The sequence below is a fragment of the Anabrus simplex genome, chromosome 1, assembly GCF_040414725.1.
Source record: "Anabrus simplex isolate iqAnaSimp1 chromosome 1, ASM4041472v1, whole genome shotgun sequence".
In the NCBI taxonomy this organism is placed as follows: Eukaryota; Metazoa; Arthropoda; class Insecta; order Orthoptera; family Tettigoniidae; genus Anabrus; species Anabrus simplex.
This window is the reverse complement of record NC_090265.1, coordinates 673,717,507-673,789,595: the sequence shown is the minus strand read 5'-3', so window position 1 is coordinate 673,789,595 and position 72,089 is coordinate 673,717,507. Positions and strand designations below refer to the sequence as shown.

The 72,089-nt window shown below is 39.9% G+C and overlaps 2 protein-coding genes across 3 annotated transcripts; both read right to left on the bottom strand.

Annotated features, from left to right (window-relative positions):
* Window positions 1-21,634: 21,634 nt before the first annotated feature.
* Window positions 21,635-56,341, bottom strand: LOC136871931 (protein lethal(2)essential for life). Of its 2 annotated transcripts, none has more exons than XM_068227255.1 (4): window positions 56,230-56,341; window positions 22,238-22,447; window positions 21,932-22,153; window positions 21,635-21,845 (listed from the first exon to the last, which is right to left on the bottom strand). In XM_068227255.1, the coding sequence occupies exons 2-4, from the start codon at window positions 22,445-22,447 to the stop codon at window positions 21,771-21,773; spliced, it is 507 nt and encodes a 168-aa protein (XP_068083356.1). In that variant the 5' UTR covers window positions 56,230-56,341; the 3' UTR covers window positions 21,635-21,770. The 2 variants fall into 2 exon arrangements, with proteins under 2 accessions (XP_068083356.1, XP_067001769.1); XM_067145668.2 differs by lacking the exon at window positions 56,230-56,341 and adding an exon at window positions 34,821-35,043.
* A 3,219-nt stretch (window positions 56,342-59,560) lies between these two features.
* Window positions 59,561-64,688, bottom strand: LOC136871923 (protein lethal(2)essential for life). The gene is made up of 4 exons (XM_067145656.2): window positions 64,459-64,688; window positions 60,190-60,399; window positions 59,887-60,108; window positions 59,561-59,796 (listed from the first exon to the last, which is right to left on the bottom strand). The coding sequence occupies exons 2-4, from the start codon at window positions 60,397-60,399 to the stop codon at window positions 59,722-59,724; spliced, it is 507 nt and encodes a 168-aa protein (XP_067001757.2). The 5' UTR covers window positions 64,459-64,688; the 3' UTR covers window positions 59,561-59,721.
* Between the last annotated feature and the right edge of the window lie 7,401 nt (window positions 64,689-72,089).

Below are 72,089 nucleotides of genomic sequence, written 5' to 3'. Positions count from 1 at the left end.
TCTGCTGGTTTTCTCCACATACTTTCTTCCCGTTCTTCAACTCTGTTCTATTCTGTCCTGGTGTCTTTCGTTACTTGTATTAGTTTCTATTTCTTCTACCACATCTGTCTGTGATTTGTCTGATGTCCTCTCTGATACTTCTCCAGTACGCATGGTTTAATGTTGTCGTCAGCTCCCATTTGGAGCGCTGTGCTAGCATACAGCAAGCCACCTGGTGATGAACAAGCGTACCAGTACAGCTCTCCAATGGTAAAATTTTCTTAAATTCAAACCCTCATTATTGGAGTTCACTTCCTCGGGAACAGTCAAGATTTTCTTCCGAAGATGCGGAGCAAAGTTCTCTGAGAAACGTAAAGAGTTTCACCTTGTTTTCTTGACATGTCTATTATCAATTCATTTAATAAATGAGATGGATGTTGAACATCAAACAGTGAATATTGATCTGCATTTAGGACAGTTGCCCAGGTGGCAGATTCCCTATCTGTTGTTTTCCTAGCCTTTTCTTAAATGATTGCAAAGAAATTGGATATTTATTGGACATCTCCCTTGGTAAATTGTTCCAATCTCTAACTCCCTTCCTATAAACAAATATTTGCCCCAATTTGTCCTCTTGAATTCCAACTTTATCTTCATATTGTGATCTTTCCTACTTTTAAAGACACCACTCAAACTTATTAGTCTACCGATGTCATTCCCCGCCATCTCACCACTGACAGCTTGGAACGTACCACTTAGACGAGCACCTCGTCTTCTTTCTTCCAAGTCTTCCCAGCCCAAACTTTGCAACATTTTTGTAACGCTATTTTGTCGGAAATCACCCAGAAAAAATTCAGCTGCCTTTCTTTGGATTTTTTCCAGTTCTTGAATCAAGTAATCCTGGTGAGGGTTCCATACACTGGAAACGTACTCTAGTTGGGATCTTGCCAGAGACTTATATGCCCTCTCCTTTACATCTTTACTACAACCCCTAAACACCCTCAGAACCATCTGCATTGATCTGTACCCTTTATTTACAATCCCATGTGTGTGATTACCCCAATGAAGATCTTTCCTTATATTAACATCTAGATACTTACAGTGATTCCCATAAGGAACTTTCACCCCATTGATGCAGTAATTAAAACTGAGAGGACTTTTCCTATTTGTGAAACTTACAATCTGACTTTTAACCCCATTTATCATCATACCATTGCCTGCTGTCCATCTCGCAACATTATCGAGGTCATTTTGCAGTTGCTCACTATCTTGTAACTTGTTTATTACTCTCAGAATAACATAATCTGCAAGAAGCCTAATCTCTGATTCCACTTCTTTACTCATATCATTTATATATATAATAAAACATAAAGGTCCAATAATACTGCCCATCTTAATCATTACAGGATCAGATAAAGCTTCACATACAGTAATTATCTGAGATCTATTTTCTAGAAACATAGCAACCCATTCAGTCACACTTTAGTCCAGTTGCCCTCATTTTTGCCAGTAGTCTCCCATGATCCACCCTATCAAATGCTTTAGACAGGTCAATCATGATACAGTCCATTTGAGCTCCTGAATCCAAGATGTCTGCTACTATATACCTTGTTGGAATCCTACAAGTTGAGCTTCAGTGGAATAACCTTTCCTAAACCTGAACTGCCTTCCTTCGATCCACAACCAGATGTTGAAACACCTTAGTGGGGAGTCTTTTATATCTCCTTCGTGTTTTCAACCGAGTCTGAGTAGAGGGCGAGTTTCCATCACAGTGCCGAGAGGGCATAATAATTCTTGTCCTCAAGCCTGACAAAAATCCTAAATATGCAGGAAGTTACAGACCTACCGTATTTGTCTTAAAAACAGATTGTGTAAGCTTTTTGAGGGGATGGTGAATTGCCAACTTGTGTGGTGCGTGGATGAGAAAGGACTTTTGTCTGAATACCAATGTGGTTTTCGAGTTGCTCGCTCGACCACTGACCACTTGGTACACCTGGAGAGTTCTATCCAGTACGCTTTTCTCCGAAAACAGCATTTGGTGGCTGCATTATAGCTCACAAAATATGGCCATCGCTGAGCGACAATTATAGCAAGCAATTAGGAGAGTGGAACAGTGGACATTAGAACATGGCTTTCAGTTTTCAACTGCAATGACCTCCGCTGTACACTTCTGTCAGAAGTGCACTCTTCACTCCCACCCTGAGCTTTATTTAGGGAACGTCGCTCTTCTGGTATTTGACACTTACCATTTTCTTGGGCTCCTCTATAATAACAAATTACCATGGGAGCCACATGTGCGCCAGTTAAAAGCGAAATGCGCACTAATTGGGGGGCAGACCGCACGGTGCTCCTACGATTTTATAAGACACATTATTTTATCAAGGTTAGACTACGGCGGTGCAGCATTTGGATCAGCAAGGCAAAGCGTCCTACTGCAACTGAATTCACCACAGCAGAGTTAGGTTGGTAATGGGAGCGTTTTGTATAAGCCTCATCACTAGCCTGCTCGCTGAATCTGGTGTGCCGCCTTTACACCTGAGGCGCCAGCAAATGCTTCTGTTCTCTACTGCAAATTTGTGACAGATGCCATCTCACCCAAGCTATCCTTGCGTATTCAACTCCATCGGCTGTACGCTGCTTACCCTCGAGCAATGCAGGCGGTTGGAATACGCTTGAATAGCAGTCGCAGATTATTTGATGTACCATCAGTTCCTTGTCTTGTCAGCCGACCAAGTAGAGTACCTGCTTTGATAGAACAATAATCTGAAATCAGTCTAGAACTGCACACCGACCTGAAGGAAAACACGAATCACTCCATTTATCGGAGATACTTCCTGTCCGTTGTTGGCCGGTACCCTAATTTGGTCGTTTTCGTGGTTGGTTTGAGGGCAGAAGTGGGAGTAGGCTGTGTGTTTGTTGACAATAACAGGTTTCTTTTTCCTCTACCAAAAATCTGTAGTGTGTACACAGCAGAACTCTATGCCATCTGTGAAGCTCTGTGGTACACACTGTCCAATGAGCACCGGCAATTTCTGCTGTATACCGACTCCTTGAGTGTGCTACAATTTATAAATACATGTCTCCCTTCGCACCCTCTGGTGCAGCAGATCCAGGACCTCCTGGCCGGGTGTTCGGATGCCAGCACCCAAGTTAGGTTTATGTGGCTCCCCAGCCACGTAGGTGTAGAGAGAAACTAGTTAGCTGACAAGGCTGCCAAGGAGGACAGGGTTTCTGCCAGTGACATTCGCTCTCAGCAGAGACATCTGGTTATGTCCCATTGGGAGATGGAGTGGCAGGCCACCACTCTCCCAAATAAGCTGAGAGCAATAAAAGGAACTACGAAGGCATAGAAGACTTTGCTTTGGGCTTCTTGGAGAGAAGCAGTGGTATTTGTCGTCTTCGGATCGACCATGGCATGGCAACGCTCTTCCACCTACTGAACGGTGCAACAATTACGATTTTCTTTATGTAGCACTGACACAGAGAAGCCTTAGGTCAACAGTGGGACAGGAAAAGGCTAGGAGTGGAAAGGAAGTGGTTGTGGCCTTGCTACCCCAGCATTTGCATGGTGTGAAAATGTGAAATCTCCAGAAACTTTCTTCAGGGCTGCTGACAGTGGGTTTTGAACTGGAAAAGTAAAAACCTACTTGATTGTTTCAACTTACTACAGCTATGTAATACCTGCGGACACCCAACAAGTTAAAGCTGAAGCAGTGGGCTCTTGTGTGATCAAATATGCACATCAGAATAAATTTGATTCAAGACTCCATGGCTTAGGAGGCAATGTGCCGGCCTCTCACTGCTGAGTTCCGTGGTTCGAATCCCGGTCACTCCATGTGAGATTTGTGCTGGACAAAGTGGAGGCGGGATAGGTTTTTCTCCGGGGCCTCCGGTGGTTTTCCTGTCATATTTCATTCCAGCAACACTCTCCCATATCATTTCATTTCATCTGTCATTCATTAATCATTGCCCCAGTGGAGTGCGACAGGCTTCGGTAGCCAGCATAAATCCTATCCTCGCCGCTAGACGGGGCTTCATTCATTCCACTCTTGACCCGGTCAAATAAATAGAAACAGGCTGTGGATTTTCATTACTTATATAATTTAAACTGTTATTTACTCTGCAATGATTACACAACTACAACCAAAAGTAATATTTTTTAAATTTAAAACTGCCATAATTTATCGTGAAGCTACCAATAAGGCTTCCTCCGCAGTGCATACAGTGTGATAGGAAGTTGAGAGTATTTTCTGGACTTGCTACACTGAATTGCAGTGGTACTCATTGTTAGGAAATCCTTACTTGAATGTTGTGTTTGAGATGAATAAAAAGATAACCTTTCAAGACTGGGCATCTACAAAAACTAACTACCAAGTTCAATGGTTCATTTCAGAAGATAAAGCCAATTACAGTTAGCTCCACAACCTATCAAACCTGAAGACTTACCTGGACACTATTCTGCAGGGATAGAAAACTAAAGACCGAGCTCGATAGCTGCAGTTGCTTAAGTGCGGCCAGTATCCATTACAAGTAATAAATCTCATTGTAGACCGTATTGGACATCAGATATGAACATTAAAACAAGAATAATAGTTAACACCACCTTTCCAATACTTATCTTTCCAATATTGATATGATTTCTCTCGCCCGTTCTCACGTATCTATACAAGAGTGGGATTTAATTATTTCTTCACTTAAAAGAATATAACCATCATGTTTTGTTATATATGAACATTCTTATTAACTGACTGACAGCCATGAGTTTGATATTACACTGCCAGCTCTATGTTGTACCTTATGTTTTTACCTGGCAACACGATTATGTGTTTTTTCTAACTCAGCCATGATGAACACACTTATATATTTTCACGCTTGTTTTTATGTTTGAACATTCTGATTGACTGACTGGTAACAATGATATCCTAATTATTTTAATTATTTCACTACCAGCTCTGTATTGTAGCCTACTTTCTGTTCTTATCCTCTGTCTCAACTCGATTGTGTTTTTTCTCTTAGCCATGTTGTAACATTCCATGTTTTTTCACACTAGTTTTAAGCCTATTTTCATTTTATAAATATAAATGTTGATTCTTAGGGTGCCATATATGTTAAGGACACTAGGTTCAGGGCCCTGACCTAACTTTAGGCTAAGATTATTTTCGGCTGATGATGCTTACGACTGTTAAGCGAAACATGTCCCATCTTACAACGCCTGTTGTAATGTTTATTTCCTAAATATAGGAAAGATAAGTATTGGAAAGGTGGTGTTAACTATTATTCTTGTTTTAATGTTCAGTATCCATTAATCGGGAGATAGTGGGTTCGAGTCCCACTGTCGGCAGCCTTGAGGATGGTTTTCTGTGGTTTCCCATTTTCACACCAGGCAAATGCCGGGGCTGTACTATAATTAAGGCCATGGCCGCTTCCTTCCAAATCCTAGGCCTTTCCTATCCCATCATCGCCATAAGACCTATCTGTGTCAGTGCAACGCAAAAAAAAAAAAAAAAAAAAAAAAAAAAAAAAAAAAACACTAAAGATCGCATTTCAAGAAGGCCAAGTACTTCTCAATGTCTGGAGACACGTCTCATGAGCTTGGTCAGATAACCAAGCACAACTCTTATGTTTGCAAAACTAACTGGTTTGATAGAAGGCAGTTCGGGTTTAGGAAAGGTTATTCCACTGAAGCTCAACTTGTAGGATTCCAGCAAGATATAGCAGATATCTTGAATTCAGGAGGTCAAAAGGACCATCTCCCGATTGACCTGCCTAAGGCATTTGACAGGGTAGATCATAGGAGACTACTAGCAAAAACGACTGCAATTGGACTAGATAAAAGAGTGACTGAGTGGGTGACTATATTTTGAGAAAATAGAACTAAAGAGAATCTGACCCTGTAATAATTAAGAGGAGAAATCCTCAAGGCAGTATTATTGGACCTTTATGTTTTCTTATATACACATATATAAATGATATGAGTAAGTGGAATCAGAGACGAGGCTTTCTGTGAATGGTATTATTCCGTACAGAGTAATAAATAAGTTTTGATATTGTGAACAACTGCAAAACGATCTCGATAATGTTGTGAAATGGACAGTAGGAAATGATATGATGACAAACGGGGCTAAATGTCAGGTTCCAAGTTTCACAAAAAGGAAAAGTCCTCTCTAGTTTTAATTACTGCAGTGATGGGGTGAAAGTTCCTTTTGGGGTGTTCATAGTAAGTACCTAGGTATTAATATAAGGAAAGACCTTCTTCGGGGTAAGAAATATAAATGGGATTGTAAATAAAGGGTCTGCACATGGAGATATATATAGGAGTTGTAGTAAGGATGTAAAGGGGAGGGCATATAAGTCTCTGGTAAGACCCCAGCTGGGGTATGGTTCCAGTGTATGTGACCCTCTCCAGGACTACTTCATTCAAGAACTGAAAAGAATCCAAGGGAAAGCAGCTTGATTTGTTCTGGGTGATTTCAGACAAAAAAGTAGGATTGCAAAAATCTTGCAAAGATTGGGCTGGGAAGACTTGGGAGAAAGGAGACAAGCTGCTGGACTAAGTGGTATGTTCCGAGCTGTCAGTGGAGAAATGGCATGGAATAACATTAAGGCTAGTACACACCTAGCGACAAAGTTGCGGGACATTGTATGGAAACAGTTGCGAGACACTGTCCCTAGACTGTTGCGATACAATGTCCCGCGTCCACACCTATAGAGCAAGTTGCACCACAGGAATCGGCACGAAATGATGCAAGAAATTGCTTTATGTGCTTTTAATTTGTGCTTAAACTATTTATTGTCTTTACAAAGAGAAAAACGAAAATATAAGCGGTACTGGAAGAGAAACCTTTTTTTTTTTTGGGAGGCATTGCCATCGGCATTAATCTTCTTGAAAGAGTGAAATTAGACGATGGCATGGGATATCGTAATTTTTTAAGGATGAACTCAACCGATTTTGAAATCCTTTTGCAAATGGTTGGAGGAAAAATTTCAAAGAATCAGACTGTATTTCGGATACCATTCCAGCTTCTGTGAGGTTAGCTGTCACTCTGCGGTTCCTTGCTAGTGGTGAATCTTTTACCAGCTTAATGTATACCTTTCGAATTTCAAAACAAGCTATTTCATGTATCATTCCAGAAGTCTGCAAGGCCCTGATTACTTCTCTAAAAGGATTTGTAAATGTAAAATATAATAAAAAATTTATTTACCTGCTATATACGTAATTTATTTGTACTTAATAATGAAACAAATATGTATCCAAAAAAATACAATATTGGTAACAATAAATTAACTGAATTCTGTCCACACTAATGAAAAAATAATGCTGAACATAATAATAACTAACATGAAAATCAATTAAATATGTCTCCCAATTTACGCAATATTGGTAACAAGTTTAGTGGTATTTCATTATTTAAAAGCGGTTAAAATGTCTGTATTGTTTGGTCTTGTCCCATCGCATCTGAATCTGGAGTAGGGACACTTTTGGAAGATGGTGAAAAGGAACCCGAATAGACCGAGTGATTGCTATTTATGCTACGGGTTGTTGATGGTGAACTATTGATTGAATGAGTTAATAAGTCTAGCATTGCCAAAGTTGACTGGTCTGTGCTGTACTTTTCCATTTGCAATTTAATTATTATATCATCAATTTCACGCTGAGCTAATGAAATTTCCACCAGATTCTTTCCACAGTTTCTTAGTTTATAAGCAATATGCTCACCGTAAACCGAAAATTCATCTCTTCGAGTAACCGCCTCTGTTAATGTTTTCATGCAGTTAATAGTTTCCTTCGCAATGTAATTTTGATCAACGTTCTTCTTTCTTTTGGGTATTGGTGGACTTCTAAATTCTTTTTGAGGTGGAACAGTTTCTTCTGCTGCTTGATCTCCTTGTTCTTACTCATCGTTGTTGACCTCCTGGTGACAAACAAATTATTTCAATTTATTAATTTTTATTTTATTTTGTAATAATTTATTGTTATTGTTCTTTTATTATATTTTATTTTATTGTATTGCAATGTGTTTTTTGATTTTCAGATCCCAAAAACTGAATCTGAATGGACAGAAGTAGCAGGTCATTTCTCAGCAAGATGGAATTTTCCTCACTGTTTAGGTAGTATGGACGGCAAACACGTTCAGATTGTGGCCCCAGAAAATAATGGCAGCATGTATTATAATTACAAAGGGAATTTCAGTATAGTGCATTTTGGAGTTGGTGATGCCAATTACAACTTTATATATGCAGATGTAGGGTGTCAAGGCCGAATATCGGATGGCAGTGTTTTTAAATCTACATCTCTTTATAAGAAAATGGTGGAAAATAAATTAAATATCCCCCCCCCAGAAAAAGCTTTGCCAAGTAGGTCGACCTCTGTCCTGTATGTATTTCTTGCAGATGATGCTTTTGCATTAACCACCCATGTAATGAAACCTTATCCAGGTCGATTGTGTGTGTCACCAGCAGAAAGGATTTTGAATTACAGGTTATCTAGAGCGCGACGAATTATTGAAAATATATTTTGTATTATAAGTTCCAAATTTAGAGTACTCTTGAAACCTATTGCTCTTCACCCTGATAAAGTGGAAGCAGTGGTTTTAACTATCATTTACATACACAACTTTTTAAGGAGAAATTCTGAATCAAGAAGCTTTTATACTCCTCCAGGATCATTTGATCTGGAAGATGCAGATGGTAAATTTGATACAGGGACAATGGACATCTGAAGTAGAAGGTGGTTTAATAACTTTACAAAACATGCCTGTACATGCACTCACCCAAGTGCATAACATTTGAGATGAATTTAGAGATTATTTTATGTCTCCAGAAGGAGCGTTACCTTGGCAAAAAAAATCAATGAAAGCGCCGTTATGATATTTACATTATATTTGTATAGGAATACAAATTCATTTTTATTCTTATTATATTTGTGTTTTAATTGTTCGAGCATTACCTATTTTGTAATAAGTGTTACTAAATGTGAACGTGTAGTAAGTAATAATATGTATTTTTTTAAAGAAAAAATTTACTTACCTCATTACTTGTCTGACTTTCCCCGACTTCATCGCCGTCGGTGCTTCTGCTTCCTCTCGATTCCATCCCTTGCAGTAAAAGCACTAAAGGCTGGTAACCAAACCAGTTTGACTTTTTGGGGGAAGAGCCACTTTTTTGATTCCATAAGTTTTTTGTGCTCTCGCCTAAATTGTGATTTAATGTTGTGAATCTTTTTCTCCATCTTGTGAATGGACATAGTGAATTTTTTAGCCAGAGACTCCATTGCTTCCCTCCTTTTGCCTCTGTTTTTATACTCGGTAGAGGTAACATCCCAAAGACAAGGGAGGGTGTGTAAATCCTCAATGATTTTTAGAGTAGTTTCCATCGCAAAACAACAGAACACGAAACACAACACCAACACGTGGCGGCTATCTGCACACTGGCATCGGTGTGTCCTGGGATTTTGTCTCACGACACGTCCAGACTACATCATGTTGTGCAACATTTGTATCATGTATCCCATTTCGAATGGGAGACCTGCGACATGCAACTTTTGTATCGCGACAGTCCCAAACACGAAAAAATGTCGCAGGATATCCCTGGAACTTGTCGCGATACACGTGTTCCGCAACTTTGTCGCTAGGTGTGTACTAGCCTTTAGCAGACGAATAAGTTTGTGTGCTGTCTTTAAAAATAGGAAAGATCACAATTTAAGATAAATTTGGAATTCAAGAGGATAAATTTGGGGCAAATATTTGTTTATAGGAAGGGGAGGGATTGGAATAACCTGCCAAGGGAGATGTTCAATAAATTTCCAATTTCTTTGCAATCAATTAAGTAAATGCTAGGAAAACAACAGGTAGGGAAATTGCCACCTGGGCAACTGCCCTAAATGCATATCAGTAGTGACTGATTGATTGATTGATTGATTGATTGATTGATTGATTGATTGAGAGGAACAACATTCATCAATGATCTGCGTTTACATCTGTTGCCCAGGTGGCAGATTCCCTATCAATTGTTTACCTAGCCTTTTCTTGAATATTTTCAAGGAACTTGAAAATTTGCCAAGTTTTTCCCTTGATAACTTATTCCAATTCCTTACTCCTCGTCCCATAAACGAATATTTGCTGCGATTTGTCCTTGTGATTTCCAACTTTATCTTCATATCCCCTCCTATTTTTAAAAGCTCCACTCAATCTTATTCATCCACCAATGTCATTTCACACCAACTTTCCACTAACAGCGCGAATTCGTTACAAATATTTCAGGTACCCTATGCGAATCAACATCTGTATTACACACCACATAGTCGAGCATTTCGTTTCCTCACTCCCTTTGTTGGAAATCACTCAGAGCAAATTGTGCTGCTTTCCTTTGATTTTTATTTCCAGTTCTCATATCAAGTAGTCGTGGCGAGGGTCTCATACACTGGAGCCGTACTCTAACTGCGGTCTTACCAGACTTACACGCCCTCTCCTTTACAAATTTACTACAACCCCTACCAAATACTGTCATAACCGTGTGAAGAGGTCTGCAACCATTCTTAAAACAATCACTCCTGTAGACACCTTAAGGCGTTTAAAAGCAGCCTATGTGCGGGACTGTATCAAAGTTAAGGTGTTTAAGGCGATGTAAACGTTGTTTCGAATTTAGCACTAAATTAGTACGACGTCGTAGTCTACGTTGAAAACCATAGATGGCATATAAATTAACAGTCCCTCACCCTGACTACCTGAACGGATGTTACATTCCAATGCTCTCTCTCTCTCTCTCTTTTTTTTTTTTTTTTTTTAGTAAACACGGACCTAAGCCAGTCGTGGTATTCTTGTGCGGGTGTGTAGTGAAGTGTCGCGATAACATGACGAGTTACAAAGACAGTATGAAAGCAATTCCGATGGTGATATACTGGATTCTGGGCAAAGTGAAATTCGGCACATTCAAATAACCGATATGCATCCGTCTTATTGCTAGTGCAGCACCGCGTCCATTCACTAAATAGGCTTATTCTATTTTTCAGATGTGGAAAGCGGTCAAAGTAAATGAGATGAAAACATTTTTTAGGAATAATGTTTTTTACTGGAATAGTTCAAAAACAAGATCTGAAAAATGTACTGGGCAGATGACACTATTTTCGGCTCGCTGATTTTTTTCGAAAACTATGGTACGAACCCGGTTTGAAAACATATTGTAATTCTTGAATTTTAACGACAGCAGTCATTATGAGCGTAATTCTGATAAGCTATACAAAATTAGGCTGATTCTCGAAAGGCCCAGCGACCGGTTTTCGTACATCTAATGTAAAATAGTGCACTATACAGATGAGGGGATTTAAAAAGTCTGGGCTGGAGGTGTAAATCTCCTGCTGAGGAGCTGGTAGCCAACGTGGTAACAACCTCGTTAATATGATTATCCCAACGAAGATCATTCCTTATATTAACACCTAGGTACTTGCAATGCTCCCCATGAGGTACTAATACCCCATCAACACAATAACTAAAACTGAGAGGACTTTTCCTCTTTGTGAAACATATAACTTGACTTTTCATTCCACTTAAATTCATACCACAGTCTCCTGTCCATCTCACAAGCCCCCTGCAGTCGCTTGCAATCCTACAACTCATTTACTACTCTACACACTACAGCATCATCCACAAATATTCTTATTTGTGATTCCAGTTCTTCACTACATAAGACAACATGAAGGTCCAATAATATTGCCCTGCAGGGACTCCCAATTCTATTCATTACAAGATCACGCAACACTTCACCTAATTCCGCGATTCAGATCTACCCTATCAAACGCCTTGAACCCTACAAGTTGAGCTTCGGAGGAATAACCTCTTCTAAACCTGAACTGCCTTCTATCAAACCAGTTAGTAATTTTGCAGTCTTGTCTAACGTAACCAGAAAGAATGCTTTCCCAGAGCTTACAAACACCACTTGTCAAGCTGACTGGCCTGCTTTGTGTTTGTCACCTTTTCCCTCATAGTCTGTGGCTACTATTGCAACTTTCCATTCATCTGGTATCAGTTCTTCATGCAAACAGTAATCAAAGAAGTACTTCAGATATAGCACTACATCCCAAGCCATAGACTTTAATATATCCCCAGAAATCTTATCAATCCCAACTGTCTTTCTGGACTTCAACTTCTGTATGTTTTTTAAATGTGTATATTACCATAGGTAAATTTCAATAATATGCTAACATTACCTTTAGATACAACTACCTTTCCATATTGCTGCCTGAATACTTCTCCTTCAGGAATTCCTCGCCTAGACACTGCCCTTGTTCATTAATGATCCCTAGAATATTCTTTCTGGAACCTGTTTCTGCCAATTATGCTTGCCATCATGTTACCCTTAGCCGATATTTTTACTGAAATCAATTTTCTAGCGAGCTCTTTCAATCTCTCCTTATACCTGCAACCATTCCTAACTCTTTCTGATCTACACTTCCTTCTTAATCTTTTTATTTCCCTGTTATAATGGGTCCTTACTATTGCTTACCACTATTGAAGGTACATATCAGTTTTCACACTCCTCTACAGGCTTTAAACTCAGCCCATAGGCCACTTACATTTTTACTTACCGTTTTCCATTGATCATAATTTTTCTTTATTCCCTCTTATCAGCCTACTAGTCCTACTTTTAGGATATTCCCTTGCAACACTTACTTTTAACTGACAAAGACAGGTTCACGATCACTTCTACCATCTATCATTTCAGTTTCCCTATAGAGCTCAGCTGGTTTTATTAGCATCAGGTCTAGAATACTTTTTTCCCCTCTAGTTGATTCCATCACTTTCTGATTCAGCTGTCCTTCCCATAACAACTTATTCACCATTTGCTGGTCATGCTTTGTCGTTTGCATTCCCATCCCAGTTAATATTTGGCTAGTTCAAATCACCCACTATAGTAACGTTCCTTTCTGTATCATTCCCCACATAGCTGATTATCTTACCCAATGATTCTGTATCAGTTTCAGCCTTGCCAGGTCTATACATTCCAAAAAATAATTCCTATTGTCTTTGAAGACTAGTCGTACACCTATAATTTCATGTTCCTCATACTTAACTTTTCCAGTAGCTTACAAATTCTTCTATCAGCAGTATAAATACTCCCTCTCCTATTTTTCCTAACCCGTTTCTACAATAAAAACTCCAATTCCGCATCCATAATTTAATATTAGCCAAGGATGATCCCAGGACTGAAATGTGTACGAGTTTATTAAAAACACATTTGTCCAGGCAGACTTGCTCCAGTTTTGTTTATTCCCTCCAGAATTACCTGCCAATCAATCATCAGTAGTTCATACATCTAAGTTTAGTTAAATTTGAGAAATCCTAAAACGAAGTCCAATAACTGCGGGTGAAGGCTTACGTAACCCGCAATACATTGTGTACTTTGCAGGTTGCACAGTTAAGGAGCAACCTCTTTATGCAAAGATATTGGTGAAGCTGAACAATTGGAAATGGCTAGAGGCAAACCTGCAATTTCAACCAACTTGGTACATTGTAACTCAATACCATCTGAAGAGAAATACCTGGGAGTAAAAGGCACCTATGAGGGTCGATCAAACAAACTGGATTTTTGTTCCTGAACATCAACAATTCGTAGGACTGACCCCGCGCTTCTGCTATGCTTAGGCAGGACTGTTAGGAGTGGGGAGAGCGTGCCGTTTTGTCATTAACGCTCGCAATGTCGGAGCAACAGGTGCACACCTCCATTGCGCAATGCGTAATTATAAAATTTCTTCCTCCTGAAGGAGTTACAGCGGCAGAAATTTGCTGGAGACCGACTGCACAGTTTGGAGATCGAACATTGTCAAGGATGCGTGTTTTTGCTTGCCATAAAAACTTCAAGGAAGGACGAGAATGTGTGGAAAATCAGCAACACGATCGCCATCCTCCGACCAGCATTGCAGACAAAAACATTCTGATCAACAGTATCAGAAATTGTAGAACAAGCCTGAATCAGTTATGGGAGCTGTCAAGCAATCATCACAATGCAACAACGTGCGGCCTCATACTCCAGCTCTAATTGTCTCCAAGCTACAGGCAATGCACTGGACTACACTTTATCAACCTCCTTACAGCCCAGACTTACTGCCCTGCAATTTCCATTTGTTCAGACTGCTTAAAGAAGCTCTAGGAGCGCAACGATTTGAAGACGACGAGAGTGTGGAAGACTTCGTGCACAACTGGCTGGTGACACAACCCTGTTCTTACAGTGAGGGCATCAAAAAACTGCCCATACACTGGGACAAACACATTTCCAAAGCAGGAAACTATGTGGGAAAATAAATTCTAATTGCCTTGTGTTTTTCAATAAATGAATTTAAATAAAAAAATAAGATCCCACATCGTGTTGCTGACACGGTGCCACCCGCAATTCATATTCCATGAGCGAGCGGTTTGACCTAAAATTCGAACTGCGACCTCACAAAGCAGGAGTAAAGTTGACATAAGAAATCTTAAGAGTCAAAAAGGAAATACAACTTCAAAGTATCGAGGTAAAAATAATTACATATGTAAGAAAGTGGTGGTGGTGATGATGATGCTTGTTGTTTTAAGGGGCCTAACATCTAGGTCATCGGTCCCTGATGGTACGAAATGCGACGAATTGCAATGACAAAATAAAAATTCCAAATCCTCCACTGACCAGAATTCAAAGCATGAGGACGAAAAATGAACGGATGGATATGAAGTTAAAAACAATCAGAGGAGCGGACCCGCAATGCCTCAGTCTCAGAAAATGACGGAAAACAATAGTAATACTGACCAAGGGACTGCATCTATAGCTCAATACTGAATCGATGATCCTTGCTAGTTAAAGGGGTCCAAAATATAGACCATCAGCCTCTCATAATGGTACTTATCGCTTGGAAAGTAGAAACATGGTATTTGACATGCTGCGGTACTAATCAAAAGCATCGTAGACTCGCGGTATTCTACACATTATGGTACTACTCACAGGTAATGAAATTCGCACATGTAATACAGACCTATGGTGTTTCACACATAGTGGCGCCATTTACAGGCAACGCAAACCTATGGTGTTCATCACATAAGTGTACTAACCACAGGGACTCGTACTATCCCGTGGTGTTCCTTGTATAGTGGGTACTAATCGTAGGCAAGCCACAACCCTGGTGTCGCTCATATAGTGCTACTAATCACAGGTACCGTAAAAGCCTGACTGCACAGTGCTCCTGATTGCTACTAATCACAAACCTATTTCGTACCTAACATAGGAATTGCAAGACAAATACAAAAAGAAAATGGCTGAATCTTTGGAAATAAAAAGGGAATTATGGGAAAAAGGAGAAGTGGGAGATAAATGGGAGATACTGAAAACAGCTATCAGTGAAGTTGCAGATAGTACCCTGGGAAAGAAGAAATTGGTAAAGAGAGCAGAATGGTTTGATGAGGAATGTTCAACATTAATCCAAGAGAGGAATGATGCTAGGAACAGAATGCTTCAAAGGAGAACAAGACAAACGGTAGAAGAGTATCGAGAGAAACGAAGAAGAGCAGATAAGGTATGTAGATATAAGAAAAGAGCTTTTGAAAGAAAGAGAATCGAAGAACTGGATGAAATGAAGGATAGAAACGAGGTACGAAAGTTCTATGAAAGAACAAAAGACCTTAACCCTCCAAGTGGCAAGCGCCTGATATCAGGCGTTTTGACATGCTCCTTGTTTTATTTCGATAATCTTATTATTATTATTATTCATCGAAATGTGCTAATTACGAATCAACTGAAGGAGAAATGTTCAGCCATAATCATGAAATAGTTTGTATAATAACATCTTACACTAATCTAGTGTAAATCGTTGCCAAAGTAGCGTCATAATTCCGCTGTCTTGTGCTAGCTGCTACATACTCGGCGGCCGGCCACACGAATGTCTCAGCTGAGCCAGCTATATTTAGTCGCCAGTTTTCCTTCTGATATCAATCTGAAGTGTTGATATGCACTCATCTCAGCAATACTGAATCATTTCCTCACAGGAACAGTGAATAAATTTTCAAAGGTACTGTCTCAGATTGTTTTAGGTACAAAACTTGAACCTAGGCAAATCGTTTACTCTAGGGCAAGGTGACGTTCTACTGGTTGCTTATAAAGAGACGAAAACAAGGAAACCAGTTTATTGTCTCACAACGGGATGTTACACTGAGGGAAATGAGGGGTTGAAACCACTAATGATTCATAAGTACAATAACTTCATGGGAGGTGTAGATAATAAAAGCAAGTGCATTTTCCATGCCACTTGTTCCAGACCCACTAGAAGGTACTGGAAGCAGTTTTTTGAAATCTTCTAGATATGACATTATTTGACACATACGTCCTGTACGTAAAGAACACTGATAAGCCTTTAGCAAGATGAGACTTCATGATCACTATAGTTGGGGATTGCTAAATGAACAGTTCCCAATTCCAGTTGTGAGGCATGCTCTCGAAAAATTGCCACAGAATAACAATCGCCTATGTGTTGTGTGCTTGAAAGTAAAGAAGAAGAAGAAGGAGAAGTCTACATTCTAGTGTCAAGGATATAATGGTGGTATTCACCAGGGGTGTTATAAACTAGTGCACTTCTGGAGACCTCACAATCATGGAGTTAAAATAAAGACCCACCCAAGTGACTGAGTGAAATGTACAAGTGGTAGCATACAATTGTTGTATACATTGTTGTATAATTTTTCCAGCTAAGAACAGTATCATAAACTGTATACTGGTACGTACGTACTTACTATGAACTGGTGCTTCTTTTGTATGTCATTTTTTAAATTTACCTAAATATAAACATATTATATATATATAGCAAAACTTTTGCAAAAATAAATAATATAAACAAATTTAACATATTTTTGGTCTTACACTTTGTGGATGATAAATAACAGCTTTAGTATCATCATCATCATCATCATCATATTCCTTGTACTTTTGAGGATAAAGGGTGTGCTGTTTATGTATGTATAATACGTCAAAGATTTTTAACACAATTTATACTAAGAGTCTGCAACACCGGTAAAATATCGCTGCCATTACAGGATAAATGACCGCCACTTCGAGGGTTAAGAGAGGATTTCAACCAAGAGCTGTTCTTTTCAAGGATAAAGATGGAAACCTTCTGGGTGATAAAAGCAAAGTGCTTGGAAGATGGCAGGAGTATTTTTACGAGTTACTCAATGGAAATAATGAAGATGATACCGAGGAGGAAAATATAAATGTTGATGGGGAGGGAAGAGAATTGGAAGAAGAATCAGTAAAACAGCAGACTAGAAGAGGTCAAAGCTGCAATTAATGCATCAAAGAATAATAGAGCCCCAGGTGAAGATGAAATGGAATAGCTGTTGAGATATGGGGGAAATATAGAAAAGGCTATTTATGAATCGATTAAGGAGGTTTGGACAAAGGAGGAAATACCCAAGGATTGGACATCGGGTATAATTTACCCAATACATAAAAAGGGAGATAAGGTAGTATGTGGAAATTATCGAGGGATCACCTTGCTGGATGGAACGTACAAGGTTTTTGGTAACGTACTAGCCTTAAGATTGGAATTATGGATGGAAAGAGTATTAGGGGATTACCAAGCAGGCTTTAGAAAACATTGCTCTACTCTGGATCAGACATTAATATTACGACAAGTGCTAGAGAAGTTTTATGAATATGACAAACAGCTACATCAGCTAGCTGTATGTTGATTTTAAACAGGCATATGACAGTCTAGATAGGGGTAAAATTTACAAGATTATGAAAGAATTTGGAATCCCGAGGAAATTGATTAGATTAACAGAAATGACCTTGAAAACAACAGTATGCAAGGTGAGAGTTGAGCAAGATCTGTCAGAGGAGTTTTTAGTGGAGAGAGGACTAAGACAGGGAGATGTATTTTCCACACTGCTTTTTAACCTAGCATTGGGAAAAGTAATCCGTCAATTGCCCATCAACCCAGGGGGAACTATTTTGAACAGATTAGTACAAGTGATAGCATATGCTGATGATGTAGCAGTATTAGAAGAGAAAGCACGGGACCTAGGACTAGAAGTGAATATAAACAAAACAAAATATATGAAGATGGGAGATACAGAGGGAGTAAGAGGAAGGATCACAGTAAGATTAAATGGGAAGGAGCATCAGAGAATCACATCTTTCAAATATCTAGGCTCTAAATAACAGAGAACAATAAAACCTCCATGGAAATACAGGAGAGGATAACAAGTGGAAACCGATGCTTTTATGCCTTGCAAAATATGTTTAAATCCAGGAATATCAGCAGGAAAACAAAAATTAAAATATACACAACAGTACTAAGACCAATAGTTATATATGGATCAGAATGCTGGGTGATGACCTCCAGAGAAGAACAGTGGCTGTTACAGTGGGAAAGGAAGATATTGAGAAAGATATTCGGTGCAGTAAGAGATCAGGATGGGTGGAGAATGAGGACAAATGTAGAGCTGCAAGGACTGTTTGGCCAGCCAGATATTGTTACTAAAATTAAGCAGGGAAGAATTAGGTGGGCCGATCATGTTCAGAGAATGGCAGAAACCTGCACCGTTAAAAGGGTGTTTATAGGAAAACTTGATGGAAGGAGGAGGAGAGGAAGACCCAGGAAAAGATGGATTGATGATGTTGAGGATGACCTTAGAAAGTTAGGAGTTAAACGTTGGAGAAGAAAAGCTGAGGACCGAGATGAATGGAGGCAGATGATAAAGGAGGCCAAGGACCTACAAGGACTGTAGCGCCGACCAATAAGTAAGTGGTACTATGCGCAAGTAATAGTGACCCATGGTGACCCGTGTGGTGGTACTAATCACAAGTAGTTTCAAGATTCCAATCCAATCATCCCTTGGTCGCCTCTTACGACAGGCAGGGGATACTGTGGTTGTATTCTTTGTCAGCGTCCCCCACCCGCAGGGGGTATGTAAGAAAGTGAAATTGAAATATACATTGGGAACTATTAAGGAGATGCAGTTCTGAGCAGTAGAAGCCGCACAGGCAATGACGAAATGTTTGAACAAATACAGGATAACTACCTTATCACTAGGGCTCTGATGTTTAGGAAAAGTCACGTTTCTCTTTGTCACTATTTTCTTGGCTGATTGTATTTTGGTGCAAATTAGGCGATTATCATCACAAATTATATTTGTCATATAAATGCATATTTTGGCTATTTTTTTGTCATAAGGTCATATTTTGAGCCATTTTCGTAGAAACGTCATTTCGGCAGTTTGACGACAGCTGTCGCTGTGCAAAGTCATCTTCATCTTATCGAATACGAACTAGTATCCACAAAACTGCTTCTCGGTATCACATCTGCAGTTAATATATGTGGAATACTCTTGTCTCTTCTATCAAGATTGACAAACTGTTGGAAAACAATTCCTGCACAGAGTGTCTGAAGTCTAACTGGAATTATATCGCATGCAATTACTCGTTCAGACTCCCTAACAAGAAACATTGGACCAATGATTCAACTCATTTAGAAGCTGCTAGATTAAAATTTCAGGCAAGTATTGAAACTGTTGTACTGAAATTATTATTTATAAGTTTCATATTCCGCCAATGACTAAATTTGTGTGCTAGCTGATGATGGCCAAGATAGGCCGAAACCGGTACTAGTGCAGTAATTCATTCACAATAAATGTATTGATCGGTGGAACATTTTTCTTGTCTATTACATGTTATACTGAAAGTTCAACACTTCTCACAATCACATGGACTTTTAAAATGTTGTGCGATCTGTTATCCTAGCAAACTTAGTAATTTATAGGCATGTATTCACAAATGTTTGGCAAGTGAATCAAGGACAATAGACTGCATATGTATCAAAGGAACTGCCATTTTGATTTATAACTTGTTTTAAAGTTGCCATATTTTGATTAATCATTTTCAGGTCATATTTTGTAATTTTTATGTCATATTTCGTTATTTCATCACTTTTGAGGTCATATTTGCTTGCTTATTTGGGTTATTTTTAGGTCTTAAACATCCGAGCCCTACTTATCACAATGTGTAGCCGGCTAAAGGACGACAGGGCAATGCTTGAAAAATCGCGTAACTAAGGGAAATTTCCGATGTTCGTCCTTCTAGAATAATTGAGAAGGATTACAGTTTCCTCAGGGAAGGGAGATTGCGAACCAATAGGAACACGAGAAATCAGAAGTACTAGGGTTCCAAAGTCTGCAGAGCTTGGTAACAAGAGAATATGAAAAGTGACTTAAGGAGGGACGCAATGAAGTGATTAGTCAGTAGTTCACAGTCAGATGAAGTAGTTGGGAAGTTAAGTCTGGTCGGAGCAGACGCTGGGAGCAAGGGAAGTCTTGTGGGACAATAAACCAGTCAGGTCGCGAACAGTACTCAAGTAAAGCTCGAAGTCAGAATTACCAGCGACTGGTAATAAGCATTCTTAGGCAGTGGGTCAGGAAGTCTTAAGACACTCAGATTGTTTAGGTAAAGCGAAACACTTCAGACTTGTAAAACTGCTAGCTTAAAAGGAAAATCCTTAAGAAATATTACGCGACCAGGGAACTGCACAAGTATTTAAACAAGGAGTTGAGGCTCATATCTTCTATGGCCAACGAAGACTTTAATTTACGGGAAAGAGCGGTGAAAGACTTTGATCATTTATTGCAAGTGATGGTCTCTGGAGGAGCCCAATTGATAAACTACACAGAGCAAACTCAGGGGAAGGCATCATATAGAGGTTCATAAAGTGGAACGGTGACAAGAACTGTATGAGTTTAGACCGGATAGTTGTGAAGATGTAACCACAGAGCAGTAAATTCAAGTACCTCTATTGAGATCAACACTAAGGGAGTCGCAAAGACAGCAGCAATTAGAAGTAACAGTACTTCCTCTGGTGTAGTGCTAAAAGGAAACTAGTGAATTCAGTGAGAGTTAGTGCACACGAGTGAACGCAAGGCTTCAAGAGAGAAGACATCTTCCAGGAGACGGAAGTCTTCGACAAGTATCATCTAATACTAACAAGTAAAAACAAGGAACGCGTCTCCGAAGACCTTAAAAAGTAGTTAGTGGGACGTAAAACAAATAACATTATTATTATTATTATTATTATTATTATTAAAAACAAGGAACCAAAGAACTTGTTAGCTAGATCAGTAACTGTGTAGAGTAGGAAGTTCCCAAACTCAAGATCAAATCATCAATATTCAAGAGCTGTAAATATTTGTAATTTCTTGCACAGTGCATTTTATGAGTAATTCAATATATTAGATTTTGGCATTAAGCCACCTTAACTTGGCGTCTTAGTGTCTTAAGTGTATTTAGAACCCTTTCAGTCCCCAGATTCTCGTCGTACCATAAGATACGACAACTATTTATATTTGATTTCCCCTATCGTAGAACCCCTAGGGGTAGGTGGAGAGGGAGCAATATGTAAATATCGCTATCGACATACATTTCAGGGTCATGAATAAATTGCAGCAAACTGAATGCTGTCCATAAAGGGTGAGAATTGTCACTTGCCTTACGGACTTCCTAAAGTGCACACGTTGGGCCATTGGATGCTATGACCTGCAATAATATTAATTCCCAACAGCAAAAGGGAAACAAGCACGCTGAATTGGCATTATTTGCTTCGTATCAACCAGGATATCGCAGGAAAAGCATGTTAGGTTAAGGAAGATTTAAAAGATACTTCAGCATTAAAATTTACTTTATAGATTGCATACAATGAAACTAGCAACTACACATCAGTCTTCTTGGAATACAGAGAAGTACAGTACATAAGCTACTTTGAACACATTTAGCATTTAGACAATCTGAACAGGAAATTACTGCACCATTGGCTCCTGTCCTCCCGTCTGAGTGATTGGGATAACACGCTCTCCTTTAGGTTGAGGCAAAGCCTGAAAATAGGAAATAAAGATAAGCAATAAAGTTTAATGAGAAACATGATAAAGCAATCTTATTGTGAAATTAAAAAAGTGCAAACCTTCCGAGGTGCTTCAATGGTGAGGATTCCATCTGAAGAAAGTTTGGATGCAACAGTATTAGGGTCAACATCCTTGGGCAGTATGTACCGTCTCTGGAATTGGCGAGAGACAAATCCGTGCTCATCTGGTCTCTCTTCGTGCTTTCCTTCAACCAGAACAGAATTTCCTACAGTCTTGACAACAATTTCCTCAGGTTTGAATTGCTTAACATCAAGGTTTACCTGAAAGAAAAAAAAAACCTTGTAAGAAATTTGCTGGAACCCAACAGCATCACTTGGAATGTATGAATAAGCAAATCACCTTACCCGGAATGCATCCTTATCATACTGAACATTTGATACTCCACTGTCACGGGCAGTCCTGTGGCGCCAGGGTCTGAAGTAGGGACAACGTTGCAGAAGTGGCATATCTTCGTTCAAGAGGCCTAGTCCAAAATTTGGGTCGAAGAAGGATCTTGGACGGAAGACATCCCAATCATCAAAGAAATCATTCATTAGGTACGGAGCGAGAGACATCTGAAACAGGTGAAAAAAGAAATACTCAATTCCCAATAAATGCGTTGCTATAACCTGCAGAGCTCAGCTATGTTTTAACCCTCCCCAAGTATCAACAACGAAAAGAAGTTGACCATGTACACTACCTTTGCTCTTTAAGATTTTGAAAATTTAGTTTATTTACATCAAGAAGAATATAATGTTACCACTCTTGTTGGTAAAGGATATGAAATCCTATTTCAGCCTATAACCATGTCATACAGGGTTGTGTTGACAAAACTAAAGCCATGCTATTCCATGCAAAGTATTCTGAAAGAGGCTCAGATAATGCTTGTGTGGTAAAGATATGTTTTAAGTTTCGATCAAGGGGTTAACAGTACAGCTATGTTTGAACCCCCGGACAACAAGATCTCAGGGAATTTACTAATACTGGAGACAGAGCAATTGAGTAGTGTATTTGCAAAACTGGCCATTTCCAAATTGTTAAATTTTTCAGGAAATCAAACAATTAAACAATCTAAATAATATTTAGAAGAATTTTCATTTGCTCAATTGCTTATAAAAAGCATTTTAATGCATGTTACAGAGGCACATTAGCAACATCGTGTACATTGCTCACATGAATATTCCCCATCTTCTGGGTTGTTTTATGAAGTCATCATCATCATCATCATCATCAAGTTCTTTTAAAACTTCCAGCACTTCTTCACTCCACCACCGCGTCAAATATTTAGTCAGTAGAGATTCTACATCCATTACCCAACTCTTGTTATCGAAGTAGCTGCTAGCAGCCGAGTTTGCAGCCAATTGCCGTCTTGTGAAAAAGTGGATAGAACAGATTGAGCACAAGTGGATCTCAGTTTTTTGGAGAAGGTCAGTTTTGCAAAAAGACTACTTAATTTAACCGGTAGGTGTGTGCTGTCTGTTAGGATCATAAAGGAATTAGTCATCCTACCACAAGATTCAAATATGATACCTGGTGTATTTTGATAGAGAAAATGGGCGTCATATATGCCCTTTTCATATCTGAGGCATTGGCAAACTTCCCACAGTGGAGAAACCATGCATTTTTAACAATGCATGTCCCTTTTCAAGGATCAATTTGGCATCTGTATAGTGTAAAATCCCTTGACTAAATCTCTTACAACACACATGCATTACAAAAATGTGTTCTTAAACACATGGAAATATTATGCAAAATAAGTTATTGTCTCAAAAATTTTGTTAAAGGCTATTCTTAGAAAAATGTTGCAACACCTGTGCTAAGCAAAGGTAGACAATTCATTGACAGTTGCGTTAACGCTACCAGCAGGAAAAAGTATTATGTTATCAATTATCTTGTTTTTCGACACTAATTTGACCATTAATATTTAAGAAAAGGAAGTTACTTATAAACAAATGCAGTAGAGACAATACGCGACACTCAGCGAGATATCGAGGAACTCTCACTCTCTCTCTGACCCGAGAACTACTGATTCTGTCATAAGAGCATGTATATCGTTTGGGAAGGAGAGAAGAGATTTGTACCTGTTAAGAAGGGTAAAATGACCTCAGACCCTATTTATTATACAAGGGAAATAAAATTAAAAAGAAAATGTAGAATAGTAAACAGGAAAATCAAAGAAGGTAGGGAGAGTAGAGAAAGTAGAAAACAGCTAATGAGGGAACTGAATAGAGTGAAAAAGGAAGCAAAAGAGAATTATATGAATGGCATTCTTCAAGAGCGTAATGACCACAAAGGGAAATGGAAACAGCTGTATTCATATATCAGAAATCAAAAAGGAAAAGGAATCCAAATTCCTACAATGGTGGGAGAAGGGGGTGAACACTATTTAACAGATACTGAGAAAGCAAACCTCTTTAGTAGGGAATTTAGAGATTCAGTAGATGATTATCAGGAGTTGGAAACCGAAACAGAAGTTACAGAGGGACAGACACAGAAACAAGAAGCTTCTCATTCACAAATGAAGACATTTTCAGAGAAATCCAATTGCTTCAGCAAGGAAAAGCAGCAGGAAGTGATCAAATTACTGGGGAGGTGATAAAGACAACAGGGTGGTACATAGTGCCTTATTTAAAATTTCTCTTTGACTATGTCATAAATAATAGTGTAATACCAAAAGGAATGGAAGGAATCTATAATACCAGTTTATAAAGGAAAGGGTGATGAAAGGAAACCAGAGAACTACAGACCAATCAGCCTGACCAGTATAGTTTGATATTAAACTCTCCAGTATTTTACAAAGTACATCAGAGGGATATGTGATGATAAAAATTGGTTCATGAGGAGCCAGTATGGATTTAGAAAGAAATTTTCTTGTGAGGCACAACTGGTGGGATTTCAGCAGGACATATCAGATCAGTTAGATTCAGGAGGCCAGTTAGATTGCATAGCCATAGATCTTTCCAAAGCCTTTGATAGGGTGAAACATGGAATATTATCAAAGAAATGGAGGGAACAGGATTGGACGTAAGGGTTACACGTTGGGTAAAAACATTTCTAAATTCAAGGGTTCAGAAAGTCAAAGTAGGAATTAACGTACCGGTATCACAGGAAGAGAAAGTTTGGAAGGGAATTGCACAGGGTAGTATAATCGGTCGTTACTTTTCTTAATATACGTAAATGATTTAGGGAACAATATAACATCAAAAATAAGATTGTATGCAGATGACAATTGTTTATAGGGAAATAAACAACATTGAGGATTGTTCAGAATTACAAAGGGACCTTGAGAGTATCCAACAATGGGTTGAAGAGAATAATATGAAGGCTAATGGAGGCAAATCAACTGTTACAACATTTACAAACAGGAGTTGTTAAACTCAATTTGAATATACTTTGGATGGGGTAGTTATCCGAAAAGATGGCAAGTGCAAATACTTAGGCGTAAGATTTTAAAGTAATTTGCACTGGAAGGGTCATGTGGATGACATTGTTGGGAAAGCATACAGATCGTTACATGTCATAATGAGGCTACTTAAAGGATGCAACAAAGAATTAAAAGAGAAAAGTTACTTAAGTATGGTTTGTCCATTATTGGAATATGCAAACAGTGTTTGGGATCCTCACCAAGAATACCTAATAAAAGAAATAGATAGTGTGCAGAGGAAAGCAGCAAGATTTGTAACAGGGGATTTCAGGAGAAAGAGTAGTGTGTCAGAAATGTTAAAGAAACTAGGGTGGGAAACTTAAGTAAGAGAAGGGAGAAAACTAGACATATGATTATATAGAGCCTATACAGGAGAAGCAGCATGGGGAGATATCTGTGAGAGGCTTCAGTTGGAAAATAATTATATAGGCAGGACTGACCACAAATATAAAATTAGAAGGAATTTTAGCAGAAGCGATTGGGGTAAATTTTCATTCATTGGGAAGGGTGTGAAGGAGTGGAACAGTTTACCAGGGGTAGTGTTTGATCCTTTTCCAAAATCTGTACAGGCTCTTCAGGAACTCTGAAAAGTGTTGGTAAAAGGGGCTCTGGTTAAGACGCAGCAGGTCGTTATGCTACTTAGGTTCCAGAATGGGTAAAGAAAAGAAAAAGTAAATAAATGCAATGTAAATTTTAATCTTATACCAGTTGTACAGTATCATTTGAAGTAATTCCACATACTGTATATCAGATGACTATATTTGTAAGTAGTACAGGAGATATAAGTAGAATTTTGTAAACAATGTAAATTTATTAAGGATGAGCTGTGTGTTTAATAGAAAAAATTGTTAGCGTAAATTATATAATATTGTATTATAGGAAAACTTTATTCTCTTGTTAATTTAATATTTAGTGCTTGACAATGTATTTTAGTGTACCATTTGCCACCGAGGTAAACACCTCATTTGCAAATAAAGAGATTTTGATTTGATTTTTATTTGTGAATTTTTTGGTGTTATTCATGCGTTTTCAGCGAGTTGACATAATTAAATAGTAGCGTGTGTCATTCCTTGATATCTCTTCTGAACATGAGGGGAAAGGTATGTGCTGTGTTTGGCTGCTGTAACTATGAAGTAGAGAAGAAAGTGCGGTCTTTTGCCTCCCTCGTGACAAGAAAATTTAAGTAATATTGTGTTTGCATACATATTCTTCCAGTACCGAGCTCGATAGCTGCAGTCGCTTAAGTGCGGCCAGTATCCAGTATTCGGGAGATAGTAGGTTCGAACCCCACTGTTGGCAGCCCTGAAAATGGTTTTCCGTGGTTTCCCATTTTCACACCAGGCAAATGCTGGGGTTGTACCTTAATTAAGGCCACGGCCGCTTCCTTCCCACTCCTAGCCCTTCCCTGTCCCATCGTCGCCATAAGACCTATCTGAGTCGGTGCGACGTAAAGCAACTAGCAAAAAAAAAAAAAATTCTTCCAGTGACGAAGAGCTTTTTATAGTACTTCATAATCTTCTGACCTGCTCGACCCATATTTTAACTGGCTTAAAATATAGTAGCATATTGTATTGTACAGTGCAGTAGTTAACCTGAAATACCAATGTGTTGTAGGTGTGATCCGTGGGTTTTGAAATGTCACAGAAGTGATTTGGATAAGGTGTACAAGAAAGAAGGGACATTACGCTTGTATAAGAATCTGTTCAGATCATTTCCAGGTTAGCGACTTTAAAAAATCCTTGACTATACAGCCAAGGGTATGTTACGTTACATTTTTACTCTAATTGTACGTAAATATTCCTCAAAGCATCACTATCGACAACATTCATACTTTTTTCTTTCTTTTATCGCTCTTCTCAGATTAAAGCCGGGATTTTATAGATTTTCTTTCTGTTAGTAGGCTTCACGTTAAGAGGAAAATTGTCCAGCTTTTAAATGTTAATTCATTGCATCATGTGTAAGGAATGTGCCGATATTTTTTTGACAAGTGTCTTAATATGATGATACAATCATTTTTAAATGAGAAAAAAAGAATCTAACCGTGAAGGTTCAGGCAGGAATGCTAAAGCAAAAAAGTAATGCATAAATGAAAGATTAACCCATTTTACAGCAGTCCATTTCACATCTTGTTTATATGTCTAATTTCAGCCTAAATAATAACCTTTTAAATAATTCTTCATTTATCCAGAATTGCCTTAGTAAATTCGAAGTTAATATCTCAATACTTTCCTTCTAGACGTTATTTATCCATTTTCGTATATGCATTTCCATTGAGATTCCAATTTAGCGCGACTTTTCAGGTCAAGTTACTAGGAGCGCCACCGTCGAAGTCTCCCATTTTAACAAGGGGAAATCCGAAGTGTAGTATATCGTCTCTACTGTATTTGTTGTACCGTAACTTAAAATTCTTTACATTATTGCCACATAGTATTTTATTATTTTTAACTTTCCAACTGGAGATTGCCCATCAGGGTATATCAGGCCTACACAAGACTGCAATCGCAGCGATAAAAATGATGCAACCAAACCTTTTCCATGGTGACAAATACAGTAGAGGGTGTCATGTCGCTGTCTCGAAATGAGAGTCTTAAGCAGACAAGATAGGAAGCGATATTGGCTTACCAAAACTGCTTACAATAATTTGTTCACTGAATGTAAAGTTGTAGTTGCTTTAACGTTACTGATTGACAGCCCTGACGAAATCTTGTTTTTGTAGTAAATTTTGGTCTCGTCTAAACGCCGCTAGAATCTTCACCCCAGCCGAGAATTGAAACCTGCTGAACCGAAGTCTTCGTTGCTAATCATCTTACTTAGGAATTGGGACAAAACTTGGTTAAAAGGGAGCGTGTGAACACAATATTTAATTTTTATTGTACGATTTGCAGTTGAAAAAGCTTGTACCTTTTCAGGAGTAGGGCTCAGATTTGTCACTTGTGTCCTGCCAAATACAGTAGAGACAATACACGACACTTACGGATTTCGCCTTGCTAAAATGGGAGACAATTCGATGGTGGCGCTCCTAGTGACTTGACCTGAACAAATCGCGCTAAATTCAAATATCAATGGAAATGTATATACGGAAATGGATAAATAAATTAAGTCTCGAAAGAAAATGTTATTGAGATATTAACTTCGAAGTTGCTAAAGCAATTCTGGATAAATGAATGGAGAATTATTGAAAAGGTTATTATTCAAAGACTGAAATTAGACATATAAACAAGGTGTGAAATGGACTGCTGTGAAATGGCTTGATCTTTCATTTATGCATTACTTTTTTAGCTTTAGCATACCTGCCTGAAATCTTACGGTTGGATTTGTCTTTTTTCCTCATTTAAAAACAATGTATCATCACATTAAGACATTTGTCAATAAAAATATCGGCACATTCCTTACACATATGATGCAATGAATTAACATTTAATAGCTGGACAATTTTCCTCTTAACATGAAGCCTACTAACAGAAAGAAAATCTATAAAATCCCGGCTTTAATCTGAGAAGAGGGATAAAAGAAAGAAAAGTTTGAAAATGTTGTCGATAGTGATGCTTTGAGGAATATTTACGTACAATTAGAGTAAAAATGTAACATACACTTGGCTGTATAGTCGAGGATTTTTAAAGTCGCTGGCCTGGAAATGATCTGAACAGATCTTATAATTCTTATACAAGCGTAACGTCCCTTCTTTCTTGTACACTTTATCCAAATCGCTTCTGTGACATTTCAAAACCCACAAATCACACCTACAACAACACATCGGTATTGAAGGTTAACTGCTGCACTTTACAATAAAATATGCGTATTATATTTTAAGCCCGTTAAAACATGGGTCGAGCAGGTCAGAAGATTATGAAGTACTATAAAAATCTCTGTCACTGGAAGAATATATATGCAAACACAATATTACTTACATGTTCTTGTCACGAGGGAACCTGAAGAACGAGCGCTCATTTTTCTCTACTTCGTAATTACTGCAGCCAAACACAGCACATACCTTTCCCCTCATGTTGAGAGGAGATATCAAGGAATGACACACGCTACTATTTAATTATGTCAACTCACTGAAAACGCATAAATAACACCAAAAACTTCACACACAAATACACGTGCTCTTATGACAGAATCAGTACCGTTCAGGTCTATCCGCTAGAGTGAGCTCCAATAGCTGTCCCTCGATATATCGCTCAGTGTCGTGTACTATACGCGCACTTTTTCTTGAGCCCGGAGCTCCCTAGTGCTGAATCGGTAGACGTCGGTTATCTTCGACATCCATATCGGCAACCTTTGAAACACAACTATGAATCGCTTATTCATCGCTGTGCGACATCTGGCGTACACTTTACAAACTAGTACAGTTGTTGTTTACACAGCAAAGCCAAACTATATAATTCATGCTAGTAACAAGATTCGCATTGAGAAATGTTATATAATGTTAAATAATGTATGTGTGACACAATTGTTGACGTAAGATAATAAATGTTTAGAAAATTCATATCGATCGATCATATTATCGATTCAATTCAGATTTCATTTCCATCCAGTTGGCAGTATAACCGGAACTGGCAACACTCCCTCCTTGCTCCTCACCCCGTAAAAATCGGGCTCAAGAAAAAGTGCGCGTATAGTATTGTCTCTACTGTATTTGGTCCTGCATAAGCGTTTTACTATATCTTATAGGGTTGTGTATCGCCAAATAAATGCTACGAAGACATGTATACCATTCTGAAAGTGCCGGCACTTAAGGTGTTTATGGTCTGTTATTGGCAGCAGAGTAGTGATTAGATCAAAGGCGTAATACATTGGACTTCAAATATCTGAAACGTAAGTGTTCATAAAAAAAAAGTAACGAACCAGCTGTACCAAACTGTCAAGAGTTCTGGTTGGATGATGGGACTCGTGAGATTAGGACTTCAATTGTTGAATAAATCCTGAACACCCACTTTCTCCCGAACTTCATAATGAAACCACTTATAGGCTATAGATTATGTAGCTAATACTCGTGATTGCTTCCAAATTCAACTTTTTTCGACTAGCCTACGTGCATTTGTAGTGGGGCATTTAATTTCATTTCTATAGGCGCACTAGTCTAATACAAAAATCGCACCATCAAACGACAGAGAAACGCGCGGTAGAGAATTGACCAGCAGATTAGACTGGCGTCAGTACATATTGTGATCAGCAACCGGTCGTAAAACTCGGCAAAATGAAGACATCGGGTTACCCGAAATTTCATTCTGGGAGGGTCGCTAGAAGATTAGCGAGGACTAACCACAACGTATAATACAGTACCGTACCGGTAGTTTGTCTTCGATTAGTTTTCAAATGGCAGAGTGTTACGATAACTGCGAGGACCGTGTCATACCTAAGTGCCAGGTTGTTCTTCCCAATTAGCTTAACGATCCATTGACATTTGTATCCAACTTCGAACAGAGAAGATATGTGGCGCTCTTCTCTAATCCAGAGTGTCGAAAGAGGCACATCCCAGTTTGTAATAAAAATTGGGATTGGTTTTACGTCGCACAGACGTCTTATGACGACGATAAGTCTGTTTTACTCCATTTATAGTGCAATATTTCGAAATCTCAAGCCAAGTTATAACGTCTTACTAATTACCGCATTGTAGGCAGTAGCGGCGATTGTGAGATAGAGATAACGATCGCCACGAGTCGAATGGAACGGAACAGGATTCTCTGCTAAGAATATATTTCGACTAGCGGAATGGAATCGAACATAATTATCAAGATTCGTGCAACTTCGTAGACAGTCGGGTCGAGATCTTTCGGACGACCATTTGGCGGCAAATGTGTATCAGCTTCAGCTGGAAAGAGCCGTTTCTTGGATACGGTCGGGAGCGTTTTGTTTTGTTTAGTTTAATTTATTAATACAAAGGCACAAACTACTACAAGACCCACGAGCATTGCTACAACAACAACGTAAAAAAAGCCTGGGAGGAAATGAGCAAGGCTATGAAAAAACCAAACTTACTAGAATATTAAATTTTGTGGTAGGTTACTGTAGTCTATATACAATGCATTTCATAATTTGTTGACTTCATCACAAAATCATGTTATGTTGGAGTTCACATACGGTATAACAGTACGATAATTTATACCACACCTCATATGGGATCTATATTTAAGCGTTTATTATATTTACAGTGAACGATTTCTAAGTTGCATTCCCTAGGTTTCAAACGGTCGTATGTGTTCCTAACAAATAGTAGGCTACTGTATACCAATTGCTCTGTTGTGGACAAATACACCTCACGGTCTTTAATGTTGCAGAGAGTTGGCCGTGCGGTTAGGGAGGCGTAGGTGCGAGTTCATTCGAAACCCACTGTCCGCAGCCCTGAAGATGGTTTTCCGTGGTTTCCCCATTTTTCATCCCAGGAAATGCTCGGCCCGTACATTAACGCCACGGTCCTAGCCCTTTCCTATCCCATCGTCGCCATAAGACTTATGTGTCGGTGCGACGTAAAGCAAATTGTAAAAAAAGTAATGCTGAGGCTACCTCTATTAATGATTTCATCCTGCCACAGGATGGAATCTGCTGCATTAAAGTTGTTTTAAAAATGATCACGGACTCCCGTTGCATCTGAGGTAGCATTTCCTCCTGTAAAATTGAACTTTTGTTATAAAATTCTACTACAGTATCTGCAATAGTTGTTGAAATTGCAATACAGTAACTTTGAAGTAGGCCTACCATCGAGACTTAGCTTAATCGCGCAATGAACATTCAAATACGTTTGAATACTCTTCTTTCGGCTCTCGTTAATTTCATGCACCCAAAAACATCTGTGATCTCTCGTAATTTTCTGCCTCCTCATACCTATCAGACTGTCCATTGTAAGCTTGAAGTTTCCCGTAGAATCCCGCTCGAGCGTGTTCCGCTAGATAGCAGTCGAGTGGAAATTTCGGCTGTTCGATTCGATTCCACTAGGTGGGAGCGAGCCTTATACATCAAAATTGAAGCCGGGCTGAGTCCCTCAGACGGTTGAGGCCGGTGGTATTTGAAGTTGCTCAAATACGTCAGCGTATTGTCGGTAGTTTTACTGGCACGTAAAAGAACTCCCACGGGACTAAATTGCGGCACCTCGGTATCTCCGAAAACCGTAACAGTAGTTAGTGTTGAGGTTTGAATGTACAAGCAAATGACATACCGGACAGACTAGTAACTAAGGAGTTTTACGCTTGTAGATTCCCCTTTTGTTTTGTATGTTGTAGTAATAAAGTGTTGTAGGAAAGATAGTTATTTGCACGTTACAACGCAACAGTGGGACGTAAAGATAATAACATTATTATAATAATTCGAAACTGAAGAAAAAAAGCTACAAAATGATAAATTTCTTATGCTCTCTGAACGAATTTGGACAGATAGGAAAAGGTTGACAATTTACCAATTTAAGTGCAGTAACAATAGTTTGAGATTTTGATTCAATAGTATTGAATAAAACTTTTACCAAAGGAACAATATTACACATTTATTACAATTAAAAAGAAATACGGCGAGATTATGCAATTAAAAATAGTTTCTTAATGTAGTCAAATACTAAATTTTGAGACATTACAGAAACTGCCAGACTTACGAGTGCGCGCGATAAGGGGGTGAATTAGACCTAAATGTCCATGACCTTAGAAAAAAGGAAGTATACTCATTAAAGTATTTAGTATACCCCTGCTGCCCTTCCTCACAGCACATGCAAAGTCTCTACTACTTGCTGTGACCCTATGCAAATCTGTTAGACGGGTCGAACGATATTTTGCGCGTATCTCCACTGATAATTTTGCTAATAATTAAAGAAAGGAAAGAATTAGCTGATAATACAATAAGGCTTGTACAAATTGCTTTGTTTAATAATTCCTGCTTTCAGTCGGAAAAAAAGATGGAATAAAAATGTAACATTTTATCAAAAAGAGGGAGCTATTGAAAGTTCTGTGCGTAGCACTTTTAAAACACGAACATCGATAAACAGTTATCAATATCAATATAAACACAATAAGACGCTCGTGAAAGTGAACTACGCTTGAGAGTAATTGCGCAAATCAGTACCGGTACATAGCCGGATCAACCACGGGGAGAGGGAAGGTCATAGTTGTTGGGACCGCTACGGTAGCTGTGACGGCCCTTCAGGAACTCGGAAAAGTGGTGGCAGAAGGGGCTCTGGTTAAGACTCAGCAGGTCGTTATGCTACTTAGGTTCCAAAATGGGTAAAATATAAATATGTAAATAAATTCAATGTTAATTTTAATCTTATACCAGTTGCATAGTATTATTAGAAGTAATTTCACATACTGTATACGAGTCGACTATGTAAGTACACGAGATATAAGTACAACAATATAAATTTATTAAGGATGATGTGTGTTCAATAGAAAACAATTATTAGCGTAAATTGTATAATATTGTATTCTAGGAAAATTTTCTTCGTGTCTTGTTAATTTAAAATTTAGTGCTTGACAATAATGTATTTCAGTGTACCATTTGCCACCGAGATAGACACCTCATTTGCAAATAAAGAGATTTTGAATTATAAAACACAGATAACTCGCTTACGTGATGCGCGCATGCACAGAAATGTCATAAGGACACTGATACAATTAAGTTGTTAATCAGATTACCGTACGGTACCGGTACACTACAAAGTCCTCCAAGAAAAAACAGAACAAGAATATGACGAAGGTGAATACTTGTTACGGCGAATGACGTGTTGAAATTATAATCTAAAATAAGATTTTCGAGGCTTCTTATAGAATATACTTACATGGGTGCCCATATGGCAGTTTGTAGGAGGGGGCGGGGGTGCAGACCTGGGGGGGTACGCAGTATTTTTAATATTTTGGAAGATAAATGGCGACTTGTGTTCTGCGACAGAATAACCCAGGGTATCCCTTACCTGTTGGTGGGGGACGGTACCACCACTTCTACGTAATACTTTTTAAATCATTTTCTTGAAAGGAAAACACCTGACATTACATTTTTGCCTTCCCCTGATAGCTAGGGGGGGGGGGGGAGGCAACCCCACCTTGCCCCCAGGTATGGACGCCCAGAGATTTGTTTTTTGCAATTATGCATGTGAATGCAAGAAAAGAGCTACCCATTGTATGTACTCACTTTGTCATCAGTATTACGTTTATATTCTTTCGTAAAAATGCCATGGGAGTGTTTTAACCTCCAGTAAACCCCATCACTCCCCCCCCCCACCCCCCCTTCAGGTACGGCAGTGGCCCAAGCGCATCATATACAGAGTTTGCTTAAGTCCCATTGAATGGAAGTGGGGGTACAACACTAATGCACCGCTAGTGGTTTCAGTACTGCTAGTTCTAGTTCAATCTCAGTATTTCGTACAAATAGTCATCAAAATAACTGAAGAAAAGTTCAAGAAGAAACACCGCCCTACTAAAATTTAAGACGTAGGTATCGGAACAAGATATATATTATTTTATTTATTTTTTAGAATAAAAGGTTCGCATTACACGATTCAAATCAAACTCCGCAAAATGGTAAGGAACGTATGTTTAACAACTCACCTTTACTAAAGAGAAAACTGATGTCACGTACAGCTGCAAACACAAACCTCCAAAATATCGTCACGTACTCGCACCAAGCAAACTCAGACAACACTATATTTAGTTTCTGTCGCTCTTATATACCGTACTTGGATTCTTTAACTATCTAGAATATTCGGATCACAACGTTTCTGGGAGCTTCTGGTCAAGGATCTCGGAGAAGTTACTGGGCCCTTCCATCGCGCTGGTGTTCGGCAAACATCGACAGTCAGTGACTTTGCTCGTACTCACAGGCGATTGGCTGAAATCCATTCGAGCCACATCAGCTGCGAAATAGGGGAGTGGGGTGCGAAGAAGGGATGATTCTTGGCGGGAGGGAGGAAAGATTCGACAGAATCAGACAGAATGTGAGAATGAGAGAAATAGAGAACTGTTCATATTGTACTTAGCCTGCCCGAATATAAGTTAGAGTTTTTATTTTTCAGTGCTGTTGATTTATGTTTTTTTTAAAAATTTTGCCTTAGTTCATGAGAAGATCGTACAGTTAGCCTAAAAATTAAAATATTATAGGCCGGGCTGAGTGGCTCAGACGGTTAAGGCGCTGGCCTTCTAACCCCAACTTGGCAGGTTCGATCCTGGTTCAGTCCGGTGGTATTTGAAGGTGCCCAAATACGACAGCCTCGTGTCAATAGATTTACTGGCACGTAAAAGAACTCCTGCGGGACTAAATTCCGGCACCTCGGCATCTCCGAAGACTGTACCAGTAGTTAGTGGGACGTAAAGCAAATAACATTATTATATTATTTAAAATATTATGGTACAGGTATAGTTATTTGATGAATCTAAATGTCCCAAATTAGTTTCTTTCAGGAATATTTTTTGATATATATTAGAGATTCAGAATATACAGGGTTATTTAGCTAACTTGTTCATCTCAAATAACTCGTAACTGTTCAAGATATCTATATTCTGTTTTCATTTTCAGGAATGGTACCAAAAGGCTCATAACTGGACTTGCATTAATTTTTCATGGCGTCAGTATCTTCCGAAATAGTGGTACCGGATTTAAAAAAAAATTGAACTTCAGTAAAATGTTCCTACAGAAAACCTACAACCATTACAATTTCAGCACCGTGCTTATTTTGAAAATCGGTATTGTCTCATTTTCTGCCGGTGTAACTCCTTTGTTTCATCTGTACAGGCAGTAACTTGTTTCCAGGTTTTTTCCTGAAATCCTTACATTTTATCACAGTGTATTTATGAGTGCAGTAGAGAGAATATCTGTCAACAGCTAGCTCATGTCTCATAGGAGGCGCAAATCGAACAGGGCAAATCCCAGCTGGCAAATGAAGCACGTTTGAATACATTACATTTTATCGAGAAAATTTTGGATTTTGTTTTTTAATGTTTCACCTTTCTCTGCCACCTTTCTCACAACCTGATGAGGGTGTGTTGCGATTCATGTCGCACATGTCGATTTGGCCCAGTTTTCTGGGGAGTTTTGTGGTTTTCTTTTTTTTTTTCTTGTGTTAGTACTAACTCAGGTGGATTTCCGGTAACGATAGGATAGTCAAGTACTAGGACTGGGAAGGCAATGATCATGGCCTTAATTTAAAAAAAAATGGCAAACTGCTGAAAATTATGTTCAGTGCTGCTGCTGAGAGAAAAGGGGGGGGGGTGTCGTCGAACCTATCTCCCGTGTGGTTAGTCATGCCAGGATAATTGCATAATCTCACAATATCAGTTTTTAATTTACCTACCTTAGAAATTAAATGGTACCGGGCGAGTTGGCCGTGCGGTTAGGAGCGCGCAGCTGTGAGCTTGCATCTGGGGCATAGTGGGTTTGAATCCCACTGTCGGCAGCCCTGAAGATGGTTTTCCGTGGTTTCCTATTTTCACACCAGGCAAATGCTGGGGCTGTACCTTAAGGCCACGGCCGCTTCCTTCCCCACTCCTAGGCCTTCTCTATCCCATCGTCGCCATAAGACCTATCTGTGTCGGTGCAACTTAAAGCAAATAGAAAAAAATAATGAAATGGCGTAAGGCTTTTAGTGTCGGGAGTGTCAGTCGACATGTTCGGTCGTTTTATTTGACGTCCGTAAGCGTCGTGATGAGTATGAAATAGACACATACACCCAGCTCCTGTGCCAGCGGAGTTAACCAATGATGGTTAACATTCCGGACCCTGCCGGGAATCGAACCCGGTACCCCTGTGATCAAAGGCCAGCACGCTAACTACTTAGCCATGGAGCCGGACTTCATTACTTCATTTACCTTTTGCCTATGGCAATATTCAAGGTGTTAAATCATACTTCGGTTCGAATGGGCCTACTTTGGACCACGCTGTTCGACTCTTGGGCTTTGAACTTTGCCCAGTATTGTCGCATTTTCTGCCGGTGTAACTCCTTTGTTTCATCTGTACAGGCGGTACCTTTCTTCTGGGGTGTTTCCTTAAATCCATACATTTTATCATGCTGTATTTGTGAATACAGTAGAGAATACGTCAACAGCTAGCTCATGCCTCATAGAAAGCACGAATCGAACAGGGCAAACCGCAGCTGGCAAATGAAGCACATTTGAATAAAATTACATTTTAATGGGAAGTACCGGTACTTGTCCGATTTTGAAAATAATATCGGTGCTTAATTTGTAATGTCGGTACATTTAAGGTTATGTATAGAAAACAGTGTAGTTCCATTTATGAAAATGGTTAGTACCATTATTTGCCATTAAAGAGTACTGTAAATCCCATTATGAGCCGGCTGGTACAATTACTGAAAGTGGGAACAAATTGTTTATATCATGAACGGTTCGAGTTATTTGAGGTGGACATCTTATCTGAATAACCCTGTATTTTTGTCATCAGCTTCATGTAGGTGAGAAGAGATTCTGGTTTCGAGTCCGAATTGTCAGGTTCGATCCTGGTTCAGGCCGGTGGTATTTGAAGGTACTCAAATACATCAACCCCATGTCTCTAGATTCTGCAGGGAAAATTTCCTGGACCACAGCATCTCTGAAAACCGTACAAGTATTTAATGTGGCATTAAACCGATAACATTAAGACTGACTGTTAAAAGTAGCAATAAGTGGAAAAAACAACATATAGCATTATAAAGAGTTAGTTTTCCCACTCTCCATGCCAGTGGCTTATACTGAGGGCTACCAAAGCTATCGGTGAAGCTCAAACCTCAAGTGAAAACGATGGAAATCTAAAGCACATCTAAAGCAACACGAAAGTAATGAGAAAAAAAAGTTATGTATTTTTGTGAGCAAGTCATCAGTGGCTGATCTCGCAGCCCAGGGTTGGCGTCCTTCTCCCCTCGTTCCACCTCGCGCGACTTGCTGCAGAATGTCCGACAGGTGCTGGGACCAGGGGGCTAGGTGTGCTAGGTTTCGCTCCGTCAGATAGCCACTGCTAACAACCATATGTTCATCGTATATACTTCCTCACCTCATACTTCTGATGTAATTATATAGATAACAGAGCTGGTATTTCACTCCCGTTTACTTCTACATCCTTGTAGGAGGAAGACACTCCTGTTATAGGAGTAATATTTTATTTTTATAGGTAGATCTGCTAAAATCAAATACAATCTTTTATGTTTAGTGTTTTCTTTTGGTGGTTTTAATCGAACCCATGCTCATGGGTCACACACCACCACTTATCTCGTGAGGAAGCTAATAAACCAGTGAATGATGAGTATGACCACTGGTAGTGCTGTAAAAAACACTTTTTTATTTAATAATAATAATAATGGTACATGGAAAGCCTCTGTGGCTCAGACGGCAGCGCGTTGGCCTCTCACCGCTGGATACCATGGTTCAAATCCCGGTGACTCCATGTGAGATTTGTGTTGGACAAAGCGGAGGCAGGACAGGTTTTTCTCCGGGTACTCCGTTTCTCCCTGTCATCTTTCATTCCAGCAACACTCTCCATTATCATTTCATAGCATTTATCACTCATTAATAAATCACCTTGGGAGTGGCGACCCCATTGTAATAACAGCCTATATAAGTTTCATTCATTGACCCGGTCAATGACTGGAAAACAGGTTGTAGGTTTTAATTTTTCAATGGTACATGGCATCTATATAGGCTCGGTGGTGACCTAATGAGGATGAAATGAATCACGAAGACATCTATATAGGCTCGGTGGTGACCTAATGAGGATGAAATAAATCACAAAGACATAAAAACACAGTCCCCAAGCCAGGGGAATTAACAGTGCACGGCGTTTGATTCTGAGAATTGAACCGGGCCATCAGACCAAAGGCAAATTTCCTTCACCAAAATTAAATTAGTAACTTTTTCATATCTTGTGGTTAGGATGGCAAATTCCTTCCTGCTCCACTCTAACCAACGGCAAATGGCTACCTATTCAAGTGCTTGCCATACCCAATGTTGCTGAGTTAAGGAATCCTGCAGAATTCGGTGTTTAAAAAGTGCTACTGTTTTTTACTCTTTGATGAAGACGTTAAATTTAACACACAATAATTGTTAAGCTGTGGGCCTTCCAGAATATGAAACTATGTTTATTTCATAACCCTTGTCAATAATTGTGGTGAATGCAAATAACAATCTGTGAATTTTCCAAGTTAATATAAGCAAAACTGAAAGTGAGGTGTATGTGATTATTTTCTTTCTAGTTTGTACTGAAGTTTTTGATATATAATTTAGCCCTGCCTACTGTGTGTGTGTGTGTGTGTGTGTGTGTGTGTGTGTGTGTGTGTGCACGCGCATTTAGAGATGAGCACTTAAATCATATTTCAGAATACATGTGACCGGCACAGCTGTAACAGAAATATGTGACTTTTATCTGTTATTCACAGGAAGTACCTACGAGGATACGATTATAGTCACGGTTGCTCAATGGTCACAGGCGGCCAGTATGGGAATACTTCTAGTTGACATGACAATGTTTGGTAGTATTTTTTTTGGAAGCTTCAGGGCATTAGAAGTGGAAAGAATAATATTCACATTTATAATTTGAAGTTTTAATAATGTGTAAGGAAAAGGTTCTTAACATGATGAGCGGTAAATTAACAAGCGGAATGTGATTACCCGTATCGTGTCTGCGGGATACCAATTATTATTTAGTAGGTACTTAATGTAGGTTCAGAAATAAAATGACTAAAAATAATAAATTTATGAACTTATGACGAGGATTCCTCCCAAATCCAGTGTCATTTAGATAAATTGACCATGTCGAATAACTTGTAAACGGTTAAAGATATTGACATTTTGTTTTCACTTTCAGTAATGGTACCAAAGGGTTAATAATCGGACTTAAAGTACTGTGTCATGACGTTAACATTTTCTGGGATCGTGGTACTAACTTAGCTTCCTTTTAAATGGTAGCACACTATATTGTACACAGCATTAAATCTACAAACATTACAAATTCAGCACCATAATTATTTTGAAAATCGGACAAGTACTTCTCAAAAAAAAATTAATATTCAAACGTGCCTCATTTGCCAGCTGAAGACTGATCTGTTTGATTCATGCTATGTATGAAACATGAGCTAGCTAAAGACATATAAAGTTCGTAGATAGGCATTCTCTCTACTGTGCTCATAAATACACTATGATAAAATGTATCATTAACACCTTTAATATCGCCATACCTGGTAAATGACGGATATAGACCTTGAGTTACAGCAGAAAACATACCCTGTGATTGTGATCCAAGTACACAACTTAAATGATATTTTGTCAGATACTTCTGTAAGAGTGTATCAGATATACCGGTGAAAGAAAAATATCAGTGACAGAGTAACAGGCTGTGATTTATTGACAATCTCTATGCACATTACTCCTTTTTCTGGAATGGTTCCAGTTGTTCCTGTCTTGGAAAAATACTATGCTCCAAAATAACAGTAAAGGGTTTAGCAGGTAAGGGAAATAGAAAACATAACAACACACCTCTTGCATGTTAATGATGCAAAAATAAGATTTTCTCCTTTTTTACACTAGATTAATCATATACTTTACAAAAATCCATTTAATATAAGGATCTTCTAACACCTGATTTAAAAATTGGAGTAGATACCACTACATAAATTGCCATAAACTGTGGTAAAAGAGCCCTAGCATTTGATGCATGTGGCTTAATGCAATGAGAAATATGAACAATCGAGCAAGTGGTTGTGATTTGGGTCATGTAAGTATCAACTTGCATTCAGGAGATAGTGGGTTTGAACCCCTACTGTTGGCAATCCTTAAGATGATTTTCCGTAGTTTCCCATTTGCATGCTAGGCAAATGCTGTAGCTGTACCTTAATCGAGGCCACAGTTTCTTCCTTCTCATTCCAAGCCCTTTCCCATCCCATCGTCGCCATAAGACACATCTTTGTCAATGCGAAAAAGAAGGATGTAAAAAATTACGAACAAACTGTTGTGCCTACATAATTTGGCTGATTAGTCACTGTAACTCTCTTAAGTTCAAAGAGCCGCGCGTCAACTCCCTTTCCTTGGAAACTGGGTGTTAAGTCGTGTTCCCAGCATTCCTGCAACTTGCACAAAACTGCATCCTCCCATCTATAATAATGTGCAGTTTCCTGTGAGATGGTAGATGCCGCCCACCCTCATCTGAAGGTCTGCCTTGCAAGTGCTACACCAGTCTAGCATGGCCACACAATTGTTACTTCCTAACAAGTTTTCAACTGTTTCAGATGTCTCTTGCTCCATACACGCTAAGCGACCTCTTTGATGACTGGGATGTCTTCCGCCCAAGATTGCCTTTCAATCAAAATTTTGGATTGGCCTCTTTGATTAAGATATGTTGTTTCTACAACATGATCCCATGTACTTCCAACCATGGCGCCTCATTACTACCCATGACAGCAGCCTGTCAAACATTCAGTCCAATAAGGATGGATTCCGGGTAGGATGGTACAGGTTATTCATAATAAATCTCTTTAGTAATGCACTCAATTTCAGAAAATTTCTTACAAGATTTTCTTTCAGGCAATCATTGATGTGCAACAATTCAAACCTGATGAAATTGTTGTAAAGATTGTAGGAGATTCTATTGTGGTTGAAGGAAAGCATGATGAGAAACCAGAAGGGCGTGGCTTCATCTCACTAATTCCGGACACGATACATATTGCCCAAGGATGCTGACCCTAATACTATTACTTCCAATCTGACTTCAAATGGAATCCTCACTATTGAATCTCCTCACAAGGTATGCACATTTTTAACATCAACTTGTTTAACTTCCTTTCTCCTTACAGACCTGACTGTTTATTATCTTTTCATTTCAGGTTGTGCCTCAACTTGAAGGGGAGCGTATTGTCCCAGTCACTCAGGTGGGAGCTCCTGCTGTCACCCAAGTACCATAACAAAGTGCTAAAGGAGAATAGGAGCTGATGGTGCAGTAATTTCCCTTTCAAAGAACGTTGTGTAAATGCTGAATTTGTTCAAAGCAGCTTCCGATTTGTAGTAATTAGTCATAAATCATGTTGGACATTTCTTTACTATTCCAGGAAGGCTGATGTGTAGTTGGAAGTTTAAATATAAAGAAATGTAATTGCAGATTTTTTTTAAAATCATAAATTGCACAGTGTCCTTCAATGTTCCTTAACCTAAGAGACTTTCCTGCAATGTCCTGGTTAAATAATGCAAAGGAAAAATATACTTGGCTTACTTGGTGTTCCACTTGAGTGAAGAGAATTAATGCTATTGCAAAATATTGCTTCCAGTAGTCCTAAAAAAAAAAAAAAAAAAAAAATTGCATCCAATGGCCTAGTGCGAGTTCTAGAAAATATTTTTTAAAATTAAAAATATGCAGTTACTACACAAACGAATGAGTATATATATACTTTAGTGTACCTTTGGTGCAGTGTCTTGCAAAATTTCCTTCGGGGGTAGGGACTAGTACACTGTCTAGGTTAGCATGAAAGTTAGGTGCAGATTTGCTGGAGGTCGTAGAAAGGTTGACGTGCAGGTGAACATCTGCATGCTCTCAAATACCAGGAAGTGTACAATACTGGTGGAATAGGCACGTAAGCTGAATTTTGCTTCTCGAATGCCAAAAGACAATCTACATCTGCTGAAAGATTTCCTTAGATACACTTCCTTCTTCATCCTTTTTCTTTTTTTTATACACTTAACAGCACAAAAATATCTGTCGTAGATGACTTTCCTTAATTCTCGCATGTGATAGGATGAAAAAATTGTGCACGTGGCAGGATTCAAAGTATTGTCTCTTTGGCTACCGGCTGGGTATAAAAAATATCATTGTATTTTGATTGTGTGTGTGTGCACACGTGTTTTTTAGTCCTCAGCCAGAAGGTTGGTTGGATCCTCAACAGCTCCACCATTGTCCTAGGTATCACTGAAAAGGCTTACTAGGGAAGTGAAGAGTGAAATAGTTTCACCTGTTGCTTTCCTCACTGAGCCAGGCTGCCGAGCCCACGGAAATGCATGCAAATCGATCTTATGAGCAACATTTTCACACCATTCATAGCAGGGAGTGGCTGCAAAAAGAATGGCATTACTAGCATCGCTCATACCTTGGTCACTTTCATAATGTCAAACCCAAGGATAAGACTGAGAGATTTTTAATGTGTGGATTGAAATATTTATTTGCCAGAGAGTTTTTTCTGTCTGGTCAAGTGCAGAAAATATAAATATAAATATATACATATATATATATATATATATATTTGTCAAATTCATATGGGGTAGTGAAATTTGGGGTAGTGTATAATTTTGTGTAAAAGCAATCAGTTTATAGGTATTTGAGGAATAAATTAGTAAGCTTTAAATTATTTTAGTATGACATAGTAATGTCTCCTAATTTCTTCTTCAACGAATCTACTACGCTGGCGTAGCAGGGGGAGAGGTAATACTCCCACATGGCGGACAGGGGTCCTAACTGGTTTGCCGGTGGACTGGAGCGAAATAAAAGAGCTCTCGCAGACCAAACGCACATCCCCCTGTGGGTGGGGGACACAGGTGAAGAATAGACCTGTGGTATCCCCTGCCTGTCGTAAGAGGCGAGTAAAAGGAGTGATCAAAGGATGAACGAATTAAAACCATGAGATTACTTGTAATTAGTACCATCACGCGGGAATGCCATGCGTCGCCTTCACTTGCGTGTAGTACCACTATATTAGGTATGCAAAAGGTTTGTGATTAATAGTGACTGTGTGAATCACGGTGGGTTTTACATTACCTGTGATTAGTACCACTATATGAGTGACACCGTGGGTTGCTTTGGCTAAGTTTAGTACCCACTTTGTGAGGAACACCATGCGATAGTACTAGTCCCAGCGATTAGTACACCTATGTGAGGAACACCATAGGTATGCATTGCCTGCAAATAGGGACACAATGTGAGAAACACCATAGGTCTGTGTTACATGTGCGCATTTCATTACCTGTGAGTAGTACCATAATGTGTGGAATACCGCGAGTCTACACTACTTTTGGTTAGTACTGCAACATGACTAATACCATGGTTCTACTTTCCTAGCAATAAGTACCATTACGAGGGACCGATGACCTGGATTTTGGACCCCTTTAGACTACAAGCATCATCGATTCAGGACTGTGCTTTAGAAGCAGTCCCTTGATCAGTAATACTATTGTTTAACATTCATTTCTGGGAATGTGGGGCATTGCAGGACGGATCCACTGATTGTTTTAAATTCATATCCATCCATTCATTCTTCATCATCACGTTTTGAATTCTGGTCAGCAGATGATTTTGGACTTTTAAATTGTCATTATATTTCATCTCATTTTGTACCATTAGGGGCCGATGGCTTAGATGTTAGGCCCCTTTAAACAATCATCATCATCATCATCAATTTCTTCTTCAGAAGGAGGTGTTGATTTATTACCATAAAGTGGTTTAAGAGACCAGTAAAGTACTTGCTTTGCAATCTGATGATGAATTTTTAGCATTATTAATAGCCTAGGTCCTTCGCAAGCATAATTATAAAAACAGTGTTTGGCACAATCACTGGAATTGCTCATAATTTAGGTAAAAGCAAGGTCAAATTGTCCCCATTATTACACCATGGGGTGTACAAAATTCCCTGAACTTGCAGAAAGGTATACATTGGCCAAACATGCCAGTCCATTGGGACTCGCATCCGGGAACACCAAAGAAATATCGATCTCAACCAGCCAGACAAGTCGGCAATAGCTAAGCTCGCCCTATTTTTGGGTTGTGATGTTGTGTTCCAAGATATTTGAGCTCTCACCCACCCTAAACACTACAGGTTTTTTTTTTTTTTTTTTTTTTTTTTTTTTTTTTTTTTTTTTTTTTTTTTTTTTTACAATATTGGTTCTACATCACACCATTACATATAGGTCTTATGGCAATGACAGGATAGGAAAGGGCTAGGAGTGGGAAGGAAATGTCTGTGGCCTTAATTACGGTACAACCCCAGCATTTTCCTAGTATGAAAATGGGGAAACCACAGAAACCATCTTCAGGGTTGCCAACAGTGGGGTTTGAACCTACTATCTCCTGGATGAAAGCTCACAGCTTCGCGACCCTAACCGCACGGCCAACTCGCCCGGTCACACTACAGGTCTAGCAGTATGTGGGGAGCTGTCAGACTGCATAGAAGTCCTAACAATTTCAACAAGGATACTGGCTATCATTTAAGTAATACACAGTTGCCAGCCAATAAGGATTTACGTAAGCAGTTCTCTTACCTGTCCTTTCTATATTGTTATTTTGTTTCGGTGTTTTCCAAATTCGTACATTCGTCATCACTAGTTGGTTCATTCCAATCTATGTATTACATGGTAATGTCATACTTTCATATGTGTGTAACCCCCTGTGGGTAGGGGACGCAGATGTACACCCCCGGTATCCACTGCCTGTCCTAAGAGGTGACTAAAATGGGCCCTTGGTACGGACATGGACTGCGGGCTGGTATCATGGTTGTGAGATGGACAGTAGGCAATGATGTGATGATAAACCAGGTTAAATATCAGGTGTGAGTTTCACAAATAGGAAAAATCCTCTCATTTTTAATTACTGCATTTATGAGGTGAAAGTTCCCTTTGGGGATCATTGTAAATACCTAGGTCTTAATATAAGGAATGATCTTCATTGAGGTAATCACATAAATATGATTGTAAATATAGGGTGTAGATCTCTGCACATGGTTATGAGGGTATTTAGGCATTGTAGTAAGGATGTAAAGGAGAGGGCATATAAGTCTCTGGTAAGACTCCAACTAGAGTATGGTTCCAGTGTATGGGACCCTCTCCAGGATTACTTGATTCAAGAACTGGAAAATATCCAAAGGATAGCAGCTCAATTTGTTCTGGTTGGTTTCCGACAAAAGAGTATCGTTACAAAAATATTGCAAAGTTTGGGCCGTGAAGACTTGGGAAAAAAAGAGACGAGCTGCTCAACTAAATGGTATATTGCATAAGACCAATTTCATGTTTTAACCCGTATTGAACTTACTATTATTTTTTACAATTCGTGTATTTATTATCCACACCATTTCAATACATAAAATATTTATTGTCCTAAAGGGACATTACAATACAAATGTTAAATGGTACATGTTTCCCTCGCTGTATCGAGCATCTTCAGCCATCTTTTATACGATTGTCTCAAGGTTAAGTCATTCATTAAGTCCTATTTACAATAAAGATGCACATTAAAAATGTTTTACACAATAAAATGTCATCACACTTAAAGAGTAAACATGAAAAATTGACAATTAAAATGTCTCATTAATGGACTAGACGTTAATTAACTTTTCAAGTAGTAACAACATTTTATCAATATTATGTAATTAATGTCAATCCATTAATGAGACAATTTAATTGTCAATTTTTCTTGTTTGCTCTTTAAGTGTGACGACATTTTATTGTGTAAAACATTTTTAATGTGCAACTTTATTGTAAATAGAGTAAATGAATGACTTAACCTTGAGACAATCATATAAAAGATGGCTGAAGATGCTCGATACAGCAAGCGAAACATGTATCAATTAACGTTTGTATCGTAATGTCCCTTTAGGACAATAAACATTTTATGTATTGAATTAGTGTGGATAATAAATACAAGAATTGTAAATACTAAGTGGTATGTTCCGAGCTGTCAGTGGAGAGATGGCGTGGGAAGACATCAGTAGACAAATAAGTTTGAGTGGTGTCTTTAAAAGTAGGAAAGATCACAGTATGAAGATTAAGTTGGAATTCAAGAGGACAAATTGGGGCAAATATTTATTTATAGGAAGAGGAGTTAAAGATTGGAATAACTTAGCAAGGAAGATGTTCAATAAATTTCCAATTTCTTTGCAATCATTTAAGAAATGGCTAGGAAAACAACAGATAGGGAATCTGCCACCTGGGCGACTGCCCTAAATGCAGATCAGTAGTGACAGATTGATTGGACCCCCTGTGGATGGGAGGGACAGAATACATTTACAGGTAATCCCTGCCTGTCGTAGAAGGCGACTAAAAGGGTCATATGGCCAACGGTTCCCTCTTTATTTTTATTGAGGGTTAGTTGTAGACCCATTCAAAATTCTTGATGTGCGTGTTGCTTGGAGATGTTTAGTTGTAGACCGATTAAAAATTCTTGCTGTGCATGCTGCTCGGAGATGGGCCTCTTACGTGTGCGACTGCACCCGAAAGTCCACTCATGACCGCCCAGGAAATCTGCGGGTAGGAGCGCCATGCACCCATGCAATAGTATCTGCCTGACAACACAGGTGCCCGCACAGCCGAATGCCAGAAGGACATATTATTATTAATTGTTCTAATTTTTTCTATATTTATTACTCTGTACACGTTATGGGGTACATTCTGTTGAGGGTAATTGGAGGAAGGGGTCCTAGTGCTCATTGCCTCAATCATCCCGTATTAGGCATCGTCCAACATCGGACCCTGGGCAATACCTGCTACGACCAGGTGGGTATTGCCTTGGCTCTCTGGTTTGGCTACAGAGGCCCCTGATCGGAGTGGGTGGCATTCAAGGAGGATAATTTCGGGCATGGTTTTGAAACGTTTTCACCTTGCCCACTGAAATCTTCAACTTTTAATTCCTTGAGGGGTTCAACACCCTGGGAACAAGCGCAGCATGAAGGAATGGAATCCACAGAGTCCTCCAGGCTCGTCGTTTGTATCTTCTAACCCTGTTGCGATCGCTGCGCGCAAGGCGTCTGTTGCTGCTGCGAGCAAAGCCACGAAGAGTAAAAGCTTGAAGCGGGGACCACACCACATTTGACTACTAAGAAGACTGTGCCAGCTGGGACTCCTAAGCTGGCATGGCAGGGGAAAAAGGGCCAAGTCTCCCCTACAAAGAGGTTGGCGAAAGCCATTCCCATGCCGGCGGAGGCAGCATCGTTGATAATGGCTGGGAAAATATCTCCCAGCCCATCTAAACAGAAGCGGATCGCCCTTACCAGGCGCTCCCGCACTTCTCTTGCAAAGGGGAAATCTTGCCCTCCATCTGGAGGATATGAATCAATGCCAGCAAGTACGCCTCCCGTCATAGGACGAAATCCCGCCCCCCAAAATAAGTCAAAGTTCTGGGCGTCAGTTCCACCATCTGTTGATGACGGGATGGACATTGAGCTGTCATCTACATCTACGGATGTAGAAGTTGATATGGATATAGTTTAGGTTTAAGAGCATCTTGTTGCTCATAGCTAACACTCTCTTTTTAGTCCACACTATGGCACTGTTACAGTGGAACTGTAACAGGTATGGCAGGCATCCTTCTGAGCTGTGCCAGCTCATTAGTGAGTTCGCTGCAAGTATAGTCTATATTCAGGAAATCAATCTCAGACCAGGTCATCATATAGTTTTGAGAAATTTCAGACTGTACTCATCAGCACTATATTATGCTTACTGGGCGTCCGCTGGCGTTGGTACTTTTCTTTGTTCTGATACCTATAACGAAGAGGTTCCTCTCAGAACCCCACTGAAAGAAGTTGCGGTGTGGGTACCGCTGCCTGTCATATCAACAGTGTGTAATGTGTATTTTTCACCAGGCCAGCCTCTTAATATAAATTACGTAACTGATCTTCTAGATCAGCTTTTGGCTCCACTTCCCCTTATTGGCTGATTTTAAGGCCCATCACCCTATATGGAGCTCTGATGTGCCTTGTCCCAGGGGAAGGGAGTTGGAAGAATTATTAAGAGAGCTGGATTTATGTATTTTTAATACAGGTGAACCAACTCATTTCAGCATACATTACGGCATATACTCTCGCATAGACCTTAGTGTATGCAGCCAAGCGCTGGTTCCTCTGCTTCGGTGGAATGTACCTACACACTGATTTCTGTGACAGTGACCATTTCTCTATTATTCTTACTTTGTTGAAACAAAAATATATCGAGGCTCCTCCTCGATGGTCTTAAACATGCTGATTGGCCGAAGTTCACAGCACTCGCTACCATTACTGATGTAACTAGTCGGAGCATAGACAGCAATATAACTTACATAAGTTATTCTTGCTGCTGTTGAGGAGTCCATTCCATCCTTTTCAGGAATTCCTCGCTGAAAACTCGTTCCTTGGTGGAAAAACAAAATTGCAGCAGCTATAAAAGAACGCTGTTTCGGTCATAAATGCTATCGTAGGCAGCTTACTGTGGCCAAATTGGTAACATTTAAAAAACTCCATGCTAAGGCGCAAATTCTTATTCAACAGGGTAAGAAAACTTTGTGGGAGAGATATGTGTCGTCAAAGACGTCACATACACCATCATTCTCAAGTGTGGACTGAACTTCGACATATTTCAGGTATACAAGGACCTTCTTTAATACCGGGAATTTCCATTGCAGGCATTATCGCCACAGATTCACCTTTTATTGCTAATCATCTAACCAGTCATTTTGCGGATGTGTGTGGCAGAAGGTCATCAACTCAGTTTTGCCACTCAAGCTTCAGAGGACTATAACGTGCCCTTTATGGCTTTGCAAGTACAATTATGATTTGCTTTACGTAGCACTGACACAGATAAGGAAAGGGCTAGGAGTGGAAAGGAAGTGGCTGTGGCCTTGCCACCCCAGCACGGTGTGAAAAGGGGAAATCTCAGAAAACTTTCTTCAGGGCTGCTGACAGTGGGTTTTGAACCAGAAAAATAAAAACCTACTTGATTGTTTCAACTTACTACAGCTATGTAACACCTGCAGATACCCAACAAGTTAAAGCTGAAGCAGTGGGCTATCGCGCAACTGAATGTGCACATATGAAGAAATTTTATTCAGCACTTATATTTTACCGAGCCTCCATGGCTCAGGAGGCAGCGCACCGGCCTTTAGTTGTTGGGTTCCATGGTTCAATTCCCGGTCACTCCATGTGAGATTTGTGTTGGACAAAGCGGAGGCGGGACAGGTTTTTCTCCGGGTACTCCGGTGGTTTCCCTTGTCATATTTCATTCCAGTAATACTCTCCCATATCATTTCATTTCATCTGTCATTCATTAATCATTGCCTCAGTGAACAGTGACAGGCTTCGGCAGCTGGCACAATTCCTATCCTCGCCGCTAGACGAGGGCTTCATTCATTCCATTCGTGACCCGGTTGAATAACTGGAAACAGGCTGTGGATTTTCATTTTTTCATTACTTATATAATTTAAACTGTTATTTACTCAGTGGTTATTGCACAACTAGAACCAAAAGTATATTTTTAAAATTTAAAACCACCATAATTTATCGTGAAACTATCAACAAGGTTTCCTCCACAGTGCACATACTGTGATATGAAGTTGAGAGCATTTTCTGGACTTGCAACACTGAATTGCATTGGCACTCAGCATTAGGAAATCCTTACTTGAATGTTGTGTTTGAGATGAGTAAAAAGATTAACTTTCCAGATTTGGCATCTACAAAAAGTAAGTATCAAGTACAATGGTTCGTTGCAGAAGATAAGACCAATTACAGTTGGCTCCACAACCTATCAACACTGAAGACTTACCTAGACAGTTTTCTGCAGGGATAAACAACTAAAGATCACATTTCAAGAAGCTGTCTCAACAGCTTCGGCAGATGACCAAGCACACCTGTTATGTACACGAAACTAACAACTAAGAACTGGTTCGATAGAAGGCAGTTTGGTTTTAGGAAAGATTATTCCACTGAAGTTCAACTTGTAGGATTCCAGCAAGATATGGCAGATATCTTGAATTCAGGAGGTCAAAAGGACCATCTCACGATTGACCTACCTAAGGCATTTAACAGGGTAGATCATAGGAGACTACTGGCAAAAATGACTGCAATTTTTTAGACAAAAAGAGTGAGTGAATGGGTGACTATATTTCTAAAAAATAGAACTCGGAGAATTTGACCCTGTAATAATTAAGAGGGGAAATCCTCAAGGCAGTATTATTGGACCTTTATGTCTTTTTATATATGAGTAAATAAGTGGAATCAGAGGCAAGGCTTTTTGCACATGATGTTATTCCATATAGAGTAATAAATGTTACGATATTGTGAACAACTGCAGAATGACCTTGATAATGTTATGAGATGGACAGTAGGCAATGGTATGATGACAAACGGGGTTAAATGTCAGGTTGCGAGTTTCACAAAAACGAAAAGTCCTTTCTAGTTTTACTTACTGCAGTGATGGGGGTGAAAGTTCCTTTTGGGGATCATAGTAAGTACCTAGGTATTCATATAAGGAAAGGGTACAGATCTCTGCACATGGCCATAGGGGTATATAGGGGATGTAGTAAGGATGTAAAGGAGAGAGCAAATAAGTCTCTGGTACGACCCCAGCTACGGTATGGTTCCAGTGTATGTGACTCTCACCAGGACTACTTCATTCAAAAACAGGAAAGAATCCAAGGAGAAGCAGCTTGATTTGTTCTGGGTGACTTCAGACAAAATAGTAGCATTACAAAAATCATGCAAAAGATTGGGCTTTGAAGACTTGGGAGAAAGGAGACAAACTGATGGACTAAAAGTGGTATGTTCCGAGCTGTCAGTAGATGATGGCGTGGAATAACATTAGTAGACAAATAAGTTTGTGTGCTCTCTTTAAAGATAGGAAAGAAGATAAAGTTGGAATTCAAGAGGACAAATTGGGGTGAATACTTGTTTATAGGAAGGGAAGTTAGGGACTGAAATAACTTACCAAGGGAGATGTTCAATAAATTTCCAATTTATTGACAATCAATTAAGAAAATGCTAGGAAAAGAACAGATAGGGAATCTGCCACCTGGGCGACTGCCCTAAATGCACATCAGTAGTGACTGATTGATTGAGAGGAAAAACACTACAACATTCATCAATGATCTGCATTTACACCTGTTGCCCAGGTGTCAGATTCCCTATCAATTGTTTACCTAGCCTTTTCTTGAATATTTTCAAGGAACTTGGAAATTTATCAAATGAAATGGCGTATGGCTGTTAGTGCCGAGACGTTCCGAGGACATGTTCGGCTCGCCAGGGGCAGGTCTTTTTATTTGAAACCCGTAGGCAACCTGCGTCTCATGATGAGGAATGATGATGATGACGACACATACATTCAGCCCCGATGCCAGCAAAATTAACCAAGGATGGTTAAAATTCCTGACCCTACCAGGAATCGAACCCAGGTCCCCTGTGACCAAAGGCCAGCATGATAACCATTTAGGTATGGAGTCGGACAATTCATCAAATATTTCCCTTGATAACTTACTCCTCATCCCACAAGCGAATATTTGCCCCGACTTGTCGTCTTGATTTCCAACTTTATCTTCATATCCTCTCCTACATTTAAAAGCTCCACTCAAGCTTATTTGTCGACAAATGTCATTCCACACCAACTCCCCACTAACAGCTCGAAACACACCACATAGTCGAGCATTTTGTCTCCCCACTCCCTTTGTTGGAAATCACTCAGAGCAAATTTTTCTGCTTTCCTTTAATTTCATTGTTTTCCAGTTCTCATATCAAGTAGTCATGGTGAGGGTCTCAAATGCTGGAGCCATAGTTTAACTGTGTTGAAAACCATAGATGGCATATAAACGAACAGTCCCTCACCCCGATTACCTGAACAGAGGTTACATTCCAATACTTTCTCTCTCTTTTTCTTTTTTCTTTGAGTAAATACGGACCTAAGCCAGTCCTGCTATTCTTGTGAGGGTGTGTAGTGAAGTGTCGCGATAACATGACGAGTTACAAAGACAGTACGGTATATGAAGTGAGGAACTTGAAGACATACTACTGAACGATGATTCTGGTGATGAACTCAGCCCTGACTTCAGTGATAGCGAAAGCAATTCCGATGACGATATACCAGACTCTGGGCAAAGTAAAATTCGGCACATTCAAATAACCGATACACATCTGTCTTGCCCGCCTGCAATCAAGTTCACTGGCCAGGTGGGATTAAATGTTGACATTGAAAATAGCAACGAAATTACGCCTTTCCTCAATTTATTTGTAAATGACAATTTCCTTGAATATGTATGCCACCAGACTAAATGGGCCTCTTCTACTTTTCATACATGGAAACCGGTCGAAGTAAACGAGATGAAAAAGATTTTAGGAATAATATTTATAACTGGAATAATTCAAAAACCAGATCTGAAAATGTACTGGACAGATTACACTATTTTTGGCTCAATGATTTTCCAAAAACCATGGAAGGAACCCGGTTTGAAAACGTGTTCTCATTCTTGCACTTTAACTACAGCAGTCATTATGCAGGCAATTCTGATAAGCTATACAAAATTAGGCCGATTTTTGAAGGGCTCAGCGACCTGTTTTCGTACAGTAACATTTAATGTAGTGCACTATATAGATGAGGGGATTTAAAAAGGCTGGGCTGGAGGTTTAAATCACCTGCTGAAGAGCTGGTAGTCAACATGTTAACAACCTCATTACTACGATTACACCAGCAAAGATCATTCCTTATATTAACAGCTAGGTACTTACACTGCTCCCCATGAGGTACTAACACCACATCAACACAATAGTTAAAACTGAGAGGACTTTACCTCTCTGCGAAACATACTTACAACTTGACTTTTCATCTCATTTGAATTCATACCACAGTCTCCTGTCCATCTCACAACATTGTTTAAGTCCCCCTGCAGTCGCTTGCAATCCTGCAACTCATTTACTACTCTACACACTACATCATCATCCACAAATATCCTTAGCTGTGATTCCAGTTCTTCACTATATAAGGCAACATAAAGGTCCAATAACATTGCTCTGCAGGGATTCTCAATCCTAATTATAGCTACTCTAATTCTGTGAGTCAGATCTACTCTATCAAATGCCTTGAACCCAACAAGTTGAGCTTCACAGGAATAATCTCTTTCTAAACCTGGACTGCCTTCTATCAAACCAGTTAGTAATTTTGCAATCTTGTCTAATGTAACCAGAAAGAATGCTTTCCCAGAGCTTACAAACACCACTCTTCAAGCTGACTGGCCTGCAGTTATCTGCTTTGTGTTCATCACCTCTTTCCTCTCATAGTCTGTGGCTACTATTGCAACTTTCCATACATTTGGTATCAGTTCTTCATGCAAACAGTAATCAAAGAAGTACTTCAGATATGGCACTACCGTACATCCCAACCCATAGACTTAAATATATCCCCAGAAATCTTATCAATCCCAGCTGTCTTTCTAGCTTTCAACTTCTGTATCTGTTTATAAATGTGTATATTACAATAGGTAAATTTCAGTACCCAGAAATCTTATCAATCCCAGCTGTCTTTCTAGCTTTCAACTTCTGTATCTTTTTTTATACATGTGTATATTACCATAGGTAAATTTCAGTATTATGCCAACATTAATCACCTCTTTTATCAGGACATTAGATCCAACTGCCTTTTCACATTGTTGACTGAATACTTCTGCCTTCAGGAATTCCTTGCCTAGACACTACCCTTGTTCATTAATGACCCCTAGAATATTCTTTCTGGAACCGGTTTCTGCCAATTATGCTTGCCATCATGTTATCCCTGGCTGATATTTTTGGTGAAATCAATTTTTTAGTCAGCTCTTTCAATCTCTCCTTACACCTGCAACCATTCCTAACTCTTTCTTTCTGATCCACACTTCCTTTTTAACCTTTTTATTTCCCCGTTATAATGCGCTTGAATAGCAGTCGCAGATTATCTGATGTACCTTCGGTTCGTCTTGTCAGACGACCAAGTAGAGTACCTCCTTGAATAGTACGACGACCTGAAATCAGTCTAGAATTGCACACCGGCTTGAAGGAACACACGAACCACTCCATTTATTGGGGACACTTCTTGTCCGTTGTTGGCCGGTACCTTGATTCGGTCGTTGTTTCCACGGATGGTTTGAGAGCAGAAGTGTGAGTAAGCTGGGCATTTGTTGTTGACAAGAACAGGTTTCTTTTTCCTCTACCAAAAATGTGTAGTGTGTACACAACAGAGCTCTATGCCATTTGTGAAGCTCTGCAGTATACACTGTCCGCTATTGAAATTGAAGGTACATATCAGTTTTCACACACCTCTACAGACTGTAAACTCACCCCATAGGCTATTTACATTTTTACCATTCTCCATTGATCATAATCTTTCTTTATTCCCTCTTAGCCTACTAGTCCTACTTTTAGGACATTACCTTCCAACACTTATCACACAGGTTCACGATCAGTTCTACCATCTATCATTTCGGTTTCCCTATAGAGCTCAGCTGGTTTTATTAGCATCATGTCTAGAATATTTTTTCCCTCTAGTTGGTTCCATCACTTTCTGATTCAGCTGTCCTTCCCATAACAACTTATTCACCATTTGCTGGTCATGCTTTGTCGTTCGCATTCCATTCCCAGTTAATATTTGGCTATATCAGATCACCCGCTACAGTAACGTTCCTTTCCGAGTCATTCCCCACATAGCTGATTATCTTATCCAATGATCTTGTATCAATGTCAGCCTTGCCAGGTCTATACATTCCAAAAAATAATTCCTATTGTCTTTGAAGACTAGTCTTACACCTATAATTTCATGTTTCTCATACCGTACTTTTCCAGTAGCTTACAAATTCTTCTATCACCAGTATAAATATTACTCCTATTGTTCCTAACCCGTTTCTACAATAAAAACTCCAATTCCGCATCCATAATTTAATATTAGCCAAGGATGATCCCAGAAGGACTGAAATGTGTACCAATCTATACGCTATGTAATAGAGTTTATTAAAAACACATTTGTCCAGGCAGACTTGCTCCAGTTTTGTTTATGTCCTCCAGAATTACCTCCCAATCAATCATCAGTAGTTGATACATCTAAGTTTAGTTAAATTTGAGAAATCCTAAAACAAAGTCCAATAACTACAGGCAAAGGCCTACCGTAACCCGCAATACATTGTGTACTTTGCATGCTGCACAGTTAAGAAGCAACCTCTTTATGCAAAGATATTGGTGAAGCTGAACAATTGAAAATGGCCAGAGGCAAGCCTGCAATTTCAACTATCTTGTTACAATGTAACTCAATACCATCTGAAGAAATATACCTGGTAGTAAAAGGCACCTACGAAGGTCGATCAAATATACACTGGATTTTTGTTCCTGAACATCAACAATTCGTAGGACTGACCCCGCGCTTCTGCTATGCTTCGGCGGGACTGTTAGGTTGTTGTTGTTCAAATGCTTTCATTCCCCACCCTGAAGGGGTGGGGCGGGCCACCTAGAGGGTGTCGCCCTCTCTCTGGCCAGGAGAGATGACGGGGTTGAGAAGATGTGAGGAAAGAGGGAGGTGGGTAATTGGATGTATGGAATTAGGAGGTGTGTGCGGATAGTATTGAATGATCGGAGATGTGTGTAAGGATTAAATATTTAGAGGAGAGTGCAAGGATTGACAAGTTTTAGGTGAGAGGGCTAGGATGGAATTGAAGAGTTAGAAGGTGTAATGTTGCGGTTATATTGCATAATGAGGTGGTGAGGAGTCTGAGGAGTTCAAGTTGCAGAGGAGGTTGATAGAAGAAGTTAGGTGGAGGTAGGGGTGGACGGACGGGTTGACAAGGTTGAAATGGAGGACTGGCTGGCCGGGGGCGACGAAAGGGAGTGTTGGAAGTATGGCGAAAAGGTTGGGGTGGGGAACGTGAGGGCTCCACTTTGAAGCGACGTTGAAAGATGTAGGCACCAGTGTTGATAAGTTGTTCCACATCATTGGCGGTGGGAAGGTGAATTCGGACCATAAAAGTAGGCCCGGAGGCGTTGTAAATCCTGAACGCCCGACGAGCGGGGATGCCTGCTTCCTGGAGTTCTTGGAGAATTTCCCGTTCTGAGATGGTAGGTTCTACGCCGCGGATGACACAGCTTGACATAGTGTCCAGAGGTGGTGGTTGCGACCGTTGCGAGGATGTTGCGGCGGCTGTTGCGGTGTCGTCTGGTGGTGACACGGCGGGGGAGGCTAGGATGTTGTCGGGAATTTGCTGGGGACGAGGTTGTGCAGAAGTCAGGATAGAAGAGAGGGAGGATATCATTACAGGGGAAGGATGGCATGACGTAACGGTAGTAACAGGAATATGGTGGCGAGTAGTGGCTGACATCGTAGTGGTCGCGGTGGTAGTAGTAGGTGGTGTGTGATGAGGGGGAAAGGAGGGCGATGTTTGTTGTAGCAGAGGCTTGTGGTGAGGCGCGTTGACGACAGGCAATGTGGTGGGGTCTGCTGTAAGCTGGGCTAGTATAGGCTGGCTGGTAGGCTCCACTAGGTAGTATCGGTCGTGAATAGACACTCCCGTGTCAAGGAGGCGCTTCCAGTCGTCCAACGTAGGTAGATAAAGAAGAACCTGCGATGATGGTGATGAAGTTGAGGCATCCAACATCCGGTGGGCATCGTGGACTGGGTAGCCAGCGGTGCGGAGGGCGTAGCAAATCTCTTCTTCGGATATGGCAGGATTAACATCGGGGATGACACAGGTGCGCATGGTGTGGGAACGGCCGACTTCCAACTCGGTGTCAGGCCTATATGCTTGAGAGTCCGGCGGGGAGCTGAGTTAAAGATGTAGAGCCACCCGGCCGGCAACAAAAATAATGAGGAGAGTCTTCGGAGATTTTGAAACCAGCGCTCCTCGAGAATGCAGAGGTAAGATTAACTGTTAGGAGTGGGGAGAGCGTGCCGTTTTGTCAGTAACGCCGCGATGTCGGAGCAACAGGTGCACACCTCCATTGCGCAATGCGTAATTATAAAATTTCTTCCTCCTGAAGGAGTTACGGCGGCAGAAATTTGCTGGAGACTGACTGTACAGTTTGGAGATCGAACATTGTCGAGGACAGATCAGATGTAAGGCTTTTCAGGCGTTTGCTCTATTAACCAGCGTTTCGTCTTAGGTCTGACACAAACGCCTGAAAAGCCTTACATCTGATCTATTTTTGTCATGGTATTGGTGGAAAAATATCTAATTCCCTCCTTGGGAACTTAGAATTTCCATTGTCAAGGACGCGCGCGTTTGCCTGAACTAAAAACTTCAAGGATGAGAACGTGTGGAAAAATTCAGCAACACGATCGCCGTCCTGAACAAGTCTGAATCAATTACGGGAGCTGTTAAGCAATCATCACAATGCAACAACATGCGGCCTCATGCTCCAGCTCTAATTGTCTCCAAACTACAGGAAATGTACTGGACTACACTTTATCATCCTTACAGCCCAGAGTTATCATCCTGAAATTTCCCTTTGTTCAGATCGCTTAAAAAAGCTCTAGGAGCGCAACGGTTTGAAGATGACGAGAGTGTGGAAGACTTCGTGCGCAACTGGCTGGTGACACGACCCTGTTCTTACAGTGAGGTCGTCAAAAAGCTGCCCTTAATTTGACTCAACATGGGAAACCTCACCACGCCCAGACACCGGAAGGATTGACAGATTGAGAGCTCTTTCTCGATGGTGGGTGGTGGTGCATGGCCATTCTTAGTTGGTGGAGTTTCTAAATATTCGCGTCCGGTATCCTTTCGTGCTACCGGCAACAACACATCTTAGGACAGGCGGCTTCTAGCCACACGAGATTGAGCAATAACAGGTCTGTGATGCCCTTAGATGTTCTGGGCCGTACGCGCGCTACACTGAAGGAATCAGCGTGTCCTAGTCAAAAAAGGACCGGAGCTACCCGCTGAACCTCCTCCGTGCTAGTGATTGGGGCTTGCAATTGTTCCCCATGAATGAGGAATTCCCAGCAAGCGATGATTACGTTCCTGCCCTTTGTACACACCACCCGTGGCTACTACCGATTAAATAATTTAGCGAGGTCTTCGGTCCGGTGCGCGGGATCTGGTTCGCGCAGTTTCCAATGTGTCTGGAAAGATGACCGAACTTTATTATTTAGAGGAAGTAAAAGTCTTAACAAGGTTTTCGTAGGTGAACCTGCGGAAGGATAATTACCTACCAAAATTGTTTTATCAAAAAACATTTCGAGAAGGAGGAATCAGATTGGCTGGGACAAACGCATTTCCAAAGCGGAAACTATGTGGAAAAATAAATTGTAATTGTCTTGTTTTTCAATACCAAATGAATTTAAATAAAAAATAAGATCCCATTTATATTTGATCCCTCCTCCCACCCCCATCACCGTAAAACCCCTACGGGTGGAGTGGGGAGGGAGCAATATGTAAATATCCCTGTCAAAGCCATACTTTTCAAGGTCACCAATAAATTGCAGCAAACAATGCTGTCCATAAAGGGCGGGAATTGCCGCTTGCTTTACGGACTTCCTAAAGTGCACACATTGAGTCATTTGGAAGCTATGACCTGCAATAACATTAATTCCCTACAGCAAATGGGAAACAACAGGCACGCTGAATTTACGTTATTTCCTTTGTATCAACCAGTATATTGCAGGAAAAGCATGTTAGGTTAAGGAAGATTTCAAGATACTTCAGTATTATATTTACTTTACAGATTGCATACAATGAAACTAGCAACTACACATCATTCTTCTTGGAATACAGAGAAGTACAATACATAAGCTACTTTGAACACATTTAGCATTTAGACAATCTTTGAACAGAAAATTATTGCACCATTGGCTCCTGTCCTCCCGTCTGAGTGATGGGGATAACACGCTCTCCTTTAGGTTGAGACAAAGCCTGAAAATAGAAAGAAAATCAAGATAAGGAATAAAGTTTAATGAGGAACAAGGTAAAGCAAGCTTATTGTTAAATTTAAAAAGTGTAAACCTTCCGAGGTGCTTCAATGGTGAGGATTCCATCTGAAGAGAGTTTGGATGCAACAGTATTAGGGTCAACATCCTTGGGCAATATGTACCGTCTCTGGAATTGGCGAGAGACAAATCCGTGCTCGTCTGGTCTCTCCTCATGCTTTCCTTCAACCAGAACAGAATTTCCTACAGTCTTGACAACAATTTCCTCGGGTTTGAATTGCCTAACATCAAGGTTTACCTGAAAGAAAAAACCTTTTAAGAAATTTGCTGGAACCCAACAGCATCACTTGGAATGTATGAATAAGCAATATCACCTTACCCGGAATGCATCCTTATCATACTGAAGATTTGATACACCACTGTCACGGGCAGTCCTGTGGCGCCAGGGTCTGAAGTAGGGACAACGTTGCAGAAGTGGCATATCTTCGTTCAAGAGGCCTAGTCCGAAATTTGGGTCGAAGAGGGATCTCGGACGGAAGACATCCCAATCGTCAAAGAAATCATTCATTAGGTATGGAGCAAGAGACATCTGAAATAAATGAAAAAAAAAAAAAATTACAGAATTCCCAATAAACGAGTTTGTAACATTAACCTGCAGAAGTCAGCTACGTTTTAAACTCCCAAGTATCAATCCCAAAAGAAATTGACCATGTACACTGTCTTTGCTCTAAGATTTTCAAAGTTGTGTATTTACATCAGGAAAATGATAAAAGTAAAGGATATGAAATCCTATATCAGCCTTACCCCATGTCATACAGGGTTGTGCTGTCAAAACAAAAACCATGCTATTTCATGTTCTGAAAGAGGAGCAGCTTAATGCTTGTGTGGTAAAGATGTGTTTAAAGTTTTGATGAAGGGTTTAACAGTACAGCTATGTTTGAACCCCAGACAAGAAGATCTCAGGGAATTTAATAACACTGGAGACAGAGCAATTGAGAGTTATTTGAAAAACCAGCCATCCCCAAACTTAATTTTTTCAGGAAACTGAGGAGAATTGTACAATGTAAATAATATTTAGAAGAATTTGGTTAATTGGTCATAAAAAGCATTGTAATGCAGCTTACAGAATATTTATGTTGTATTTGTATAATTAATTGGAATATTTACATATGAAATTTGGAGGTGGCACATTAACGATATCGTGTACACTATGCTCACATGAATATTTCCCTTCATTTGGGTTGTTTTATGGAAGTCATTATCACCATCAAGTTCTTTGTAAAACCTCCAGCACTTCTACATTCCACCACAGAGTCTCATATTTAGTCCCGAGATTCTACATCTGTTTCCCAACTTCCATCATCGATGAAGAAAAGTAGCTGTTGGCGGCCAAGTTCACAGCTAACTGTTTGCCGTCTTGTGAAAAAGCGGACAGAACACATTGAGCACAGAAAGTGGATTTTAGTCTTTTGGAGAAGGCCGGTTTTGCAAGAAGACGGCTTAATTGAACAGGTAGGTATGCGTGCGCTGTCTGTTAGGAGCATAAAGGAATTAGTCATCCTACCACAAGATTCAAATAAGATACATAGTTTATGTATCTAGAGGAAATGGGCATCATACATGCCCTCTCCATATCTGAGCCATTGGCAAAGAAACTTTCCGCAGTGGAGAAACCATGCATTCAACAATGCATGTTCCTTTTGAAGGATCAATTTGGCATTCTGTAGAGTATAAAGTCCCTTGACAAAACCCTCCAACATACATACATTACAAAAATATGCTTTTAAACACACGGAAATATTATGCAAAATAAATTATAGTCTCAAATTTTGAGAGAGAATATTCTTAGAAAAATGTTTCAACACTTGTCCTAAGTAAAGGTAGACAATTCATTCACAGTTGTGTTAATGAGTGCCAGCAGCAAAAGTATTTTTATCAATAATACTTTGTGCTTTTCAACAGAAATTTGAACACTAACATTTAAGAAAAGGAAGTTACAAGTAACAAATTATTTTTGCATTAGCGCCACATTTTATTATTTGTAACCTTCCCTAACTGGAGATTGCCCATTAGCGTAAATTATGGCCTACACAAGACTAATGGCAGCAAAACCTTTTCCTTGGCGACACATGTTGCCGTCTCTGAAGGAGTTTCGTAAGCTGACAATCGCAAGCGATATTAGTTTATCAAAACTGCTTCAAGTACCTTGTTCATTAAATGTAAAGTTGTACTTGCTGTAACATTAGTGATAGACAGCCCTGCCGAAATCTTGTTTTTTTACGTTCATTTTGGCCTCGTGTGTAAACGCCGCTAGAATCTTCACCCCAAACGGGAATCGAAACCCGTTGAACTAACTAAAGTCTTTGTTGCTAATCATCCAACCAAGGAATTAGGACAAAACTTTGTTAAAAGCGAACGTGTGAACACAATATTTAATTTTCATTGTACGATTTGTAGTTTAATAAGCTTGTACCGGTACTTTTTTAGGAGTAGGTCTCACTTGTATCCTGGTTGTTTACGAACGTAAATTACCAATTCCTCCCAGTAGCGGCGATTGGGAATTATAAGTGCGGGGGTAAAAACATATAGGCCCTACAGACAACATTACCCAAGATTGTTGGATATAGCGGATGGGGGCGGAAGTGTTATATACATCGATACTGTAAAATATAAAGCTACAAAGTGGTAAGCCTTTTGATGCTCTGTCGAAATTCGTTCGGAGAGGGAAAAAAAGATTGACAGTTTACCGATTTAAGTGCTGTAATAGTTTTGCGAGATTTTAATTCAATACTATACAATAAAACTTCACCATAGGGACGACATTACACATTTATTACAATTAAATAGAAGTGCAGCGTGATTATACAATTAAGATAATTTAGTATTTTACTACACACTAAGAATGCGCGCAGCAAGCGGGTGAATCATACCTCGGTGTCCATGACCTTGTCAAAAATATATACCCCTGCTACCCTTCCTCAGAGCACATGCAAAGTCTCCACTCCTTGCTGTGACGCTGTACAAGTCTTATCCGCGACGAACGACATTTTGTGCGTATTTCCGCCAATAAATTTGTCAACAATTAAAGAAAATAGAGGAAAGAATTAGCTTATAAGACATGGTTTGTTCAAATTGCTTTTTTTTAAAAAAAATCATTCCTGTAGTTTCAACAGGCTAAAATGGAATTAAAATGTAATAATTTCTCACAAAGTGGGTGGCAACTGCCCCCTTCGCCCCCACCCCTTAATCACCACTACCGTTCCCTCTTGTGAGCACAGCAAAACATTGTATGTTGCATATATGTCTTGTTTTATTATATTTTATAGCGGTTGTGTACCACCAAATAAATCCTACGAAGGCATGTATACCATTCTGGAAGTGCCGGCACTTAAAGAGGTTTATGGTCCGTTTGTTATTGGCAGCACAGTAGCGTTTAGATCAAAGGCGTAATACATCGGACTTCAAAAATCTGAAACGTAAATGTTCACGAGAAGGAAAATAAAAATAAAAAATAAGAATTAACCAGCTGTCCCATACTGGGAGAGTTCTGGTTGGATTAATGGAAATCGTGGGAGTAAGACTAGTGCCAGACGAACCATCCCTCTCTTTTTAGGGAAGCATTTTGCAAACCATTTTTAGCCGGATCAACCCCGGGGAGAGGGAAGGTGATAGTTGCAAAATTATGAACACAATGAATCGCTTACGTGATGCGTGCATGCACAGAAATACAAGGATACCGATACAAGCAAATTAAGTTGTTAATCAGATTACCGTACGGTACCGGTACACTACAGAGTCCTCCAATAAAATACAGAACAAGAATATGATCAAGCTGAATAGTTTTACGGCGAATGACATGTCGCAATTATAATCTTAAATCAGACTTTCGAGGCTTCTTATAGAATATACCTACTTAAGAGATCTGTTTTTCCAATTATGTGTGTGAATGTGAGAAAGAGCTAACCCACTGCATCGATTCACTTTGTCAGTATATGTTGATATTCTTTTGTAAAAATTCCACGACCAAGCTCGATAGCTGCAGTCGCTTAAGTGCGGCCAGTATCCAGTATTCGGAAGATAGTGGGTTCGAGCTCCACTGTCGGCAGCCCGGAAGATAGTTTTCCGTGGTTTCCCATTTTCACACCAAGAAAATGCTGGGGCTGTACCTTAATTAAGGCCACGGCCGCTTCCTTCCCACTCCTAGCCCATTCCTGTCCCATCGTCGCCATAAGACCTAGTGTGTCGGGGCGACGTAAAGCCAATAGAAAAAAATTCCAGGGGGCGGGGGTGTTTTAACCTCCAGTAACCCCCACCCCCTTGGCTACGCCCGTGCCCAAAGCCCATTATCTATAATACAGAGTTTACTTAAGCCCCATTCAATGGAAGTGGGGTACAACACTAATGCACCGCTAGTGCTTTCATTACTGCTGGTTCTAGTTCAATCCCCAGTGAATTATAAGTTATTTCGCACAAATAGCCATCAAAATTAAAATGAAGAAAAGTTCAAGAAGAAGCATCGTCCCACTTAAATTGGAGTCATAGGTCCCAGTACACGATTTTTATTTTATTTTATAGAATAAAAGGTTCGCATTACACGATTCAAATCAAACTCTGCAAAGCGGTAAGAAAACAATGTTTAACAACTCACCTTTACTAGAGAGAAAACTGAAGTCTCGTACAGCTGCAAACACAAACCTCCAAAATATCGTCACGTATTCGCACCAAGCAAACTCAGACAAAACTATATTCAGTTTCTGTCGCTCTTATATACCGTACTTGCATTGGTTTACCATCTAGAATATTCGGATCACAACGTTTCTGGGAGATTCTGGTAAAGGATCTCCTAGAAGTTACTGGGCCCTTCCATCGCGCTGCTGTTCGGCAAACATCGACGGTCAGTGACATTGCTCGTACTCACAGGCGATTGGCTGAAATCCATTCGAGCCCACATCAGCTGCGAAATAGGGGTGTGGGGTGCGAAGAAGGGATGATTCTTGGCGGGAGGGAGGAAAGATTCGACGGAATGTGAGAATGAGAGAGCTGTTCGTATTGTACTTAGCCTGCCCGAATATAAGTTAGAGTTTTTATTTTTCAGTGCTGTTAATTTATGTTTTTTGAAACATTTCATTTTGCCTTAGATCGTGACAAGATCGTACAGTCAGGGTGAAAATTAAAATATTATGGTACCGGGCATAGTTATTTGATGAACCTAAACGTCCCAAATTAGTTTCTTTCAGGAATATTTTTCGATGTAGGTATACTGTATATGTTAGGGATTCAGAATATACAGGGTTATTTAGCTAACTTGTTCATCTCAAATAACTCGTAACCGTTACAGATCTCTTATGTTTTCACTTTCAGTAATGGTACCAAAGGGCTCATAATTGGACTTGCATTAATTTTTCATGGCGCCAGTATCTTCCGAAATAATGGTACCGGTATTATTCTTTATCTTTTCCTTTTTTAAATGGGACTGCAATGTTTCTACAGATAGACTTAAACCTACAAACATTACAATTTCAGCACCGTGATTATTTTGAAAATCGGCATTGTCTCATTTTCTGCCGGTGCCCCTTTGTTTCATCTGTACAGGCAGTACCTTTCTTCCGATCTTTTTTTCTGAAATCCATACATTTTATCATAGTGTATTTGAGTGCAATAGAGAGAATACCTATCTGTCAGCAGCTTGCTCATGTCTCATAGGAAGCCGAATCGAACGATTCGCGCCAAGTATGAGACATAGACTACCGTAGCTGTTGACATAGTTTCTTCACCTTCTTCTGATATAGTAGGTGTTTGTTCTCTCTACTGTTCTCAACTGTGATAAAATGTATTAACACCTTTATTATCGCCGTAGGTAACAAGTAAAGGAAAAACAGATATACAATGGATTTCCTTTCAAAGTGAGGTGGGTGGGGAGTAGATTCCCTGTGTAATTATGCTTCTTCAAATACTCACCTCCAAACTAGGCCTTTATCTTAATTTTTAATGCTTCACCTTTCCCACAACCTGATGAGGATGTGTTGCGATCCAGGTCACACATTTCGATCTGGCCCAGTTTTCCGGGGAGTTTTATGGTTTTCATTTTTTCCTTATGTTAGTACGAACTTAGGTGGATTTCCGGTGACGATGGGATAGGTAAGGACTAGAACCGGTCAGGCAGTGATCAGTTTATCATTTACCTTTGAAATGAAATGGTGTATGGCTTTTAGTGCCGGGAGTGTCCGAGGACATGTTCGATCGTTTTATTTGACGTCCGTAAGCGTCGTGATGAGGATGAAATGAAGACGTGTACACCCAGGCCCCGTGCCAGCGGAGTTAACCAATGATGGTTAACATTCCCGACCCTGCCGGGAATCAAACCCGGTACCCCTGTGATCAAAGGCCAGGACGCTAACTATTAAGCCATGGAGCCGGACTTAATTTACCTTTTGTCTATGACGATATTAAAGGTGTTAAATCATACTTCGGTTCGAATGGGCCTACTTTGGACCACGCTTGTTCAACTCTTGGGGTTTGAACTTTGCCCAGTATTGTAGCATTTTCTGCCAGTGTAACTCCTTTGTTTCATCTGTACAGGCGGTACCTTTCTTCCAGGATTTTTCTTGAAATCCATACATTTTATCATAGTGCATTTATGAGTACAGTAGAGAGAATATGTCAACAGCTAGCTCATGTCTCATAGGAAGCACGAATCGAACAGGGCAAACCGTAGCTGGCAAATGAAGCACGTTTGAATACATTGCATTTTAACGAGAAGTACCGATACTTGTCCGATTTTGAAAATATCAGTGCTGAATTTGTAATGTTTGTACATTTAAGGCGATGTATAGAAAACAGTGTAGTTCCATTTGAGAAAACAATTAGTACCACTGTTTGCCATTAAAGAATACTGTAAATCCCATTATCAGCCTGCCGGTACAATTACTGAAAATGAGAACAAATTGTTTATATCGTGAACGGTTCACGAGATATTTGAGGTGGATATCTTAGGTGAATAACCCTGTACTTTTGTCATCAGCTTCGTGTACGTGGGAAGAGAGATTCTGGCTTCGAGTACGAATTGTCAGGTTCGATCCTGGCTCGGGCTGGTGGTATTTGAAGGTGATCAAATACGTCAGCCTCGTGTCTCTAGAGTTGCCGGCACGTAAAAACTCCTGCGGGGCAAAATTCCTGGACCACAGCATCTCCGAAAACCGTACAGGTAGTTAATGTGGCGTTAAACCAATAACATCAAGACTTAAAAATAGCAATAACTGGAAAAAAATAAAGTTGAGCGTTACAGAGTGTTTTCCCACTCTCCATAAAAGTGGCTACCAAAGCTATCGATGAAGCCCAAACCTCAAGTGAATACGATGGATAATCTAAGCATCTGACACAGTTCCATTTCAAATCTCAAAAGTAATGAGAAAAAACTCATGTTTTTCTGAGAGCAAGGCATCAGAGGCTGATCTTGAAGCCCAGGGTCGACACCCCTCTCCCCTGTTTCCACCTCACGCGACTTGCTGCTGAATGTCAGATAGGTGCGGGGACCATGGGTATAGGTGTGCTAGGCTTCGCTCCGTGAGATCGCCACTGCTGACAACCATGCGTTCCGCATCGTATATACTTCCTCACCTCATACTCCTGATGTAATTATATAGGTAACAGAGAGCTGGTATTTCACTCCTGATTACTTCTACATCCTTGTAGGAAGACAATGCTACTATTATAGGAGTAATATTTTCTTTTTATAGGTAGATCTGCTAAAATGAAATAAAATCTTTCAGGTTTAGTGTTCTTTTGGTGGCTGCAATCAAACCCGTGATCATGGGTCAGATATCAACACTGATCTCCTGGGGAAGCTAATAAACCAGTGAACGATGGGTACGACTGCTGGTAGTGCTGTAAAAAAACAATTTTATATTTAATGAAAATAATAATGGTGCATAGGTAGCCTCCGTGGCTTAGACGGCAGCGCATCGGCCTCTCACTGCTGGGTTCCGTGGTTCAAATCCCAGTCACTCCATGCGAGATTTGTGTTGGACAAAGCAGAGGTGGGACAGGTATTTCTCCGGGCACTCCGGTTTTCCCTGTCATCTTTCATTCCAGCCACACTCTCCACTTTCATTTCATCTGTCGGTCATTAATGATTGTCCTAGAGGAGTGTGACAGGCTTTGGCAGCCGGCACTGTTTCTATCCTCGCCGCAAGATGGGGCTTCATTCCATCCCTGACCCGGTCATTGACGGGAAAACAGGTTGTAGGTTTTCGTTTTCAATAATGGTGCATGGCATCTATATAGGCTTGGTGGTGTCCTAATGATGAAATGAATGGCAAAGATGTCATAAAAATAGTCACCAAGCTAGGGGAATTAAGTGTGAGGGAGTTGATTCTGAGAATTGAAACGTGCCATCAGACCAAAGGCAAGTATTCTATCCATTTAGCCACAAAGCCGGACTTTAATTTGCTAAACCTTAGGCTATCATCTCCACTGATCAGGTGTTGAGTATTGACAGTAACAGAGGCCAGGGCTGTAGCTTATGAAGCAACCTTGACATCACAGCTGGCTTCTCTGTTGGCTGTTTGCTGCAGCTCAAAACGCTTAAGAATTGATGTTCACTAAACCAACCATCCAGAAGCTAATCTAACAAGGGGGCATTCCCTACTCGTCACCACCGATTTCGCTCAAATTTATAGAACATGCAGGGCTTGGCTAGAAATGAAAGTACTCGAAGTGGGAACTCCAGATGGCCAAGCGTATAGAAAATAAAAACAAAAATAAAATTGTTGACGTGGCTCTCGCACCGTATTAGCCACTTACTTTAGTGCGCACGCCGAGCAGTTGTTGGCGTAGCGGTAAGAGCTCGGACTGGTAATACGATGGTCGTGGGTTCAACTCACCGTGTGGAGGCTGTTCTTTTTGTCAACTTTTATATTATTCATTTTCCAGTTAAGCAAAGGGGTGAATAATTCATTGAATTTATTTATTTATACGCAAAAGGCATAGAAAAGGTAAAAAATTGGGATTTGTCAGACGTTTTTCTACCTGCGCCAAGAATCTATTTGTGTACAGCCGCCACTTGTCAGTTGAAAAAGAATCTTACAGCAAAACGATTATTCACGTTTATGGCACATTCCCCAAGTGATAACCAATAAAGGAGAAAAAAGAAGAATTTCTGTTTGAACACGTCGGGAAAGTTCGCAACTCCAAGTTTTCTACAAGTGTGCGCTTATTAAAAAAAGGGCCGACCTATATGCCTTTTGCATACAAATAAATAAAAAATAAATTAATAATATAAAATTGAAAAAAATGTTCTGTACACGGGGAGTCGAACCCACGAACATCGAATTACTAGGCCAAGCTCTTACCACTACGCCAACTATTGTGCGGCATGCGCACTAACGTAAGTGGCTTATACGGTGCGAGAGCCGCGTCAACATTATTTTTATTTTCTATACGCTTGGCCATCTGGAGTTCCCATTTTGGGCATTTTCATGTCTAGCCAAGCTCTGTGTGTTCTATAAATTTGAGCGAAATCGGTGGTGACTAGTAGGGAATGCCCCCTTGTAAGTCTAGTGGTAGTCCATGTCTTGATCCCAGAATACACCACTGCTCCATAACAAGAAACTGTTCACCTTTACACAGCAAAAACCGTGCGGTTAGGGGTGCACAGCTGTGAGCTTGCATCTGGGAAATTGTGAGTTTGAACTCCTCCGTCGGCAGCCATGAAGATGGTTTCTCCGTGGTTTCCCATTTTCCCACTAGGCATGTGCTGGGGCTGTACTTTAAGGCCAGGCCACTTCCTTCCCAGTCACCATAAGACCTGTCATTGTCGGTGCAATGTAAAACAAATGGATAAAAAAAGAACCAAGCCAAAAGACATTAATCTCCATTAATTTTTTTGGTAAAATAAATTCTGAAAAGGAACTTCATGACAACTGTTACCCACACCCATAGGTAATCCAACGGTTAATTTAACCTTATTGAAGAAATATCAAAACAAAAATTTTAAGCTCTCTTCTAAGCAAATTACTGAAATATTGTTATTACATGATACTTGATTGGGACTCTTCCTTTACACATAGAATTATAACATATTAGGATGGTAACAATTTAACCATTCATAATTTTCAGCTCAGCCAAATAAGTGTAAAGCACATTGGTTTGGTGAATACATATGTTGATAGGCCTACCTACAAGAGCCTACAGTACAAACGGTATCTCTTGCAAGAGGTACCATATAGCTGAGAAAAATTGTTGCCATATTGCAGCACACACAATCTATACCAACACCTGAGAAAATTTCCACTGCCTCACTTCTTATTACCATGATTTATACACTTTGTCATTTATCTGAACATGCCGGATTTTTCCAGCAAGTTCATATTGCATACTGATGCTTCATCTGCTGTCACAGCGGTTCTTCTACAGGAATCTGAACTTGGAAGGCGGCCCATCGCCTGTGCGTCTCGTACCTTGTCACCTCAAGAGGAAAAATATTCAGTATATGAATTAGAGGGACTTGCTGTGCTTTCTGCCTAGGAAAAATTCTGCCTTTATATAAAGCATGTCAAGTTCGAACTAGACTGAGAGTCGGGCTTTAAGTTGGGTGCTTGCTAGGCCCTGACGTACTGGGCGAATTGCTCACTCGGCTATTTGAATTTCTGCTTTCCAGTTTTAGATGCAGCACATTCGTAGTTCAGAGAATGTGGTCGAAGTGATCCCATAAGTTCTGATTCCTTGGAAGGCCCTCCGCCTTGTCTACCCACACATTCTAGTATAAATGGTATCTTTACTGACACCCCTATGTTATACCATGATATTGCTAAATATCAACGTGAAGATCTGGGGCTTGCTCTCATCATTGAAACCCTTTCTTCTGGGGAACATGTTCCTCATGTGCTGAGGAATGGGGTCCTATGTTGTCCATCACGACACGACCAATACATCAAAATTATTCCACACATTCTAGTACTTGTGATCTTTAAATATTAGCATGAGACCTTGTTAGTGGGGGATCTAGGCATTTTTTAAACCAGAGAGTAAATAAGAGAGCCATTCATTTGGAAGGCCATGGATGGTGAAATTAAAGAACTGGTGAAGATACTGTACGTAAAACCTGTTTGATTAACAAGCCCCCATTATCTACCAAAGTCGGGTTGCTATCATTGCACCAAGCTTCTCGCCCCATGGAGCGAATGTACATTGATTGTCGGACCCTTTCCTCAATCAGAAGGGAATGGCAACAAATTCATCCTGGTGTGTGTGGATGGTTTTTCTAGACTTTCGTGGTTGTTTCTCACTACGCTTGCCACTGGGTGAGTTTGCTGTGCAGTTAGAGGCGCACAGCTGTAAGCTTGCATCCGGAAGATAGTTGGTTCGAACCCCACTGTCGGCAGCCCTGAAGATGGTTTCCCATTTCCACACCGCTTCTTTCCCATTTCTAGGCCTTTCCTACCCCATCGTCGCATAAGACCTATCTGTGTTGGTGTGATGTAAAGCAAAAAAAAAACTAGGCTTGCCACTGCACAAACTACTATTTCTTGCCTCAGTTCAACATTTGCATCATTTGGACCATGTCAGTATATAGTTTCCAATAACGCCAAAGCTTTTACTTCCAACCTATTTCCCTTAAGGTCTGTTTTGATCTCTCCATGTTACACGTAACTACTTCTGCCTGTTACCCCCAGCCATCTCTCGCTGAGCAGGTTAATCAAAATCTTCAATCAGCACTTATTGCCTTCCACCACAAAGACCATTCTCATTGGAATACATCCTTGCATTAGCTATCTTTGGCTTTTAATTTGGCCGTTCATGGATCCCACAAGTTATCACCAATTTCACTTTTGTTCAAGTTTGTTCTAAACACTCCATTGTCTAATTTGTGGTCTATCATCGAGCTCTTGCCAGAGACAATTGATCCAGAGAACATTTGGGATCTATGGAGGAAAGCTAAGAATAATTTTAAAGCTTCTCATAGGAGATGAAAAATGAAGTATGACTGTGGACAAAAACCCACCAATTTCCAAGTTGGAGATCAAGTCATGGTTAAAAATTTTGTTTCCTCAGGCAAGCTTGCCCCAGATTTAATGGACCTTTCTCACTCCTGTCACCCTTCTGGTGAGTAATCTGGAAACTGAAAGGATTATTCGTGTTCACCTTTCTCAAGTAAAGCCTGTGTGAAGGCCTTCCTCCCTGTTGCTTAAAAGCCACCAAGTTATCAAACCGTTGGAATAATTATATTCCTTTCCTTAGGTTATTTTTTAAGTGTAAGTTAAAGGATGATTAGGAAAACAA

What these genes read in the sequence shown, in the direction of transcription:
- LOC136871931 (XM_068227255.1), bottom strand. Translation starts at nt 22,447, where the DNA reads ATGTCTCTCGCTCCGTACCTAATGAATGATTTCTTTGATGATTGGGAT. An exon ending in ATGATAAGGATGCATTCCGG is followed by an intron (nt 22,154 to 22,237) that starts GTAAGGTGATTT and finishes TTTTTCTTTCAG; the next exon opens with GTAAACCTTGATGTTAAGCA. An exon ending in CCATTGAAGCACCTCGGAAG is followed by an intron (nt 21,846 to 21,931) that starts GTTTGCACTTTT and finishes TCCTATTTTCAG; the next exon opens with GCTTTGCCTCAACCTAAAGG.
- LOC136871923 (XM_067145656.2), bottom strand. Translation starts at nt 60,399, where the DNA reads ATGTCTCTTGCTCCATACCTAATGAATGATTTCTTTGACGATTGGGAT. An exon ending in ATGATAAGGATGCATTCCGG is followed by an intron (nt 60,109 to 60,189) that starts GTAAGGTGATAT and finishes TTTTTCTTTCAG; the next exon opens with GTAAACCTTGATGTTAGGCA. An exon ending in CCATTGAAGCACCTCGGAAG is followed by an intron (nt 59,797 to 59,886) that starts GTTTACACTTTT and finishes TTCTATTTTCAG; the next exon opens with GCTTTGTCTCAACCTAAAGG.